We start from the raw sequence: 72,089 nt of genomic DNA, 5'->3' as shown, positions 1-72,089 counted from the left end.
ACAAGTTGTTAAAGTTTCAGATTGTTAAAAAGATAACTTAAAAATAAGTGTTCTGATTAGAACACCAAAATTAGATCTATTATAGACTCTTCTTGGACATCAAGGTAATTAGTTTTCAAAATAATTATTCTGAATTGAACAGCAAGTGGTCCTCTTGTTAAAGACAGACAACATCTAAAACAATGCTGATGTTCTGGATGACACAGCCAGCTTTTGAGTCTTTAGCCAAGCTATGAGCTATTGATGTGAAGATTTCCTGTTATATGAGCTAAAAAGCACCTCAACAGATGGATTCCAGAGTATGTCACAGAACTGTGAAAAGAAAAAGAACAATTAGATATTTTTTCTCTGAATAATATTAATCTCAATTTATTTAAACTTTTGAAATTACTTTTATAGCATGTATCACCTCTTGGGAGTTCCATTTGTGAAATAGTGATTATTTTTCACAAATATCTCTCTCAAACTTTAAAGTATGCCCTTCACTGCTACAATCATGGGACTTGAACAATCGACCAACAAGTATTTATTAAGCACCTACTCTGTATCTAGAACTGTGTAAGTCAATGGGGATACAAATAGAAGGAATTAAATCCTACCCAGTTTCAAGCATCTTACATTCTAATGGTGAAGACAAGTATCTATAAAAATTCGGACAGCATAAACCTAAGATGAAAAAATACCAACAAGGTAGTTTGGGAGGGAGGGCACTAGCAATTGGAGTGAGGGGTTTTGTTTGTAATATGGACCTTGATCAGCTTCCTTACCTTAGAAGCCTCTAAAAAGATTTGACGACACTTCACGTCAGATTTTTGACTATTTTTTAAAGGCAGCTTTTCCACTTTGAATATATCTTTGCTAAAGCTATCCTTGCTAAATACCTTTCTAACCTTCTTTTTCCAGGTCATATTTCTTTAGTTTTAAGTCTTAATAGTGGTAGTCTTCAAACTTTCAGTCATTTTTAGTTGCCCATTCACAATGGCACAAAGTTTTTTATGTATACACTATATGTATTTTTACATAATATGTAAGTATCTTAAATCACAACATATTTGGGGTAATCACAATAATTCCCAGGATCTCCTTGGGAACCCTGGATTTTCCAACATCCTGTAACTACAGTTTGGATTGTGGTTTTTTCCTTCTTCAATAGCATGTCTTGAATTTGCCCATACTACTGTGCTACTAACTCACAACTTCCTGAGATCTTCCTGTCAACCTTTATCATTATCTTAACATCAAAAGTAAATGGGGGAGGGGAGTAGGTGGCGCAGTACATAGAGCACCAACTCCAGAGTCAGAAGCACCTAAACTTCAAGGGTCTCTGACTCTTGAGACTGGCTGTGTGACTCTGACTGAGCAAGTCATTTGACTCTAATTGCCTCAGCAAATAATAATAAAATAGAAAATAAAAGTAAATAGAGAATTCTAGGCAAACACTTAAGACATAAAAATTTAAATCTGACTTAGACTGGCATTGCCTAAGATGACATACATAGAATATACATTTAGAAACAATATAGAATTGTTTCTAAATTGGTGTTTTGCTTAGTCTATTACAAAGAATCATTTTAAAAATGTCTTTTCTTTTTATGCTTAAAGGCTATGTATGTCATTCTTCTAAGTAAAATTAGTCTCTAATTTACTGTTAAGGATAGGATGAAAAAGTATCAGAAGAGGAAAATCTACCTCCCAAAGGAAAGACAAAGGAATGATCCAGCTCTGATCCCTTTATATATCCTCAGCCCTCAATTGTCTTTCCCCCTGACTGGAGGGTACAGCAGTGAATTACTTCTAAAGTCTCCCTTTACAAAGGACTCACCATAAATTCTTTATTTTCCATTAGCTGCTTTGTTTGGTTCAAAATCTACATCATACCCCTGAATTGGGTATTTTCTGATGTCCTCCCCCAACTCCCTTTTCAGCTTGTGTGTGTGTGTGTGTGTGTGTGTGTGTGTGTCTTGTCTGTCTGTCTATTATCTTCCTCCATTAGATTATAAATTCCTTGAAGGCAAAGACTATTTTTTTTTCTTATTTATAGCCCCAGCACTCAGCACAGTGCCTAGCTCATAAAAGATAATAAATGTTTTTAACTGAAAAAGAATCTAAGTGGAAGGTAAATACCTACAGTGCCTCTAGTCTTATAGGTTTCCAATCTCTGCAGGAATGGCAGGTGAAATGAAGCTTTATTTTTATGAGGTAGGGAGACTCTGTTGTTCAAGGTTCACATTTTTGCCACTCGACCCTATCAGTGAAGCTGGTCCCACATTGCCTCTAGGAGATAAAATACACTCCTCCCATCATTAAACTCCATTAACAATGTGACAGCAAGCCCATCTTCCCAGGCTTAGGCTGCCTATATTCCTCTCAGCTCCACTTCTGACTCTAGGCTTCACCTCCATGTTTTCTGGCTCCCTTTTCTGTTAGAATATAAGCTTCTTGAAGAAAGAGACCCTCTCTCTTTTTCACTTGCATTTATAACTACAGAACTTATCACAATGCTTAGCCATAGAAAGTGCTTAATAAGCATCCTGTCACTTGACCCAAATTACTCTCCCTTCCTCTCTCTATGATCCAGCTAAACTGGCCTATACTTGCTGTCTTCCATTCAGAACATTTCCCCTCTTGCTTCTTTCAGAACTTGTTCTATAATGCCTGCCTGCCTTCATCTTCTATTCTTATAATGTTAATGTAAAGTGCCACTTCCTTCAGGATTTCCCTGACTTGTTGCCTCCCTTCTTTGTCCTTCCCTTTAAAATCACTTTGTACTTTATATATAGATCATCTATCAGGGAATGTGTTCTATTTTCCCAGTTTAAAATGTAACCTCTCTGAGAGGGGAGTGTTTTTACTTTGGTTTTTGTATTCCCACTAAGTTAGTGCCTGGCACACAGAGGTACTTAATAAATGCTCTTTTAATAGAAATTATCAACTTGAGAAATAATATCCTCTGCTTCATTGGCTTCCAGTGGCTAAATCAATCTTAGAAATAAAAAATACTTTTTTATAGTCAGCAAGGTTTTTTTTTTTAATATGCTAACACTATACTAAAAAGTAGAACAGTATTTCCCTGCTGTTCAAAAGGCATGCATTAATCATCTATCCATATCAGAACATTTGGAGTCCAAACTTAAACTCTAACCTTTCGTTAGAAGTGACTGCTAATATGAATTGGAAGAAGCAAGGTCAAAATAAAGTGACAGTGAAGAACTATTAGATAACAAGCAAATAAAGAGCAAAAGGCAGAAAAGAAAGAAATGGTAAAAAAAGTAAAAATGGTAAAGGAAAAAAAAACCCACAAAAAAAACACGAGTTCAAAAAAAAAAAATGGTTGCTGAAGTTCTTGGTAATCACAAGGAAAGATGGTGGACTAAAAAGTCATACTCATCTCCAAGGTCTACTAGCCTTCTTCACCAATACTGCCCCATTTCAACTAATTCTTTAACATCAGAATTTTTTTTTTAAATTAATTTTTAAAATTCATTTTAAAAGAAATTGAGTTACAGAAAAATACAGCAATTTAACTTACCTGACAAGAAACAGTTGAGGAAAGCATCCCTGAGTTTGAGTGTCAACGAATTTTTGGATCTGAAGAACTTGTTTTGCAAGATAACCTTTGGAAACTTTGTCAATTTTTGTTAACACCATCTATGGAAATTCATTTCAAAAAGAAGAGTGAATGGAAGCTGGAAAAAATTTAAGTGAATCAATATGTGATTGAAAACAATACAATCCTAATAACTCATGCTTATATAGTACTTTCTTTACAGAAATTCTGTGTTTGACAATGCAAATATTATTAGTCCTTTTTTACAAACAAAAAAATCATTGCCACGAGATCAACGGCCAAGTCCCATAGAATTTAATGTCAGATTTTGAATATCAGTATATCTACTTTTACTGAGAATTATTCCCATCTCTGCTAGGCCAGGGGTGGGGAATTTTTTTTTTTTTTTTTTTTTTTTTTTTTTTGCCATAGGCCATTTGGATGTTTATAACATCAATTAGGGGCCACACAAAATTATCAACAGTAGAATTCAAGCAGTAGGAGGTTGATAGTACCTATCTTTCAGCTCATTATCATCTGTGGTTGCCTTAGCAAATGATTTGGTCAGCCTTATGTGGCCTAACTTTGCTCTAGGCCTTTTGGCCTACTACTGTCTCTCTACCTCAGGGCTTATTCTTATGAAGAAAAAAAAAGATACACTGGAGTTCAAAATTAAAATACTATATAACTCTTTAGACTTTTAGTTGACATCGAAGAACCATGATTTTATAACTATATGTGTTTACCTTACCATGGATTTAAAATATTTATATAGCATATGGCCATTAAAAAAAAAAAAAAGTTAACTAAAAGGATGTGATTTTGTTGTGTGAGGCAAAAAAGGTTGAGACTCTATCTTACAGCACTTTTACATTCAATAAATTGGCATGTTTCATAAAAGAAGAAGAAAGAGGAGGATGAGGATCAGGACATCCAAATGGTGCAACCGCTATTAATGGTTCATTTGTTCAACAATTAAAGTCCTACGTGATCTGAGTTCAGATCGGAGAACTCCAGGTCGGTTTCTATCTGTAAGTAATTTCTCCCAGTATGAAAGGACAAGAGAAATGGGGCCAACATCCCTAATGAGCCCTAGAACTAACATATGAATTAATCTTAATATTCTAATTCAATTTATTTCCTCCCAAGAACAGGGTTGTTAAGATGGCAGAGTTGGTTAAGGTATCAAGCTTAAGCCTTTAATCCCAGAGGTTCGAACCCTCTTCTTAATGAATGTTTATTTTAAACCTACTACTATACATTATCCCAATTATCCTAGCAGTAGCCTTCCTTACTCTTATTGAATGTAAAGTGTTAGGCTACATGCAATTTCGAAAAGAACCAACATCGTAGCACTCTACAGTCTCCTACAACTATTTGCTGATGCCGTAAAACTATTTACCAAAGAACCTCTAGGACCCCTAACCTCCTCCATCTTAATATTTATTCTCGCCCCTTTTCTAGCCCTCTCAATTGCCCTAACAATTTGAACCCCACTACCCATACCAAATACACTTCTAGACCTAAATTTAGGACTTCTTTTTATCCTCTCCCTATCAGGACTCTCAGTATACTCAATCCTATGATCTGGATGAGCATCAAATTCAAAATATGCACTAATTGGAGCCTTATGAGCAGTTGTACAAACAATTTCATATGAAGTGTCACTCGCTATCATTCTCCTGTCTGTAATATTAATCAACGGATCTTTTACTTTAAAAAACTCTTTCAATCACCCAAGAGATGACTGATTATTACAACATGACCTTTAGCCATAATATGATACATCTCCACACTAGCAGAAACCAATCGAGCACCCTTTGACCTAACTGAAGGAGAATCTGAACTAGTATCAGGCTTCAACATAGGGTATGCAGGAGGATCTGGGACCCATAAAATAAAAAATATTTATAGCAGCTTTTTTTGTGGTATCCAAAAATTGAAAACTGATGAGATGCTCATCAATCAAGGAGTGACTGAGCAAGTTATGGTTTATAAATGTGATGGAATACTGTTGTGCTATAAATATTAATGTGAAATTAAAAAAAAAACATAACAACCTTTTGTGATTTATCTATTGTGTATATGTCTTTAATAAAAGTGACTGGAGCAAGAGAGTAGGTGAGATAGGAATTATTCCGATATTCCTCTAGATATTTAGGCTTACTAGGAACTATTCCAACTGCCTCTTTACCTGGGACAGATTATTCTTAAAAAACAAAAACAAACAAACAAACAAACAAAAAAAAAAACCCAAAGTCTTTGAAAAATTGATTGTTCTTTTAGAGTTGGTAACATTCAAGAAGGATTTTATTTTGTACAAAAAATGTGTATGGTCTGGAACTTGTTATTCTATGTTTCAAGAATGTGAGTCAGATAATCTGAATGCAGGTTGTGTAAAATATATAATTGGAATCATTGTGATAAGCATCAACTATGGAACTTCTATTTTGCATGAAAATGACAATAGTTGACAATATTTTTTTAGAATACATGCTCGTGTGTGTGTGTGTGTGTGTGTGTGTGTGTGTGTGTGTGTGTGTTTTAAGTGCCTATGAATAGTAGATGAATAAGGGCTTCATGTTAGTTTGAGTACAGTTTTAATATCAAAAGATTCAGGCAGGAAGGAGGGGGAAAGTGCAAGTTTTATAGAACATATTTTTATAAGCTTCAACAGAAATTTTATCTCATCTTCTAAAACTGAAGATCTCATTTAGTCAGAAGCATAAACCTATCTTTATTGAAACATTTGAATATGTGTGAATGAAAGAAGGATACAAAATAATTATCACCTACCACATAGGGCACGGAAAATTCTTCACACATTTCTATAGCAATACTATCTGCTTTTTGAATTCCAACAACACCATCTACTAACAAAAATGTTCTGGTCAAACTGTAAAAATTAAAAACAAAGATGAATACAATAACATTTTCAACGATTGTCTCCTTCACAATCTCCCGGTCCTCAAATTAACAAGAATAGTTTTTCCTTGGGATATTCTTAAATTATCCTCTGGCCATAATCAATTGGAAATTCTCAAAAGTAAAAATATCATTTCACCAGGAAATTTGGTCTTTGCCTCCAAAAGTCTATTGTTTAGCACATACATACTTATGAATAACTTTACACTCAATAAATGGAAAGCCACTCTGCATTATAATATTGAAGATTAACGATATTAATATCTACCATATGCTTATAGAAATATTTTATATAGCTTGCCATTTCAAATGGACATATATGATAATAGGAACCAGTAAATATATGAAATATGACCAATAACACAGAGCATATTACTAAGGTGTGACTATTACACACAATAATAGCTAACATTTACATAATATTAATAAAGCCTTGTAGAGTTCTTCACATTATTTTTTCTTCACCCCCAATGAGATAGATGCTATTCTTATTCCATTTTTATGAATGAGAAAACTGAGACTAAAAGATTAAATGATTTGCCAAAGGTCACATTACTCCTGTGTGTCTGAGGCAGGATCTGAAATCAAGTTATCCTGACTCAACAATGCTTTATCTAATATGCTTTTTAACTGTCTCACATATAAAGAGGCACTGGATTTCCAGGTTACTGTTAAAAAGAAAAATATTTGGAAGTGGTACTATCCATCTCATCAATACAGCAGTGGTATGTACACAAAATGTTTAGCCTTTGAAGCAGCCAACTATATTCTGACTAACTCTCAGAAACTCAAAAAAGAACTCTACTAGAAATGTTACTAAGGTGTCTTTCTATATGGCAAAAATTATATCAGACACTTTATCTCTTTCTGAATTTATCAAGTTTGGTTATGAAAACATTTTAAAAAAAGCCCAAACAATTCTAAATAATAAAAACAAACCAAGGTGAAGTATTTCTAGTCTTGAGAAAGTACTTAAAATGATTAATTATCCTCACCTACAAAACTGAAGCAAATAAGAAAATACTTTGGTCCCAAATAGTATTTTAGAAAATTACAAACAGCTCCCTTTTATTCCATCCCCCCCAAAAAGGGATATTAAAAATGTCTGTTGGTAACATAACTTTTTAGTCTCTCAGGGACCAAAAGACATAATTCAATTTTAAAATGTTATTTTAATACTAAAAAATTGCATATTGTTAGGAAGTTTTTCCTTACTTTGGTCGTTCTTTCAGATAAGCTTCTACCATGTCAACAAAATCCTTAGGTGCTTTAAAACCATAACCTGGCATGTCCACCAACGTAAAATATTTTCCAACTTGGAAAAAATTCATTTTCTTTGTATGTCCCTATGAAAACGAATGGGAAAAAGATGAATTAAGAAAATTTCCAAATCAAAATGTCTAGCCAATCTGAATATTAAAGATCATATAGTATCTCAGGGATAATAGAAATAGAATAAGAATTCAGAACCCTTGACACCCATTTTAATCATGTATGCATTACACTCTCAGAAACCCGTCTTTTATCCTTCTCAATAATGCTCTGGGGCTGAGGAAGCTGTGTTACAGAAAAGGAAGGAACCAGTTCTCACAATAAATTTTTATTTTCCATCTGGCTCTGTAGGTGACCAAATAGGTACGAGAAAGGAAAATTGGTGGAAGAATTCTTTGAGAGTACTTGGATGAGATTTTCTCTCTTGCCCTTTCTAGCAACGGGCACTGAAGTGAGGTGCTAAGAATCAGGAAACTGGGGTTGAATAGAAAAGAATTGGTGAGGACTAGGTTATGGACAAAGGATCTGTTTTAGGGTAGGCAAAAGAAACTCCCATTAATAGCATGAAAGAAAGATCCTGTATTAACTTCATTTGTTGTTTTAGAGTTGCTTCAGTTTCCTCATGACCCCAATTGGGGGCTTCTTGGCAAAGATGGTTTGCCATTTCCTTCTCCAACTCAATTTATGATGAAGAAACTGAGGTAAACAGGGGTAAGTGACTTGCCCAGCATCACATAGCTAATCATTGTTCAAGATGGAATTTGAACTAGGGTTTTCCTGAGTCCAGGCTCAGGACTCTATCCATTGCACCACCTAATTGCCCTGTTAATGTCAGAGAGGTGGCCCTTAACACAAGAGATATATAAGAAGATTGGTGGCTGTCTGTATTTATGTATGTAAACTATTTATATGTATCATATGTATATAAGTATAAAACTATATGTATTTATATGTATATACATATAAACTACATATATATACATATAAACATATAAACACATACACATAAACTATTTATATATGTATAGAAAAGTTGGCATGGTATAATAGAGGCTAAGAAATGAGATTATGTGAAATCAGAGGCCCTGAAATAGATGTGGAATCATAAATAGACTTTTCCTAGAAAAGGAAATAAAGGATATCCATAGGAGGAAAAAGTGATACAAAAGGAAAAAAAAATTACCCTATTTTGGAAAGAGATAAAATTGTTGGTAAGCATACTAAAAAATAAAAAATGTCTTTCTTTCCAAGGTACACAAGTAATTAAAGCATGAATTTGCCATTCCTTTCTTGCCTGATCTAAGTCATTTGCCTGGGGTGAATTAACCCATGTAACAAATGAATGGTGGCTACCATCAAAGAATATGGTTCATGGGAACTTAAGAGAAAAAGGTTTTTTGCATCTTCCCACCCATCATCACTTATTTTACAAAATACAGATCTGTTCCATTCAACTTCAAATATTTTAAACATACCGGCTTTTTTGAAACTCTGACTTGAACTTCAGGGGCCAGGGAAAATAAAGCCTTTATTAAAGATGACTTTCCAACATTGCTTCTTCCTATAAAGCAGACCTTCCAAAAAAGAGAATAAAATAATAATGTATAACTTGTGTATTTTTCTCCCTCAGTTATAAACCTCTGTAAAGACTACTGTCCCCCCTTCCCAAATTCAGGGGATGAGAAAATTAAATTTAGCTGAAACTATTGGGATAAAAAAAAAGAAAATATTCACGAACATATGAGCTCTACTACAGGTTTAAAAAAAAAAAAGTGTTTGGAAGTTGTAGCTTTATCATTTCTGATGTATTTCAAGTGTGTCCCTAATATGTTATACAGAAAAATTTTATTTTGATTCAAAATATTTGCTGAACACTCCCTAGGTGCTACATATTTCAAGAAAATTGTCTTTAAAAAAAAAGCAAGTAGCATCCCTTGAACTTTATTTTCTCAATTATTCCTTTGGTTGCCTTAGTATTTAACAACCACTGCATGTAAGTGAGAATCTGAAACTATTTATAAAACCATTTCCTGCAGGGCAGAAGCATAGATATAAAGCTGGGATAGCTATCCAACACTCTGATTTTACTGACAAGGACACTCAGACTCTTAAAGATTCAGAAACTTACTCAAGGTGACATGTCCCAAAGACACTGTGGCAGTAAACCAGCAGAGCTTTGTCAGCTGAATCAGTTCAGACACAGTCAAATTGATCAGGAAATGCAGCATGTATTGCCTTTCTAGGGATTGCATTGGTGTGCTCCTAGTCTGCCAAAAAACACTAAGCAAAATGAGAAGCATTTGTGTAATTGTTCCAAAGAAAAAAAATGCTTTGTTCTAGTTGACTTTTGGTCAGAGGGCCAGCAAATAGTTTTCATTGAAAACTATGAAAAATAATTTTCATCTATGAAAATAGATGTTTTCCCCCAGTGTTCAAATTTAAAAATAGGCTTAAACCATTGTGCATGGAGCTAAAAAATCTAATTGGAAATCACCAACTTAAAGATCCCAAACAAGCACAAAAGCAAAATTTTGAGAATCAAAGGAATAAATAAAATAGAAAACAAACTATTGAGCTGATACATAAAATAAAGAACTATTTTCTTTAAAAGGCAACAAAACTGTTAACAATTTGATCCAGAAAAAGAGATGAAGGGAGTGGAATAGTTACAGCTATGCTTTGAAAAGAAAAAAAGAGGGGCAGCTACTTGCAACAGTGGATAGAGTGCCATCTTTGGAGTCAGGAAGACCTGAGTTCAAAGTCAACCTCAAGTACTTGAAACTTATTAGCTATGTGACACTAGGTAAGTCATGTAACCTAGATTGCTTTGCAAAAAGTAGATCATCATTGAATCATTTGAAAATAAGCAAAATCCAACAGAAGAAATTTTGGAGGATAGTTGAGACAAGTAGGGTAGAATTGGAATTACCATATATATACTTAAAATATACAGTAAAAAGGAAGGCATACATGATAGAAATTCACAGTGTTCTATGCAAATCTCCTTTTTCTCTCCTTTACATGGGGAGATGTTGATTTTTAAAAATTTTTTGTCAAGTTCATAATTATAAAAAGGAAAATTACAACCAAAAACATCAAAATGTGAAAATTAATAAGAATTTAGGATGGAAAGGAAATAGGACAACTACTATAGCCAATTATATGCTTCCAAACCTTCCTGCAAGCAAATGGAAAACATAAATATTTATAAAAATGTAAAATATCAGATTAATAAGATAGAATATCAAATTTCTATATAATCCAATTATAAGTGAACTCAAAAGGCAGAATTGGACTGCAGAAGGGAAGTAATGTCTAATGAATCTGGAAAGGAACATAGAGTGCATGAAAAGTGATAAGGAAAAAGTCTAGAAAAAATGTCTGGAGTCAGATTGTCCATCTGGATTCACACAGTTTACCCAAAAAATAATAGAAATCCAGTGAAGATTACGGAGCAGTGGGGAGATGCGGCCATACCTGTACTTGATGACTATAATTTTAAAAGCTGTGTGAAAAAAGGTTTGATAGTCTGAAACATGATGATACAACCCAGGCTGCTTCAGATTTAGTGCTTCAGTGTCTTAAGAACAACTTTGAGCTAGTAAGTTATTTGGTCTATCATAAATACCCAAATTAACCATAAGGGACAGATGAAGAAAGACATTATCTGACTCCAGAAAAAGAAATGATAAATATAAGTATAAAATGATTTTATATGTATCTAAGTATCTATGTCTCACGGTAGTGGGGAAGAAAGGGAGAAAAAGAAATTCACCTAGGTTTGCTGCATATTTGAAAGGAATAGAATTTGTACATTGTAGATTTGCAGTAACCGTCTTTTTATGTTATGGAAATGCTTATTTTATTCCATAAATTAACAATAAAATAAAAATTAAAAAGCTAAGGTCAGTTAGGAGGCTTTTGCATTAACCTGATTAAAAGATAATCAGAACCTAAACTATGGAGTAGCTTAGAGTGAGGGAAGACACAGGACTGGATAGGAGATAAACTGCAAATTTGCCAAATTTTTAAACCTACTTCTTATTGTAAGAATTGTTCTGGTTCACCAGGCAAATGGCAAAATTTGGTAAATGAGTGACTATTTGGGATGAAGAACTGAAGATACAGCAGAGATCATGAAAGCATGGTGGAGCCTTTGACAGAAAGAGCGAAGTCTGGAAGAAAGGGTGGTATAGGGTAGGCATTTAAGATACCCCAGAGAATTTTCAAACAATGTATCAAAATGTATCAGAATCTGTTTCCATTTGAACATCAATAAATAACAGAAATTATTGAGCTGATACATAAAGAACTATTTTCTTAAAAGACCAATAAAATTGGGATATCCAGTATGAAATTCCAAAACACAACTAGAGATGAGGCTGAAACTCAGGGCAGATGGGGGTTGGCTATGTAGTCTCTTAGAAGTCATACACATGAAGATTAGGAGATAAACCCACAGATGCTGATGAAATTATGGAAATGAGGTAGAAGGAGAAGAAAAAAAGGGCCCAGCTCAGAACTTTGGGAAACACTCATAGTCACAGGCCTGGTGGAGATATCGAGCCAGCAAATAGGGGAAAAGAAATGGGGAAAAAGGAGGGTCTGGTGCAGAGAGGAAGGAGCTGATCAGTGCTTACTGAACTGAACAACACATGCACTGTGGGATACTGTGTTGTTTTTCATGTATGCATGGCTCTTGTGACCATTTGGGTCTTTCTTGGCAAAGATCCAGGACTGGTTTGTCATTCCCTTCGGATTTATTTTGCATGTGTGGAAACAGGTGCAGGTTCACATGGCTGAGTGTTTGAGGCTGGATGTGAACTCAGGACTTCTTGACTCCAGGCCCTTGGGACACAAGGGCAGGTATGGTTTTGTGATGAGGATGTTGGGGCTGGGAGGGGAGATATGACACCCGGTGAACCAGAACCAAATTAGACTTGCAATAAGAAGTAGGTTCCAATACCACCTCTCCTTATAGATGTGACCTCCAGCAACATTACCTCCCAGTAAGTAGGGGGTTAGGGTGGTGTGGGAAGTGCTTTGTACAAAATGTCAATTTATTGGAACACAAAGTTTTTGCAAAGGTATTTGAAAAAATAAATAATATTAAATAATAAATAATATTAAAAGGTTAAAAAAAAGAGTGTAATTTAGTTTTACAGGGCTCCTCCTCCCCAAAGAGTCTTTGTGAAGGGTCTCAGTTATCATATAATGGGAGTTATTCAGTGACTGAGTGGCAGTGTGGGGCAGTGGATGGACTTGGGCTTCCTTACACCTGGCTGAACTCTGCTTTGGGGCATTCGCTAGCTGGGTGATCACAGAAGTCCCTTAACAAATCACCCCCCCCCCCCCATTTTCTTCATCTGTAAAGAAGAGATTTGATTAGGAGAACACAGATGGATTCACCCCCTCCGCAAACCCCTCTCCAGTGCCCCACACCCAACATATCCGATGAAATGACACGGCGTAGGAATTAAATAAAACGAGAGGTAAGACTTAGGACTTTCAGCCCCAAGGCTGGAATGGGGTCCCATTTGGAGGACACAAAAAGAGCCTAGGAGACAGGTAACTGATCCGGCTGTCCCTCCCCACCCCCATCGTCACTAAAAGCTGGCATGTATAATGTAAAATATCGCCTCACTGGAGCCTCACGATCATCCTGGGAGGTAGATCCCCATTTTGCAGATGAGTAAACTGAGGCCAAGAGCGGCTAAGTGATTTGCCCCAGTCATGTGAGCCAGTAAGAGTCGGAGAGTGGATTTGAACTCAGATCTCTATCCAGTTACATCCCTGCTTCCCGTAAATTGGGGTCAGTCCCGCCGACCACTTCAAAGAGCTTTCGTAGGGATAGGGTTTCGCCAGCCTTAAAGTACTTGGTAGGAGCCCAGGGCTTTAAGACCCGAATTCGATTTGACAATAGACACTTTACAGCCAGGTGAACACAGGTAAGCCAGTTCACTTTTGCCTCAGTTATCTGACCTGTAAAATGGGGGTAATAATAGCGCCTACCTCCCAGGGGTGTCGTATCAAACGGGTGAACCTACATAACCGAGCTATGAGTGAATGCTTATTTTTTGCCCATCCTCCTGACTACCTTAGACTGGGCCCCGGGAGCAGCTCGCGCTAGGCAAGGAGGCTGCGCCGTCCTACCCTCCCTCCTTTCCTCCCTCACCTCGGGGCGGGAGGGGGCGGGGGCGTGGTCGAGGCGCTCGGCGCTGCTAATATAATCGATTCGGTGTCTGGGGGCGGGGCAGAAGGAGGCCTCTGCTCTCGCGATGTCCTCCAGGCTCGGGTCAAACGTCCTCACGTGCAGCTTAGCATTCGCCTCAGGGACCATGCAGCGCTCCAGTTCCTGCAACGGAAACATTAGTCCCTTCTGCTGTCTCTCGGGCAGGCGCAGCACTTGGGAGACGGCCCCGGGCCCTAATGGTGCGCGCACTCCCAATGCCCGCCGCGGGACGAAGCCCGCCAGCGCAGCCGACAACCCCGGCACGCTCATCTTTAGCGAGGGCGGCCGAACTCCGTGGCGCGTGCGCAGGTTTCTCGCACTGCCTCCTGGGAGTTGTAGTCTTTCAGTACTACTTTCCTCCAGCTCCACCCTACCCAAGTCCCTGTCTTTTCCTAACCTGCTAATTTAGTGTGCCAAACAGCAAACTTTGCGTACTTTTAAGGAAAATTAACCAGTATCTGGGTGGTACAATGAATAGAGCACCAGATTGAGTGTTATATAAATATTATCTATTATTATTATTGGGGCAATAATATCGGGGGGCAGTAGAGAGAACGTCAGACCGGAGAATGTGGCCCTATCCCTATCAGTAATAGAAAAGCAAGTGGAAAAACTGTTACCTTGGGAGTTAACACTAGAATATGAATGGTTTAAAAAAAAATTCCAAACTATTGATATTTATAAACAAAAGTTCTTTACATCACTAATAAGAGAAATGTAAATTAAAAGAACTAAATCCTAAGAGGGACTTAGAACCCCAGAAGAGTTAGTGATAAGAATGGTGGGTGAATTGGGAGGAGAGACGCATGGTGGGGGATCAGAGGAGACAAAAGTGGAGGGTTGAGACAGGGCAAGGGGGAGGGGCGAAGGGAAAGACACCCCAAGGCAGAAAGCTGTGGCAGACTGGCCCAAAGGGCCTTCAGCAAAGATGGGCCCTCAGCAGTCTGATAAGGGAAATTTAACATGCCTCGGCGTGCTTGGCTGGGCACGGCAAAATGGGACTGCCCACGGACTCTATGGGGGGGGGGAGGGCCTCGGGTTTAACAAAGTTTGGATTTCTGACGGGATAACCTCCACAGAGGGTGGGACCAAGCAGTGAAACTGATTCCATCCATCAGTGCTCTAATTCTCTCTGCCAACTGCAAAATGGCAAAAAAAAAAAAAAAAAAAAAAAAGGGTGGGGGTGGGGGATAGGGGTGCCTTACCCCTTTGGTCTGAAAAAATCCAAAAAAGATAATATTTTGGCCCTCCTTTCATACCAGAGAAGAAGGCTAATTTTTTTTTTTTTCTTTTCTCTTTTCTACTGTTTAAAATACCTTATTCCAGTGGTCCTCAAACTTTTTAAATAGGGGCCAGTTCACTGTCCTTCAGACTGTGGGAGGGCAGACTATAGTAAAAACAAAATCTATGAATCTCAGCCCAGGGCTGGAAGTGTGTGTTGCTAACTCAAGTTTAGGTCGAAGGTTACTTCCGGTCTAATTTTGCCATAACCCGGAGAGCCGCATAAATCTTAGTGGGCCACATCTGGCCCTAGTAGTTTGAGGATCCCTGCCTTATTCTAAAATTTGGGTTAAGTATTTGGTCATAGACTCTCTGTTGTCTGCTGGCCTTCAAATGTTGTCAGAGACTTTGGCAAAACTCCCCCAAATTCTCATCTAATTTTTTATGCCAACTTTCGATATGTCAAAACTGTGATAGGAAAAATTGTGACATGGAAGAGATAAAGAATTCAAGAGGTCAAAATCAGGGAAGGGAGCCAGTGAAGGTTTGGTGCAGGCCAAAATATAGTATGAAAATCAGGGGTTTGTCGTTGGTAGGTATAGATAATAACGAGAAATGTGGGCCTGGATGAAAAGTGACTAGCTTACCTTTTTCGTCCACCTTTTGTTCTTGCAAACCAATCAAATAGTATAACTCAGTCCTGAGATGGATTTGATTGTTCTGGTCTGTATCTAGTCCTTCTATTTTTGTACTTGATGGATTTTTTTTTTTTTTTTTCCAAATTATCCCCTCCCTCCCTCCACTCCCTCCCCCCCATGACAGGTAATCCCATACATATTAAATGTGTTACAATATAACCTAGATACAATATATGTGTGTAAATACCATTTTCTTGTTGCACATTAAGTATTAACTTCCGAAGGTATAAGTAACCTGAGTAGATAGACAGTAGTGCTAACAATTTACATTCACTTCCCAGTGTTCCTTCTCTGGGTATAGTTATTTCTGTCTTGATGGATTTTTTTTGTTCATTTTTTTTTTTCTTGGGAGGTGGTGGTGGGAAGAAAGTGAGTATTCTTTGAAATCTGCCTATCCAAATGATTAGGAGACATAAGTAGGGACGTAACAGGAGTTAAAGAGGAATTTTAAAATCTTAAATCAGAAATTGTTCTTGCACCATGGGCAAAACACAGGTCTGTATAAAAAAAGAGACCTAATCTTATCCTGAGGGGGATTTCTTGTGCTTTTCTACCTCTTAGGGTCATTATAACTTATAGGTGGTTTAGATCATAGCTCAGTGACCACACTAGATAATCCGTGGACAATAGAGTTGTTAAGCAGAAGAGATTAGAGAGATGATGCCCAGTAGAAAGTAGCATAATAAAACATCTCTGCAGGATATCTGAAAGTGGGGGTTTCCCCAGCTACCAGTGCCTACCAACTATTTATCTGTTTCTTAAGTATGTGACTCATGCGCAATATACCCAGGGGTTCTCAAACTATGGCCCGCAGGCCAGATGTGCCCACTGAGGACGTTTATGCGACTGGGCCAGGTTATGGCAAATGGGCTGAGGGGCGGAGACAGAGTGAGAGTTTTTGTTTTTACTATAGTCTGGCCCTTCAACAGTCTGAGCAACAGTGAACTGGCCCCTACTTAAAAAGTTAGAGGACTACTGATTTAGCCACTATTAGGTGCCTTGTTTTTCATGTATGTTACTTATATATGTACTTTCTATGGTATTCTATGTACTTGCCCCATTGGTGATATAGTAACCACCTTTGGGAGCACATACCCCATGGGCACCTAATGGCTATTTTCTTATCACTTTATTTGCTATGCTGTTTGATTATATCTTTTGTTTTGAACAAAGGGATTCTCTAGTTTTCTGGCAAAAGTAAATACATTATTGCTGATTTATAAACTGTGATTTGAGTGCCTGGAGACCAGTAGCTTTCTCAGGGGCCCACAAGTGAGTGTTGCTCTGTCTGCTACAACAATCATTTAAGAGTCAACAAGTATTTATTTAGCTCCTACTATGTGCCAGGAATAGTGCTAAATGCTAGAGATACAAATAAAGCTAAAAGACAAAAAGGAGAGGCCCATTATGTTACAAAATATTCTGAACTATACTTTTGCTGTAGCAGAATCAAAGCACCAAAAAACCCCCAAAAAACAAGAATCAGGGCAAAAACACGAGAACATGTAGGTGCCCATCAGCCCAAGAATGCCCATTAATAGCTGCCCATCTTTAAAGAATGGCTGAGCAAATGAATAAATTGTGGCATATACATGTAATAGAATATTAGGATTACAGGATTACAGCTTTTCTATAGTTGAAAGGGCCTTAGAGATCATCCAGTTCAGCCTCATTTTATAGATCAGGCTTTCTTAAACTTTGTGATTTCTTGAAGCCCAAGAAATTTATACATGACCCACCCTGGGTATATAGATATAAAAGAGGTATACAAATCAAACATTTACTAATAATAAATTATAATTTTGTGACTCCCACATTCGGTTACAAGACCCAATATGAGGTTGCAAATCACAGTTTAAGAAGCTGGATTATAGATGAGGAAACCAAGGCTGAGAAAGATTAAATGTCTTTCTCAAGGTTATAAAATAATTACTAGTTGAACTGGGATTTGAGCTCAGGTCCTGTGACTCTTAAGTTCATTTATCTTTCCAGTATACCATTCTGCATCTTAGAATAAATTATGAATATTAAGAATCCAGAAAAGCACAGTAAGACTTATATGAATGGCTACAGAATTATGTATGCAGAACAATAATGTAACCAACCTGTGATTAATTGTAATGATCCAGTTAATTGGTGATGAAACACAAGTTTCTCCTCACAGTAAATAGGGGGATTATCAAATGTGAAATCTGGTATAAATAGTAAGATATAATCACTGTATTTGTTGTGTGTGTGTGTGTGTGTGTGTGTGTGTGTGTGTGTGTGTGTGTGTGTGAGATGCTGGGGGGAGATGGTGGTTTAAGGGGTGAGCTGTGGAATAAAACCAAAAGGCAATGATGAGTTGCCCACAATATGAAATCTAATTTGAGATAATCTCCTTGTGTGATTTCAGGGGGAAAAATGGTAGATTTGGTATCAGAAAGAACTGGTTTTGAATCCTGGCTCTGCCATTTATGCCACTTATATGACTTTTGTGAGGCAAATCATTTAATCCTTCTGACCCTCAGTCGTCTGAAAAATGAGGGAATTGTACTAGACCTTTTAGTTTTAAGTCTTATGAGCTAGAAGAACCTTTCTTCCTTTCTGATTTCTCACTACCCAAAGTGCCCATTATGCTCCAGGAAACCTGTATGCTTGCTGTTCCCTGCACATGTCTTATTAACTTCTGTCTGTGAGTCTTTGCTCTTGCTATTTTCATCTAGAATGCTCTTTCTTCCTCTACACCAGTGTCATCTGTTATTTCATTATTATCAGAATGAAAATCACTGCCCACCAAAGTTATTTCCTGATTAACTCATTCATTCTGATCTTATCTGTGTTTTAATTCATCTTAAAATCTATGTGATTATGTTATCTTATGCTTGTTCATATATTATTCTTTAATTATTTTCTTTCTCCAAATGGTTTATAAGCTCCTTGGGGACAGGGATTATTTTTTATATTAAAATATATCTATGACATAGGTACTGCGAAGATCTTAGAAAAAATATCTAGTATAGCAGTGAGGACAAAAATATGTATTATTGAATAGTGAAAAGGTGGATACATGATTAAAAAATATTCTTCATAGAAAAGAACAGAGCTTTCCTCAGCTATTAAAAATTATAACTTATGCTAGGTGGGAGTAAATATATATATGTAAGTACATTGTCAATTTGAGACTTTCAGCTGAGTGGGAGTTTCCAGAAATAAACAACTTCTGACTAACCACAAATGAAGCTATTTCTAAAGCAGCTCCCTTTTGACTGCTCAATAAATGGTAACCTCGAAGCATCTTAACAGGACTCTTCTGATTTTTCATTTTGTCCTTTATTTCTGAAGAGGACTTCAAAGTCTGAAAGGTGATGTTAAGACTGGCAAGTGGTTTGGATTTAAGTGAGAGAGGCCATTACTTACATTAAGTCAAAGAATTGAGGCAGATTGTTCCCCTCAGTAATGGCAATCTTGAGTTTCATGGACAGTTTGCTGTCAGTTTTTGTTTTCTGTGTGTTTGGGTTAGGTGAAAATTGGGTCTTGTTTGGGTCTTGTATATGGAAATACTCCAAGTCTGGATATTTTGAACATTAAATAGAAATTTCACTTAAAAAACAATGAAAAATACAGCTATATTAGAGAAATGTTTTTTTTTGTTGTTGTTGTTCATTCATTATACTTATCAGGCGGTTAAAAGTTAGTTGAGTGCCTTTATTATATTTATTTTTATTCTTTATCATATATATTTTGGTATCGATGATGATAACTGATGCAATTTGATGGTTTGAGGAGACTAAGTCAAGGAGTTGAAGACATATGGAAAGCGGTCATAAATAGAAACTAAGTGGTACAAATCTAACTTCCCATTATTAATAGAGGGATTAGGAAGGACAATATGAAGAACAGCTTGCAGAAGGTGTTCTGCAGAGATAGGTTAACTTTTCTTATGGGTAGGAGGCTGAGTACACTTACTTTTGTTTGAATTCTGGGTGCTTCTTCAAGATCAATCACTCATCAGTGAACTCTGCAAAAATGAAAAGACAAGGAGGAAGAGGAGTGATTTCAAATAAGATGAAAAAGCTGTGAGGAGGAAGATGTATTTAAGATTATTTAATCTTTTTTCCCCCAGAGTAAATTTTTTTTTTATAATTAATGTCTCCACCCCTGTTTTAAAACATTGTGGTGATTTCCTTATATGCCTCTTTTTCTCCACACTGGATTTTCCCTTGTATAGTGTGTGGGTTCTGATTTTGATAATGTAAGCTATTTATATTCACATTGATCCCTTTTAGAAAGGCAAGAATAATCATCTCTAGTATCTCTTTTCCCTGCTTCCTTCTCCAAAGGAGGCTTTCTTTTTTTTCCCCCTCATTTAATTAAAAAAATACTTATTTTATTCATTTGTTACATTTTAAGTTCTGAGTTGTGTCCTCTTCCTCCCAGGTCCACATTAGAGAAGGCCAACATTCAATATAGATATTTATGTGGAACCATATAATACATACATATATTAGTTCTTTATCTGGAGGTGGATAGCATTTTTTTCATAAATTTTTCATAGTTGACTTAAATATTCATTTAACTCAGAATAGCTTAATCATTCGCAGTTATTCTTCAAACAATATTTCTTTTATTGTATATAAAGCTTTCTTGGTTCTTCTCATTTCCCTGCATTATTTTATGCAAGTATTTCTATAGTTTTCTAAAACCTACCTGCTCATCATTTTTAATAGCACAGTAATAATCATCCATTCCTCAATTGATGGGCAACTCCTCAATTTTCAGTTCTTTGCAATCACAAAGAAAACTGCTATCAATATTTTAGAACATATTGGTTCTTTTCCTTTTATCTTGATCACATTGGGAAACAGACCAAATAGTGGTATTGCTGAACTAAAGGGTATACACAGTTTTATAATTCTTTAGAAATTATTACAGATTGTTCTACAAAATGGTTGGATTAGTTCACAATTTCACCAACAGTGTATTAGTATCCCAATTTTTCCATATTTCCTCCAACACTGGTCATTTTTCTTTTCAATCATTTTAACTAATCTGGTAGATATGGTATGTTACCTCAAAGTTATTCTAATTTGCATGCCTCTAATCAATAATGATTTAATGTATTTTTTCAAATGAGTATATGTAGCTTTGATTTTTCTTTCAAAAACTGCCTATCCATATCCCTTGATATGAACTTTACATTCTTATAAATTTGACCTGATTTTCTACATATATGAGATATGACACTTAATTCTTGATAGACATAGAAGCAGGAGATCTGGGTGCTCCAGCCAACCTGCTCTCCTCAGAGAGAAGAGATACAAGACTCACATGTATAAACTGCTTTCTTAAATATTATCAGCCAAGGAGATATAATTTTCATGTTCAAGCTGTGTTCTTTATCCCATTTTCCCAGCACTATATCCAAGACTTAACTTCTTTTCTGCTAAGGCTTAGCTCTAGGATATGAAAAAGCTAAGTCACTTTTTTCATAATACCAAGTTGTTTTAGCCTTTATTTTTTATTTTTTAGCCTTCATTTATCTATAAAGATAAATTTTGTCAATTCTTTGAATTTCTTAGACATCAAACTTTTATCAAAGAAATTTGATACTAGCATTTTCCCAGTTTATAGTTTCTCCTTTTTTTGTTGCTTTGAATTTGTTGAGGCAAAATTTTATGATTTTATGTTATCAGAATTAATTATTTTATTTTTCTTGTCTCTTCTATCCTTTCCTCGTTTAAAGATTGTTCCCTTAGCCATAGATTTGAAAGTTACTTTCTTCCATTCTCTTCCATTTATTTAATCTTAATTCAGGGGAGGCTCCAGTGGCTGAGTTTTATTTGAATAATGTGATAGCTGATACCTGGAAGAGTAAAACTTCTTGTAAATTAAAGTTGATATGTGTTTATGCATGTCATTTTTATATTTAAGTGATTAGAAAAGTAATAGATATATTTATCGAGGACAAAATTTTCTATTCATATCTATCTCATGTCTAGTCTTTTTAAAAAAGAAATATTTTATTGGTCCTTGTCTTTTTCTTAACAATAGTCATTTCAACTTCCTTCAGGTTAAATCAATCCTGGTAACAAAGGAAAACAATCAATCAAAAACATCTTTTACATCACTAAGCAAATCTAACAATATTTGTCTGGTAGTTACTTAACTTTCTGCTATGAAGAGGGTAATTTATGTCTAGTCTTGAAGACATAAGGGTATATTTTATATTAGGATGCTGAGTAGGATTTCAAAAGTTGGTATTTCTAGTTCACTCAGTGGTATCTGTCATATAGGATGCTTTCACCCAATTTAGATGATTGTTTCTTTTCTTTAATAAACCATGAATTATATGTTTTGTATAAGATGAATTTTTAGGCAAATTGGAACATATAAGAGACGTAGAAAGCTCTCAGAACTTAGGAGGAGATTTTCTTTTTCTGAGTTTTGGATTCTAGAGCACACACAAAGTATTCTAGAGCCTCTCCAGGGAGAGGTCCCTGGAGGGAAAAGGAAGCCTTGAAAATGTTTAAATTTAGGATTTTTTGCATAGCATATGATGTTACATTGATTAGGGCCACTCATTTCAGCAAGTTCTAGTGAGAGATGTTTAGAACTCAAAAAGTTTTGAAATAAAACAGACAATCATTTCCTCCTACCCATTTCACTTCCTACATTTGGTAGCAAAGGTCTCCTTAGATGAGTGATCACATGGTAATTCAATATTTGAATAATCTGTAATCTACTAGGTATGAAACAAAGAGAAAATTCATGTAAATGACATGTTTTTAAGTAATATCCATTAAAATTGGCTAGCAAGAGGAAAGTGTGGTCCTCTAAGTTTTTATCTATATTGAGGTGGTGATATGGCAGCTTTCAGTATACCTTTTCAGTTTTCCCCACTTGTATAGGAAAAGTACCATTTCTGATGTATATTGGGAATGCTCTCTCACTTTGGAAAAGGGGATAGAAAAGGGGGCTCTAGGGAATCAAGGTATTACTTATTTATTCATCTTCCAGATTTAGATTTTGGGATTTTTGAGCATTTATTTAGTTGAAGGGCAGTTAGCTGGCACAATTTAATTCAGGGTCTGGAGTTAGGAAGATTCATGTTCTTGAGTTCAAGTCTGGCTTCAGACACTTACCAGCTGTGTGTTTGTAAACAAGGCACTTAACCCTGTGTGCCTTAGTTTCCTCATCTGTAAAATGAACTGGAGAAGGAAATGGCAAATCACTATCATATCTTTGCCAAGAAAACCCCAGTGTCATGAAAAGTCAGACACAACTGAAAAATGACTGATCAACAACATTGTTGAAAAGGATGAAAGAAGGAGAAAAGAAAGTGGAGGGAGAACCTATGCCTAACTTTGGTCCAGTTCTCAGAGTTAGGAATCTATTCTTCATACATAGTCTTTATTGAATTTGAAAGAAAACTTTGCCAGATATGTGGTCATGAGGTCATACAAAAAAAAAAAAAAAGAAAGAAAGAAAGAAATCACGAAACCACTAAAGTTTGTTCATGACTTGAATTTCTGATTTAACTCTTAATTCTCTTGACTCTAAACTCTAGAGAAGTCCGTTACCTGGAATCCATGGATAAGATTTCAAAGGGTATATGAATTTGAATTGAAAAAAAGATTATATTTCTATTTTCACCAAGTTCTAAGATTAACTCTAAATTCATATTTCCTTTTATTAAGAATGAAGGCAACAAACATAATTCTGAGAAGAGATTCATAAGTTTTACCAAACTACTGAAAGGGTCTATGACATAACAACAAACTAAGGACACTTCTTCTAGAGCATTCTCTAAGTACAGCTAATAGGCTACCATTTTCAGGACTTTTTGTTTAATACTTTTAATATTGGAATGTCTTGCATCTGTAAGACAGATCAATAGATAATTGTCCAGGCTAGAAGAGGCCCTAATAAATCTACTCATAGTTCTTTTTGCTTTGATACTCTTTTTGATTCAAGTGACATGGCTCTATAATACTTTTTTAGCCTTTCTTATTTCCTTATATCCTCTGTGTTACATCCAGACTAGAACATTATTGTTCTCCCTTTATTAATGGCATCTCTTACATTTGAGACATACTTCCCCATCTTTTTATCTTGAACTATAATTAGATGATGATGATTTCAAGGCTCAATTCAAATGATTTATGTTCATGAATATCACCTTCTGTCCTGATCTCCCAGCTGAAAGTTATCTTCCTTATCTTCAAATTTTTCATAGACCTTTGTCTAGATCTTTCCATTGAATATGGTCACAAATATTCCTAGATTGTATCAAAGGTTTGCTGGCATGTTAGTACTTTCTAGGGGAGTTTTCCTGATGATTTTTCCCAAGTAAATACCTGGACATTCTTATGTACAGGATAATTTGTGTATATATCGTTTTTCTATATTAAATACCTTACATGTTCTAATTTTTAATTTTGTTCTATTTTTAAATTTTTGTTCTAATAATTCTTGTTGTCTTATTCTTTTTGCTGTATTCTGTTTTTCAGGGTTTCTATCACTTACGTAACTTTATCCACTCTGTGTCCTCAGGAACTCTAAATTAATTTCCACTTCTGTTTTAAAATCTCATTACATTTTTTTCATTCACTCTTTGAATTATTGTGGCTAAGCCATTCCTTCCTCTGAGGTTATACTTGTGCTTATTGTAGTTACCCTCTTTTTCTGAGATGGCCACTTGGTAATCTCTTAACCCATAGTACTTCATTTTGTTTTTCCTTCTTTTCTGATTGCTCATATTTCACTCATTACTTCTTAATTGGGATTTTGTGCAAGAATAAATGTTTGATCCTATTTACATTCTTGTTTAGGATGAGCAAGCCCTGTCTGGTCCTGTTCTTTTTGTAATTTGGATGCTACTGGTGCAATTCTTGATGGGGTAGCTTGGATCATGTCCTATTCTTTGCTGCCTTCCCTGACTTCTCTGCCTTTCCTGATGATTTGGTCAAGGTATTGGCTATCTCTGCCTCTTTCACATTGCCCTAAACTAAACCAGAATTCGTTCCATCCTCTTTTATGGCCCTGAAATGTCCCAGTTGGATATTAGCAACCTGTTTAGAAGCTATATAGCACAGTAGTTAGAATTCTGGCCTGAAAATTAGGAAGTCTCATCCTCCTAAATTCAAATTAGGCCTCAGATATTTATTAGCTGTGTGATTCTGAGCAAATCCCTTAATTCTCTTTGCCTTAGTTTCCTCATCTGTAAAATGACCTGGAGAAAGAAATGCAAACCACTCCATCATCTTTGCCAAGAAAGCCCCAAATGGGATCATGAGGAGTATGATTTGACTGAACAATAACAAAAACTCATGCTAAATTCAGACTTTCTGTAAGGACCCCTGGCATGTATGCCCAGTCATTGAATTATCCTTATTTCTTGCTATAACTTTGATTCTGCCTTGTTCTGCCATCTTCCTTTCCTCTTACCCCTTACTGCTGCTCTTTCAGTCTAAGATCTTGATCTCACTAACTTCAGTACCGAATTTCTAGAACTCATTTTATCTTCTATATTCTTGGGTGTGTTCCTGCTCAGAGCTCCCACACATTTCAGGCTCTATGAGATCAAGTCAGGTTCACGCCTCCTCAACCTTTCCCTACACACAGTACTTAGAGGTTTCAGGCTTTTCACTATAGCTCACTGTAGCTGGCTTCTAACCATCCCTGATGCATCCATTCTCCCAGAGTCTCCAGGTTTTTGACTAATTTTTTTGGTAGAACTGTATCTGATGCTTACTGCTATTTCTTTTTGATTTTCTTGGTCATTGCTTCATCATCTGGTGCTTGATTAGATCTTTGTTGGTGAGAGAACTAGGGTCCTTTATAACTTTCTACATTGTCATCTTAACCATAAGTCTCACAAAGTAGAATGTTAAGTTCCTTCATTGTGTGTGCTATATGTGTATATATATATATCTATATTGTATATTTCTGGTATCTAGTATATATATATATATATATATATATATATATATATATACATATATATATACATATATGTATATGTATATGTATATTGTATATTTCTGGTATCTAGTACACTGTCTTAATAAGAAGCTTATTAATAAAAGTTAAGTTAAATTTAGTTCAGAAGGCAATATCTGTTTGATTTCTTCACCCATAGATATGCTAAATTTACTCACGTGAGTTTAAACCATTCTAGCTACCATATAAAGAAATGTCTAAGGCCACACCTTTGAAATAGATAATTTCATTTCAGGAAGTGATAAAAGTAGGAACTATGTTACTCTCTAATGAGAGATACTATATTTTTACAGACAAATAGATACTCCTATATGCATTCAAAACAGTACTAATACAAGTGGGATTATGGTATCATAAACTGAGAGTTAGTAGAAACTCAAGGCCACCTAGGACAACTCCATCAGTTTATATATAAGGAAACTCAGGACTAGCATGGCTAAGGGACTTTTCCTTTAACCATGTAGTAAGTGGCAGAGTCCAGATTAAATATCAGGTTTCCCAACTTCAAATCTAGAATCTTGTCAACTGAAACATGTTTGATAGGGGTTATTGACATAAACACCATAGTCTAGATTTTTGCTGAGCCCAATATAAAACATGCAATTCCTGATTGCACTTACAATTTGCAAAGACAGAAGCCATAAACCAAGAATGTTTTTCATAGGTGTCTGCATTTAATCAAAGTTAAATATAAGAGCAGTAATGAAACAACTGCTAATTACTTCTATGAAGAGGAGAAAAAAAGGTCAGGGGCAAGATAGCAAAAAAAATTGGAATACTGAAGATTAGAAAAATATAGTCTTTACAATGAACCCTTTTTAAAAGTTATGCCAAAATTGTTGTCAGAACAAGTCCAAATAAAATCTTGGTATTTTCCTCAGATATTACAAAATAACAACCATAAAACATTTAAAAAAAATTTTTTTTACTCCCAGTGGGCCTAGGAATCATATTATCATTAAGAGAATGATGAACTCAGATATAAATATATGATGAGAAGCAAAATTATTATGCAATTACAGATCTCCTCAAATAAAGGAGGAATAATAATTTTTGTTTTTTAAATAGTATTTAATTTTTCCTAAGATAGTTTTCAACATTCACCTTTGCAAAACCTTGTGTTCCAATTTTTTCTGTTTCCTTGCCATCCTCCTCCCCCAAGGCAGTAAGCAATCTGATATAAGTGAAACATGCAATTTTTCTAAACATATTTCCATATTTGTCATGCTGCACAGGAAAAATCTGATCAAAAGGGAAAAAAGCACAAGAAAGAAAAAAGCAAACAAGCAAACAAACAACAATAAAAACAAAAGGTGAAAATACTATGCTTTGATACACATTTGATCTCCATTGTTCTCTCCTTGGATGTGGATGGTACTTTCTATTACAAATCTATTGGAATTATCTTGGATCATTTCATTGCTGAAAAGAGCCAAGTCCATCACAGCTGATCATCATATACTCTTGATATTATTGTGTACAATGTTACTGCTCACTTCACAGTATCAGTTCATGTAAGTTTTTCTAGACTTCTTTGAAATCAGCCTGCTCATCATTAAAGAAAGGATATTGTAACAGAAGCTTGTATCATACCATACATCATGAAAGATTAAGAAATATAGCCAAAGATGAAGATAAAAATACTTCAATTATCTAGAAACAGAAAACTTATGATTATAAAGAAGGCTAACTGGAAAAATAGACATTTCTTCAAACATGACTTACTTAATAGCCAATGTGATGTGATTTCATGATAACAAATTAAAGAATATGTGACAAAATCTTGTAAACTCAATGCTTAATTATGTAAAACAAGATATTGAAACAAAAACAAGAAATTTCACATGTTAAAAAGCTTTTTAAAGATGAAAAATTGCAAGGCTTATTATATGTAAGTAAATTTAACTAATTTACTTTGTCCACTTAATCTTCATCGCACTGTATTTAGAACTATTTCAAAAAGCACTCATTGTTACATATAAGTCTTAAAACGAAATCACTGAATAATGAATGGCCCTTATTTGGTATAAATGTTATGTCTTTCTAGGGAAGATTATTATGTAGGCAAAATAATATTATCCAGATAAATATTCAACACAAGTGAGTCACTTTCCAGAGAAACATCATGTATATCAATGCAATGAGATGATTTAGAGAACTGAAGTCTTCCTCATTTTGAGAGCCTCATGCAAGTTTAGAGTCATTACAGAGAAATCTTTCTGGAAGTTCATTTGAAAAAAGTTGAGGAGAAAGGAGAAAATAAGTCATAGTCATTGTAACAAGGAAATAGAGATTTCTTTGGGGATGAAACCACTGTAGTGTTGTCTTCCTGTATCATATTCCTGATGAATATTTTATCCAGTGGAGTTCAAATCTCATGACTTGTGTGTGTGTGTGTGTGTGTGTGTGTGTGTGTGTGTGTGTGTGTGTGTGTATCTGTGTATGTGTGTGTGTACCTAGGTTCATATTATTCCACTGGGGCACTCCAGTTCCTTAACAATGAAAAACATCAACATGTTTAAGGGAAATGGAAGAATTTGATAAGGGATGGACTATTACTATAGAGAATTTGAATTTCCTGCTGTCTCCATATTAGTGGGTCTTTGCTATTTTGTTTCTTGGATAGGGTGAAATGGCTGAGGAAAACAAGACAGTTTTGTCTGGAAAGGACCGGAATCAGATAGGAGAGGGATGTACCATAGAATATAAGTTTATGGGCCAGTTTTCAAGGCAAAAGAGGTCAAGCACATTATGAAAGAGCAAGTAAATCCAGGTATCCAAAAGGATAATCACTTCAATAAGTATTGATCAAATCATGTAATATTTATTTCCTAATACACTGAAATATTACATCCAGGGCATCTGGAAAGGTTGGGAACTTGAAGTATAGGGAAGGAAGACTAAGACTCTGGAAGGTCATGCAATTTGAGAACTTAGGCAGTAGATTAAGGATTTGGATATTGTCTCATCACCTTAGTTCATTTCTTCCTGGCTATACTTGTTTTTGTCTTCTCCTTAGACTCTTATCATAGTATTGTCAAAATGTTTTTCCTTAAAACACAGATTGGACAACGTTACTCCCCTATTCAATAAAAAATTTCAATGGAACCCTATTGCCTTTAGGATAAATATACATTTTTCTTGTAATTGAAAGTCCTTCACAATTTAGGATAATTTCAGAAAAATCTGAAAAGACTTACATGAAGGAAAGTGAAGTGAGCAGAACCAGGAGAATGTTGTACACAGTAGCAGTAATATTGTACAGTAAAGAATTGTGAATGATTTAGCTATTCTCAGCAATACAGTGAAGAGGCATTATGAATCTGAAATGATTATGATTACTTTCCAAATGATGGTAGTGTAATGAAATGGACACTCAGCAAGAAGTGATATCTCCCCAAATTCAAGTCATTATTGTAATAGATATTTTGGACATTTTATGCCTCCTCCTGCTTTTCTTCATTAGTATGGATAATCAAATAAATTCCATTTTGACTTGTAATTAGCAATGTTGGTTCAGGCAAGCTTCACAAAACATACCTGAGGTAAGTGGAATAAAACACAGCCTTATATTAAGTTTTCAGACAAATTCAAGTTGAAGTCAGAGACACCCTAGTATATTATCCCATGGGGTAGAGAAAAATAATTCAGGACATTACTAGACCCCGGTTGGAAAGGCTTTCAATTCGGTAGTAAAAATAGAGCTAAATTAAGAAGGAGCTTATCTGGTGAGCAGCTGCTAAGAAGAAATCAGTTGGTCATAAGGATTTATTATGTACTAACTATGTGCAAATACATAATCACAAAACGTTGTTGTTGTGGGGATGATGCTTTCCTTATATCACCTATAGATCTCAGACTCCCCTCCCCCCAACTGGTGTGATTCCCAATTATATAAAACCAGTCATTCTTAATAATGAAAGTTTTAGTTCTTAAACATAACCATATGCTTAACAACAAAATGAAAGCAATAATAATTAGCAAATCACAGGCACTTCATATAAAGCAAATGGAAGAATGGGAAATATCTTACAATCCACACATAAATCTGGGCTGCATTCTCCCATTTAAAAACTCATTATCTGAAAGAAGATTAGGCACATGCTTAAAGAAAAATGGCATGGAATTGAGTAAAGGAAACTGTAGTAACTCATAACTCTAGATTTTAGTTTTTGATGTCATTGATCTACTTATTATTGCAGATCTATTTATCTGTAACACATAAATTCAATTTTCTGTCAACTGTTCTTCAGATCCTGCTTTCCTATAGGCTTCTTCTGTTTTTTTAAAAAATATTTTTCTTTTAAACATTCTTTTCTTTTTAAATTGAGTTCCAAATTCTCTCCCTTCCTCAAACTCCTCCCACATCACTGAGAGAGCATGCAAAATTATATTATGTATGTGAAATCATGTATAATATATTTCCATATTAGCCATATTGCAAAAATCAAAAATTAACAAAAATGAGAAAATTAAGTTGTACTTGTAGTTTATCAGTTCTCTCTCTGGAGATAGCATTTTTTTCATTATATGTCTGTCAGAATTGTCTTGGATCATTGTAATGATCAGACTAAGTCTTTCACAGTTAATCATCATTGCAACATTGCAGCTACCATGCACAATGATCTCCCAATTTTTCTCACTTTGTTTCACATCATCAGTTAATATAGGTCATCCCATGTCGGTTTTTTTTTTTAAACCACCCTCCTCCTCATTTCTTATAGCACAAAAATTCTCCATTACAGCCATATGCCACAAATTGTTTAGTCATTCTCCAATTGATGAGTATTCCCTCAATTTCTAATTGTGATGTTGCAGAGTTAAAGGATATGCACAAGTAATGAACTGAACCAGCTACACCCAGCAAAAGAACTCTGGGAGATGACTATGAACCACTACATAGAATTCCCAATCCCTCTATTTTTGTCCACCTGCATTTTGGATTTCCTTCTAATTGTATACTAATTCAAAGTCTGATTCTTTTTGTACAGCTAAACAACTGTTTGGACATGTATACATATATTGTATTTAATTTATATTTTGACATATTTAACATGTAATGGTCAACCTGCCATCTGGGGGGAGGAAAGGAGGGAGAAAAATTAGAACAAAAGGTTTGGCAATTGTCAATGTTGTAAAATTACCCATGCACATATCTGGTAAATAAAAACTATTAATTAAAAAAAAAAAAGACAAGGAGATGAGCCTTCCTGATTTCAGGGCTGGAACTTTATCCACATCATGTCCTAGCTATCCTACTATTTCAATTAAGTACATCTAATAAAAGTATGAAATCCTGAAAAAAAAAAAAGGATATGTACAGCTTTATATTTATATTTAATTAACCCTTAAGGTACAATTCCAAATTGTTTTCCAGAATGGTTACATCATTATACAACTCTACCAATAGTTTATTAGTGTACATATTTTCCCTCATCCCCTATAAGATTTATCATTTCTCATAGCTGTGAAATGATTCCAGAGAATTTTAATTTTCCTTTCTCTGACCAATAGTCTCAATTTCAGTTTGGGGAGGCAAGATCTTAAACTACAGCTTTTTCATGTTACAGTTTTCAGAATGAGTTCTGGGGTTCTTCGAATTTTTGGCTCTTCCAAGGTAGTATGAGCTGAGAAGAAATTTGGACACTTCTTTCCTAGTCTATACTTGGTCTTTACCTGGGAAGAGCGCCTGCTTCCCTGAAACCACAAATGCTAGCACTCCTTTTGACCTTAAAATCATGACCAGCTTCCCTGTTCTCTGCAGCTAGAAGAGATCTTTTCTACCTTGGAATTGTGATCAGAGATCTTCTGTGATGACCCAAAGACTTTTTTCCACTCTGGACTGTAACATGTATGGGAAACAGAGTTGGCAATTAGTGCCAGCTATACTGAGTACCAACAAAGGGTTTGCTATAATTTCTTTCTGACCAATTATCTAACCCTTTTACCATTTCTGGGTTGAAAGCTCCTGAAGAAGCTGCCCAGCCATGGCCACCTCTCGGGGCCACTACTGCTGCTGCTACCATGTTTGCTCTAGACTGGCTCTCTCCCTGATGTTACAAAGATTTCCTGCTGACCTCTTGGGTTTTCTTAAATTGGAAAAATGTCTTAATCTGACTTTTTGTTGGTTCTGCCACTCCCAATTTTTATTTGAGGAGTTAGTTTAAAATTGTTTGAAAGGGAATGTTGGAATAATCAGCTAGGTTGTTTCTAATGTCGTCTTGGTTCTTCCTCCACTCTGCTTCTATTATCAAACTGAAGAACACTGACAAACTCTTTAAACTTAAAGTCACACTAAAAATGTATCAAAAAGTATAAAGTTCCTAGCAGTTCCCTTTAATCTAGAAAACGGCAAAGTTTATCAAACTTCCTCTTTCTGGGAAATATAGACAAGTCCAACCATTTCTTCACATATCAGGAATCTATGATATCGATCCAGGTGTCAGCTATTCAGCCCAACAGCAAATCAATTACAAAACTTTATTTCTGTCTTTTACCTTTCTCTCTCATCCCAGAGAGAGTGACAGCAGTTGAAAGGCTTTATCTGTCATATTATAAATGGTGCTTAAGAGTAATTCAAATTTTTTTTGAGTAGCTGCTTTTTTTGGTCAATCAGGAATTATTACCTGAAATTTTCTAGTCAGATAATTCTTTTCCTGTTACCATTTTCGTCACACAACTCCTTTAAAGCTGGCTTTTCACACCCCTTGCTCTCTCCTGACTTTTTGACCACTTCCCTCAGATACTTTACTACTTTCAGTGACTCAAATCAGTAACTGTTATACTCAATGAGTTACCTTTTCCTCATAAAATTAAATTTAAAAATGGTTTGTGAACCCCCTCCCCCCATTTTCTGTTACTTATAAAATCAATAGAACTTTTTAAAAATCATCTCATAGTCTCTATGTGATTATATAAAAGTTTATTTCCTCTTCTTTTTGGCAACAAAACCACTTATCTAAAAACTTCCCATATAGATTTTTAGCAGCTTTTAAAAATATACATATATTTTTCCTGCCCATTTTAACTGCTAAATTATTTCCCTATGAAAAGGACATTATTTTATCCTTCTCCCAAGTTAATTTATTTCTTCTTAATACAAAAGTACTTTTTTCCTGCCTCTATCAGCAACTGACTTGTTCAAACTTAGAGGGGAAGTACCTTACAGGAGAAAGAGGCCATTTGAAGATCTTTATATGTTAAACATAAGACTTTCTTTATATTTGATCCTATAGGTAAATAGGGAACCTCTAGAATTTACTGAGTTGGTGGGAGGGTGAAAGGGGTGAAACAAGCAGACTTACACTTTGGGGAAGTCAATTTGATTGAATAAAACATAAAAAAGAATATGGAGAAACTTGAGTCAAGGAGATCATTTAGAAGGCTGTTGTAATAATCTAGGCCAAAGATAATGAATATGAATGGAGAGAAGACGATGAAGAAACTCATTTAGAGAGGATGAGACTAGTTCAAAATCACACAAATTGTTAGATCCCATATTCAAACCTCAAACTTCTGACTTCAAATCTAGAAGGCAAGTGCTATAAGGAAGGATGTTGTCAGAGATAGATAACCAGAAAAAAGACAGTCATTTCTTCTATCTTGCTCCCCAACACAGTCTTTTTGATCCAATGACACTGGTATTGTTTTTGTTCCATGAACGAAACATTCATACCATCTTTCAGCTCTGGGAATTTTCTTTGTCCCCGTGTCTGAAATATTCTCCTTCATTTCCTTGTGCTGGCTTTCTGGCTTCCTTCAAGTCTTGACTACAAACTGATCTTTGACAAAAAGCTTTTCCCAACCCCTCTTCATTCTTGTGCCTTCCTTCTCTTACTTATTTTCTTATTTATCCTAGTTTGTTTGGACATATTTCCATCCATGTTGTCTCTCTCTCATTAGGCTGAGAGCTTCTTGATGCAGGGGTTGTCTTTTTACTCTTTTTGTGTATCCAAGGTCTCTCTTAAAATTTTTAGAATTGATTGAATGATAGGGGTACTGGCACAGGACTGCCTACCAAGGTGTACCCTCATCAGAGAAGGTGCTATGCTCTATAAGCAAAGTAGAATTGAATTAGCTCAGAAGAAGCTCAAGATGCACAATTAGAGAAGCTACTCTAAATACTTATAGGGACTATGTGTGTCCGATCTGTGACAGATCATTCTGAGCTTATATTGGTCTGATCATCCACAGTGTCCAACTCATTTGACTCTAACAGAGTGATGTCATTTTGGTCCTCTTCAAGAACTAAGGATAACAATCAACCAACTTAGTAAAGTATCTAGTGTTCAATAAATACTTATTGACTGATTGGCAAGATTGAAGTTTGACCAAAAATTAACACTTGGGCTCTATTGGTATCAATGTGAAGTTAAGAGATCCACCCAAAGCAATCCCAATAGACTTTGGACAGAAAATGTCATCTGTATCCCAAAAAAAGAACTATGGAGATGGAATGTAAATCAACACATACTATGTTCACTTCTTTTTTTTTTTAAATCTCTCCCTTGGCTTTTCCCTTTTGCTATGATTTTTATCTCTCAACATAATTCATAAAGCAATATGTATTAAAAATAAGTAAATTTAAAAAAGAGAGTTCCAGGGAAAGACCTCTAGCACATTCTCTTTCCATGCAAAAAGATAGCATAAAAAGGGAATAATATGAATGGCTCATACCAGTGATAGGGGCATGATCACATCATTGAGATCAGAGATCCATTGAATTATTTAAATATTCTTGCTATTAGTGCCTTTTAAATTCCAATGTCATAGGATGACAAAGCTCTGGTCACCACACTCTAATTATGGTCTTGCAACTGTTTAGATGAATGTGTATGTCTTATACCATATTTACTATTAACTATTCTATAGTATATAATATCATATATTATAGTATATGATATATACTATAATATATGATATTATATAGTATATAATAATATTAACTATCAACATTTATTGCCTAATAATATTTACATATTAGATGCTTGATGTCATATATTATAGTATATGACATATACTATAATATATGATATTATATAGTATATAATAATATTAACTATTAACATTTGTTGCCTAATAATATTTACATATTAGATGCTTGGTATTATATACATATTGGAGAAATGTCATTTTTTTCTTTTAAAATTATTTAATTCTGTGTAAAATGTCTTATTAGATATTAATATAGACCTATCAGTTCTTACCCTCAAGGAGTTCACTTTTTAACTTATTGTACATGAATGTGCAAAGGGAAAGTATGATAAGGAGATGAAGAAAGAGGAAGATTGAAAAAATGTTTAGAAAATAAAACAAGATTAATTTCAAAAGCAAAAATGCAAGGTGGTTTATTTATTTATTTTTTTGCTTTTTTGTTGTTCTCTTTTCTGGGAATATTTTTTTTCTTTGCCTTATTGGAGAGTTCTTTATGGGGAGGAGGGGATCAAAGATTTCCAATATAATAGAAGTTCATTATTTACCTTTATAGATATGATATAATCTTTCACTGGGCAGAATTTAAATGTACTGTCTTTACTGAATTTATCAGAAAGATGGTATCTTGACAAGTTGGGATGTTCATGAAGAACTAAAATGAGATTTCTCCTTGTAATTGTCATTTAAAAATTTTAAAAATAGCTAATGTATGGCTAAAGAATGACAACAATGTTTTTAGTCACAGGTGAAAATTCCCACTGAGGAGTGTATTTATTTTGCATGAGAAAAAGAGTTAGCAGGTTAAAAAAAAAAATCTTTATTTAAATTTTGTCATTAAAATCATGGAACTTTTCAGACTTAAAAAAAAAAAAAAAAAAAAAAAAAAAACCAAAAACTTCTAATAGTTACCCTGCTGGGGATAATCCAATGACAACTGTCAGGTATAAATAAATATCCTGTTTTACTGTCAAACCTAAGTTAGAGAAATCCGGTTTGACTTCATTTGAGTACCCTACTGAAAAGTTAATCTGTTCACAACAGAACCTAGTAGAGAACCAATGAGCATGCAGATAACCTTGTCAATCAGCTTCCTTGGTTTTTTTCGTCTCAGCATTTCTTACAGGAAATCTGTTGCTGTGTCAAGTCATAGAGAACAACTCGCCTTAAGTTACTAATCAGTCAGAAACACATATTGCTGAAGGAAGAGGCTGGTTGGAGAAAGGGTGTAGGAGAACTTATGGGCTGGGAGCTACCAGCAAAGAGAAGAGGGGGTCATGTTAGACAGACTCACCATGTCTACAATTCTGTTGCTAGCTGACTGGCGAGAGAGTACAGAGTGAAAGGAAAAAAATATGGAAATGAATTCCTTTTGGAAGTCTTTTGATTTGATGCTGCTGGCCCTTCTGATTAGCTTCCTAGTAGTTGGTAAGTCTAACTTGTCTTTGAAAGAATATTTAGAGAATAATTAGTAAGTCTTGATTTTAAGGACTGCTAAATTAAACTTATGGACTGTTAAACTAAAATTCATTTGAGTACTGTGGCACTTTAAAAAAAATTATATACACGTATATATACAAACACAGCATATGCATATACATGGGGGTACCTTTCATGCTTTCTTTAAGCCTTTTATTTTATTTTTTCTAAAATAGTCTGAACAACTTTTGCCTCCTGGTTTAACAGGAGTTGGAAACAAATGACTGTTTTACATGCACAGACTACACGGTTGTTTCATATGACTGAACAACTATGGCATCTTATCTGTGGTGGAGATGTGTATTCATCATTGAGAATTGTGGGTTGGAGGAGATATTCTTCAACCTGTGGGTTTCTGTGGGAGTTTTGAGGGGCAAGAAGTTACTCTTCAGGAGTCCTGGTTTCACTGTAAAGGGTTGGTAGGAGTTACTGTAGGAGGTGATTTTGAGGTTTCACTTTGAGTAGAAAGAAGTGGGTACAAGAGAACTACATTTAATAATCAAATATGATTAAAATGCATTTCCCCAAGTGTTAAGCCTGAAGTCTTCTCTACTCTCTTGAGACATCCCTTTGTATCGTGGGATAATTTAAAACCTGAAGGTAAAAATACAAAATAGTTGATGTTAAAAATATGCCTGAATGCATATCTTAGTAAGCATTTTGAACTTTATATTACTTTATATTCTGACTTTTATGTATTTTTCTTTTTTAAACAAAGAACAGCAATATTCATAGTACCATGTAACAGTCTTTAAGGTTGAAATAATTCAGCAGTTTAAACTTATTTTGACATCAGACTGCATAACTTTCAAGTTATTTCTGTGACTTCATGCCTCTGACAGAATACTTTGTTAAGTTTCATTAATAATTGCTCAATGAAAAATTCAGGTTTTTGGGGAATAAGAATGGGTTAGTGTGAGTAGTGTTAGAGATGGAAAAAAAGAAGGGAAAAGCATCAATAAAAATATGTAGAAACAAATAAAAAGGAGACACAAACAGGGTTATTTGTTATCACTCTGTTAAATATAATATACACTTTAAAAATCTAAATTGTACAACAGAGAAGCTTGAGATTTAATGTATAATCTTTTTTTCTTAATTGAAATATTTTTGATGGTAACATTCAAGAGAAAATAATTTTTAAAAAGAAAATCACATTTTAAAAATGTTTCTAAAGCACTTTCAGGTTTATGAAATGCTTTTGTCACAACCTTCCTGTGAAAAACTGGAAGTATTATTATCCATTTTATAGATAAGGAACTGACCCTCAGAGAGATTAAATGATTTGCCCAGTGTTCTACTACCAATAAGTTTTAGAAGCAACACTGAGTAGTGAAAAAAGTACATTGCAAATAAGAGATTATCTCATCATTCTCCCCCCCCCCCTAAATTTCACATTAAGGTAAAAAAATCCACCATGGTTTAGGAAAATTTACAAACCTTAATCTATAATCTATAATTCCAATGTGTCTTTAATCAACAAAATGTTTTCCGGATTCTAAATAATAGAAATGCTAAATAATACTAAAGCACAGAGATACTAAAAGAGAAAGGTCACTAAAATGTACCTTTTGTCTTCTACCATGTTCTTTCCTACCTATACTCTGAGATCCTTACTTTTTCTTGCACAAGATACTTTGTTTTCCTGTTCTATACATTTTTTCCCCTAGTTGTCTCTCATGTTTGGAAGGCTCTGCCTCTTTGTCTCTGTCTCTTGGTTTACTGAACTTTCTTTAAATTCCAGCTAAAATCCCACCTATAAATAATAGTGTTTTCCCTCTATTCATTATTTCCAATGTATATGGTCTTTAGATTATCTGTACATAGTTGTTTGGATATTGTTTCTCTCATTAGACTGTGGATTCCTTGAGAACAAGGACTATCTTTTGCCTTTTAATTTTTTTTTTTTTGTAACCACAATACTTTGCATAGTACCTGACACACAGAAAGTGCTTAATAAACTCTTGCTGATTTGACTTTTATTTTAGAGCTATTAAAGAAAACTAATAAGAGCTTTACAAACCTTATAACATGATATAAATGCCACATATTAGCATTATTTTTAGGGAAAGGAACTATTCCTGTGATTCCATTAATATAGGGAACTTCAGGATAAGGAAACTCCCTCTACCTATGTAGGTCAGCACCTTCTCTAAAACCTAATAGTTTTATAGAGTTGCCTAGAGCAGGACTTCTTAAACCTTTTCCACTCTGGACCCTTTTTTGCTTGACAAAGTTTTACATGACTCCAGATATATAGGAGTCATATATCAAACAAATCAAACTATAAATTATAATTTTTCCATTCTCACATTTAATTTTGAAAACCCACATGGGATGGGAACTACAGTTTAACAAACTGGGGCCTAGAGCACTGAGAGGAAAAGTGGCTTATCTAGTCTCACAAAGCCAGTAGGTGTGAAAAAATAGGATTTCAACCCTGGTCTTCTTGGCTTTGAAGTCAACTTTCTGTTGCCTATGCTATGTTTTTCTAATTATTATTAATACTAAATAAAAATGTATGCAGTTACTTAATATGATAAATTCTGGTATATGTTATAAGATAATAGACCTTCCAGAAACTTGACATAATTTTTTTTTAAAGTGTGGATTGTAGGAGAATTTGGGGTTGCTGTTTAGTGCGCAAGATAATTCTGGGAACTGTCCTGTTAATGTACATTTATTGGAATAAGTGGTTTGTTTTTTTAAGTCCCTGAGACCAATATCCTTGATAATGGAGACCATCTGGTACTATAGTAGAGTTTTGTAAGAATGAGTGAATTAAATATGAAATAAACAAATTATTGTGGAGATTGTTTCAAGAATACTATCACCAGTACTGAACTATCATTGTCTTTGAGCCCGTGACTTTGATACAGATCATGTTAGTTGCTTATAACCAGGGTTAGTGGGAGAAATTTTATTATTTCAAGAAATGTAGCAGGCAATAGAATTGAGTTTTCAATATTGTCTTGAAAGAAAATAGACCTAAATAGTTTATTATATTTCCCATATTTTTAACATTTTAATTTATCTAGTTTTAAACATCTAAGTTTGTGAACATAGCCTTGAAGGAGTTAATCATAAATTATTTTAGCTAATTTCTCCTTAGTATTAAGACTAAAGTTCCATATTTCAATTAAATTCATTATTGCCATTTATAAGTCAGTAATTTTCAGAAGGGCTTATCTAGGATATAGGTATTCCTAGCAGACCCTTTTACTTTTTTTCCTTTTCTGTCTTTTTGTCTTAATTTTCATCTTCCACTAGAGGTCAGTCAAGTAGCAAGAAAAGAGTGAAATGCAAAGATATTCACTGTGTCACTAAAGTCTTCCAATTCTTCTCAGCCTGAGATAGAGAAATGACCTCACTTTTTGAAGAGTATACTAATTACAGGACAAGCTTGACATGTAGAAAGCTGGTGGACTTAGGAGGATAAATCTGACAGTGGTTTATCCTTTAAACGTCTGAAGACCAAATTGAGGATTAATTTGTATAGATATATACAAATTGACTGACTGTGGGCTAATGAATATTATGGTTATAGTAACTCTTGAAGATTATTTACTAAGCTTTGGAGTAGAAATTCTTAATCTGAAACCCCTAGGGTCTTTGAATGTGAGTAGGAAAAAAAAATTACATTCTTATCTCAATAGAATTGATTTCCTTTGTAATACAACAAAATTTATTTATTTATTTATTTGTTGTTTTTAAAATTTTTATTCTGAGAAAGAGTCCACATGCTTCACCAGAATTGAATCAATGACATAGAGGCGAAAAACTCCTGTGTTAAAAGAATTGTATAAATGGAAGTGGATGTATGAATAGGATGGGATTGATTGACAATAACTTTGTAAATATTGGAGCTAGATTGATAGCTCCTGTTATTTACAAAGTTATTGTCAGTCAATCAATAAACATTTGTTACTCACTATACTATGCCAAACACTAAGGATTCTAAGAAAGGTAAAAGATAGTCCTTAACCTCAATAAGCTCACAGTTTAATGAGGAAACAAAAATCAAACATAGTTATGTGCAAGTAAGCTATCTATTTTATGTATATATGAGATACATAGGAAATAATCAACAGAGTAAAGGGAGATTGGGAAAGGATCAGGTAAGATAAATATATGGTAAATGTTAAAAACTTCAAAGTCCTATATAAATGTAAATTACTATCATCATTATTATTAGGATATGTTAAATAATTAGAAAACTCCAGGCACCATTGATACTAATTGCACTACTATCTCTATGCTAGCTGATTAAGAAAATGCATAATAGAAAAAAAAAAAGGCTTGATATGATTTATTCAGTGATTTTCAGTTGTGTCCTACTCTTTGTGATCCTTTTTTGGGAGATTTTGTTGGCAAAGATACTGGAGTAGTTAGCCATTTCCTTTCTAGCTTATTTTACAGCCTTCCCAGTGCTTTATCCACTACACTAAAATTATTTGCAATTAATAGGAATATGCTATGAATTGTTATTTAAATAATCTATACTGAAATAAAGGATAGCAAAGACTACCCTTTCTGTAATAGTTCCTTAAGAGGATTTTAACTTTTTGTTAATAAAATTGATCAGGTTCAGTTCTTCATTATGATGTTAATCACAGGCTCAAATAGCTAGAGTTGGGAGGGATCTAAAAATATATGTTTTATATATATATACATATATATGTTATAAAATGGAAGATGCAAGGTTCAAACTTGAATCATGTGACAACAAATGCTGCATTATTTCCACCCATCCCTCCAATAGCTCCTTATCCAAAGAATCTTGGGTACTCTTTGGTTAATTTATTCCACTTTAAGGATGGTTGAAGCCAAGCTGATCACACAGTTGAATTGGGCTCTTGGCTTTAGCTTTTAAAAAGAGAGTTAGACTGCAACCTTTCCCAGTAAGATCAGGGGTGAAACAAGGTTGCCCACTATCACCATTACTATTCAATATAGTACTAGAAACGCTAGCCTCGGCAATAAGAGCCGAGAAAGAGATTCAAGGAATTAGAGTAGGAAATGAGGAAATTAAACTATCACTTTTTGCAGATGACATGATGGTATACTTAGAGAACCCCAAAGACTCTGCTAAAAAGCTACTAGAAATAATTCAAAATTTCAGCAAAGTGGCAGGATACAAAATAAATCCACATAAATCCTCGGCATTTTTATATATCACTAACAAAATGCAACAGCAAGAGATACAAAGAGAAATTCCATTCCAAACAAATGTTGAGAGTATAAAATATTTGGGAATCCATCTACCAAAGAAAAGTCAGGAATTATATGAGAAAAATTACAAAACACTTGCCACAAAAATAAAATCAGATTTAAATAATTGGAAAGACATTCAGTGCTCTTGGATAGGCCGAGCGAATATAATAAAGATGACAATACTCCCCAAACTAATCTATTTATTTAGTGCTATACCAATCAGACTCCCAAGAAACTATTTTAATGACCTAGAAAAAAATAACAACAAAATTCATATGGAAGAATAAAAGGTCAAGAATTGCAAGGGAACTAATGAAAAAAAACTCAGAGGAAGGTGGTCTAAGTGTACCTGATCTAAAGCTATATTATATAGCAGCAGTCACCAAAACCATTTGGTATTGGCTAAGAAATAGACCGGTAGATCAGTGGAACAGATTAGATACAAAGGACAAAAAAGGGTACATCTATAGCAATCTAATCTTTGACAAACCCAAAGATTCCAACATTAGGGATAAAAATTCATTATTCGGAAAAAACTGTTGGGAAAACTGGAAATTAGTATGGCAGAAATTAGATATGGATCCACACTTAACACCATATACCAAGATAAGATCAAAATGGGTCCATGATTTAGGCATAAAGAGGGAGATAATAAATAGATTAGAGGAAGAGAGGATAATCTACCTCTCAGACTTGTGGAGGAGGAAGGAATTTATGACCAGAGGAGAACTAGAGATCATTATTGATCACAAAATAGAAGATTTTGATTACATCAAACTAAAAAGTTTCTGTACAAATAATACTAATGCAAACAAGATTAGAAGGGAAGTAACAAATTGGGAAAATATTTTTAAAAACAAAGGTTCTGACAAAGGTCTCATTTCCAAAATATATAGAGAACTGACCATAATTTATAAGAAACCGAATCATTCTCCAATTGATAAATGGTCAAAGGATATGAACAGACAATTCTCAGAGGAAGAAATTGAAACTATATCCACTCACATGAAAGAGTGTTCCAAATCACTACTGATCAGAGAAATGCAAATTAAGACCACTCTGAGATACCACTACACACCTGTCAGATTGGCTAAGATGACAGGAACAAATAATGACAAATGTTGGAGGGGATGTGGGGAAATTGGGACACTAATACATTGCTGGTGGAGTTGTGAAAGAATCCAGCCATTCTGGAGAGCAATCTGGAATTATGCCCAAAAAGTTATCAAACTGTGCATACCCTTTGACCCAGCAGCGCTACTACTGGGATTATATCCCAAAGAAATACTAAAGAGCGGAAAGAGACATATATGTGCCAAAATGTTTGTGGCAGCTCTTTTTGTTGTAGCTAGAAACTGGAAGATGAATGGATGTCCATCAGTTGGAGAATGGTTGGGTAAATTGTGGTATATGAAAGTTATGGAATATTATTGCTCGGTAAGAAATGACCAGCAGGAGGAATACAGAGAGGGTTGGAGAGACTTAAATCAACTGATGCTGAGTGAAATGAGCAGAACCAGAAGATCACTGTACACTTCAACAACAATACTGTATGAGGATGTATTCTGATGGAAGTGGAAATCTTCAACATAAAGAAGATCCAACTCACTTCCAGTTGATCAATGATGGACAGAGGTAGATACACCCAGAGAAGAAACACTGGGAGGGGAATGTAAATTGTTAGCACTAATATCTGTCTGCCCAGGTTGCATGTACCTTCGGATTCTAATGTTTATTGTGCAACAAGAAAATGATATTCACACACATGTATTGTACTTAGACTATATTGTAACACATGTAAAATGTATGGTATTGCCTGTCGTCGGGGGGAGGGAATAGAGGGAGGGGGGGTAATTTGGAAAAATGAATACAAGGGATAATATTATAAAATATATATATATATATAATAAAAAAAATGTGTGGGATGCAGCAAAAACGGTAATAAGAGGAAATTTTATATCTCTAGAGACCTACTTGCATAAAATAGAGAAAGAGAAAGTCAATGAACTGGGCTTGCAGCTAAAAATGCTAGCAAAGGAACAAATTAAAAAGCCTCAGTCTAACACTAAACTTGAAATTTTAAAAGTAAAAGAAAAGATTAATAAAATTGAATTAAAATATTGAAAAAAAAAATAAAAAAAAATAAAAAGAGAGTTAGAAAAACAATGGAGTTTGCATTTATATCTTAAATCATACACCACCATTAACTTTGACAGAACCAGCATTCCAAATCTTATTTTAAATATGGTAGCACAAATTGAAGTAAAAGAATAAAATATTTGCCTCAACTATGCAGAGAAATGACACTTTTATTAATGAAATGAGTAGGAAAAAAAATCATTGGAAACAAAACAAATGGACTTGATTATAAAAACACAGAGAAGATTTTGGGAGGCAGTATGGTATAATGGATAGTGGGCTTCAAAGTCAGGATAGGTTTTGAGACATATTGATTTTGTGATCTGGAGCAAGTTACTTAACCTCTCAGACTTTAAGTTGCAGAGATGATGCTATTAATGGATCTCTGGGAAAAAGGGCATTCTAATACATCGTTAGTGTAACTATAACTAGGCATAAACATTTTAGAGAGCAATATCTCAGTTTGCAACAAGGGCCACAAAACAAATCATGCCTTTTGATGCAATTATTCTATTTCTAGGACTTTTTTCCAAAATTATTTTTAAAAATGAAAAAAAAGATCAATCTGTACAAAAATATTGATAGCTGCTTTAGGTATAATATGGAAAATGGATAAAATTTTGTATATTAATAGAATATTGTGATTCTATAAAATGATCATAAGTAATCACTATAACATTATGAAATATAATTTAAGACAATATTTAATAATGATATATAATATATAATGATGAATACACAAGAAAATATGAAGTGATCTACATGATAGTGAAATCATTAGAATTATAACTGTGTACACATTAACTATCATTAAATAGAAAAAAGAAAAAAAGGAAAACGAGATCAAAATTAGATTTATTTCAAATAAGCCAAGAAAGGGACAGGAAACAAAAACTTATTATTTGTTAATTCTTTTGTTTTTTGTCTTGTTAAAGAACAGTAAGTTAGGGTAAGATTTTTGTCACTTGTTTTGTTGAGAACTACTGAGTTTATAATAATCAATAGTTTGTCTATGTATATATTAAAGGAAAATTAAAAGAATAAAGAGAACAAGGAATGAGTCAAGCAGAGAAAAGCAGATCTGGTCATAATAGACTTTGGTGCTATGGAGCCAGTAACTGAGCTGTATGAGCTAGAGACTGCAGTCACAGAGACCAGTGAAGTATTTTTGCTGTTGCACTTGATATAGCCACGGCAGCATTGGGAACGGAGAAGAGAGGTTGAAATTTGGGAGAATAAAATAAAGATTGACTACAGATGAAAGAGCTAAAAGGTCAGTCAGTCTTGGGACACTGGAATTATTGATAACATGAAAAAAAATCAGGTAGTTGGAAAAGAAAGCCTATGTGGTGAGCAAAATGAAGTTTCATTTGGGAAATATTGGAATTGTAATGGTAGAATGGTATAACATGCCTAATCAATAATAATGAATACAAACTCATAGCACAAGTGAGAGCACAAATCAGGCCTGGGAATTGGTGAATAATCCCCAAAGAGGAAAGCAATAATTGGAATTATGAGAGTAGTTTAAACAAATAGGTATTATAGGGGATAATGAGGGAATACTCACAGTGAAGAAGAAGGAAACTCAAAGAATCAATGCTCAGAAAGAAAAAAGACAGTATAATAGAAATTATATATAGGGGCAGCTATGTGGTGCAGTGGATAGAGTGCCTGATCTGATGTCAAGGTGATTCATTTTCCTGAGTTCAGACAGCCTCAGACGCTTACTAGCTGTGGGACGCTGCATAAGTTACTTCACCTTGTTTGCCTCAGTTTTATCTGTAAAATGAGCTGGAGAAGGAAAAGACAAACCATTCTTATATTGTTGTCAAGAAAATGGGGTCATTAAAAAGACCGAACACAAACAACAATATAATATTTTGGCTACCCAGGTATAATTTATTTGTAGTACAATTTATAGTAACAGTGAATTTCATACCTATCCCCAAGAAAGCAACATTATTGCCTTTTGATATTAAGAAAGATATACACAAATGATATATCATGCTATTTTATTCAGCCTTCATTTTTTTTAACCTTTTACTTTCCAAAGACTAATCACCAGACCTCATTTATTGAAGTCATTAATGCTTTAGGTTCCCACACTGCCCAAGCATGCATCCTTTGAGATGTTTCTTACATTTTTCTAGGATCTGGGCTCAGATTCAAGTACAGATCCTAGTTACATTTTCATTTTTAAAGGACCTGTCATGTATTTGGGGGCATTTATCTCTACCCTTGTAAATTGCAATCACTCCACACTTCTGGTGGAATCTATATCTATCTCTGTTTTTTGTTTTCTACTCTTTCATTATTATTTTTTAAAATCATATTTCCTTAATGTTGCTTTCTTGGTGAGGAGCATGAAATTCAGAATGTTAGTTAAACTGTACATAAATAAATATTGCTTGGCTATCCAAGATATTATTCTTTCATTATTATTTTTAAAGTTATATTTCCTTAATTTATTCATCACAACATACAAAGAGAGTAGTCTAGATCCACTATATATATATATATATATATATATATATATATATATAACATTAAGGATTTCAGGGGGAAAATTCAAGTTTTACATTTATAAACTTCACTAAATAAAATTAAGGTATACCTATCTATCTTCCACAAATATGTGATATTTGAATAATTAGTGACACACTTCTGCATTTATGACCTAAACATCTTAAACAGCCCACAAAAAAAAGTTGATGTTTGAATGCATCTGAGAACAGCTTGTTTAACTTTCTGCCGATGTGGCTGTCTCCTGACCAACTAATGTTTTAACAAACCTGAATTAATAGGATGGACTGAAAGAATAAAGATAAAATTATTACAGTGTCACAGTCAACAGCCTCTATTTTAGATGAATAGCTCTTATATCTTTTGAATTACTTTTTAATTTCTTAACCTTATCCTAAACTTTCTCTTTTCTTAGGCATAATCCTTTCTGCCCTGTTTGGAAAAATTCTATTGAGAAATAACTGCTAAATATAACTTAAAATAGAAAACTGTATACTTTGTAGTTAAGCTTCCTTCCTTTTTGGAAGTAAGCACTTAGAACTAACACATTCAGTAAATGAAGGTTTGGCCACAAGATGTTTCGATGAGAAGGGTTAGTTTTAATGTTTCCTTCATTTGAGAAAAAAAAAAAAAAAAAAAAAAAAAAAAAAAAGCTTTTCTGTAATCTCTGAAAATAAAAGCTTATTTGCTTAATTTATTTAATATTTAATTATTTATGTTTAATAATTAATTACTTAAATGTTAATTAATTTTTTTTCTTGTATAGTAATTTAAAAGTTCACTGTAGCATAAAAGGCATCTCTCATGGACCAAAATAAAAAAAGAAAATTTGAAATCCTTAGGGGAAAGAGGTTTAGTGGCAGAGAAGCAGTGGTTAAATGACTGACCTAGGCCAACCATATGTTGAACCGAATAGGAGAATTTAGATGAGAATATTGAGTGAATCAGTGGGATCTGACTTACCTTTTATCCTTATTATCTGACCCTTTACTTTTTGTTTTTTTGTTGAGACAATTAGGATTAAGTGACTTGCCCAGGATCACACAGCCAGGATTTGTTAAGTGTCTGAGACCAGATTTGAACTCAGGTCCTCCTGACTTCAGGGCTGTTGTTTTATCCACTGTGCCATCTAGCTGCCTCTCCTTTGCTTTCTTAAAATTATAGACTTAAAATAGGATTAAATGTTTAACTTCTCACCTGGAAATCCTTTCTACAATAATATTATAGTATATAGTATTCTAAGATGTTTGTCCATTCTCTGCTTGTACACCTTAAAGGCTAAGAAATCAAAATTTCTTTTACCTAGGTATTCAAAGTTTTTTATTTGATTATTTTTTCTTTTAATAGTTTTTTCTTTTTTCCCAATTAAATGCAATGATAATTATTAGCATTCTTTTTTTAAATTTTTGAGTTCCAGATATTCTGTCTTCCTCTCTCATCTTTCCCCTCCCTAGAACAGTAAGCAATTGGTACAAGTTATACACACACACATACACACACACACACACACACACACACACATATACACATGCATATATATACACATATATATGTGTGTGTATATATATGCAATAAGATTCATAGAATTTTTAAATTGACAGGACCTCAGAGATCATTTAGCTCAGTGTACTTTTTTTAACTGGTGAGGAAAAAAGTCTCAAATTGTTAAGTAACTTGTCTCAGGTTATTTGAAAAAAAATTCACGAAAACCTTGAATGTGAGGTTTAGGAGTAAAGCAAAATTTAGTTCTTCCGATTTTTATCCATAGCTCTTTGTGACACAGTATGTTGCCTCTCTGCAAAAAATAATTATAAAATGCAAGCATTGGAGAGAACCTCTTTCTATTTTAGCAAACTATGGAGAGCTTCAGCAAGGAAAAAGACCACATTGGTCTTCCTTCCCACAAACATGTGTTTGCTATAAGTAGCTCAGCAAAATTATTAAGAATGGGTTTACTTTTTGCCCATATTAACAGAAGAAATAATTCATTTAATTAGTTCCATATTAGAAAAAGAAAATTGAACAATCTATTAATGAGCTACTTAAGAAAAATTTCCAGGGTCAGATGGTATCACAAGTGAATTCTACCAAACAGTTAAAGAACAATTGTTTCTAATACTATGTAAACTGTTTGAAAAAAAAAAAAGGTAAAGAAGAAAACAGGTACCAAATTCCTTCTATGACACAAATATGGTACTGATACTTAAACCAGGAAGAGCCAAAACAGAAAAAGAAAATAACAGGCCAATCTCCTAATGAATATTGCTGCAAAATTTTTAAAGAAAATATTAGCAAAGAGATTAAAGCAGCTTATCAGAAGGATAACATACTATGCTTATTACATACCAGGAACTATTCTCAGAACTGGATTTGAAAAAGTAGATGGGAGGAAGGAGGGATGGAGAACCAAAATCACCACATCAGCTCTGCCCTTGGAGGATTGCTGAATAAAGTTTTAAAATATCTTGTATAAGTGCTAGTTGCTAGGGACAAGAAGGGGAATTGAAAGAAATATATTCAACAAAACCCAAATATCACTGGGCCTGTCAAAAAGACAGATTTGACCTAAAGGATTATATCTCTACTAGCTTGATGTGGCTATCAGTGTGACTTAAAAAAAATTAGACTTGAGACTATGGGATATTATACAAGAGTTGTAGGTACTTTGCTTCGAGGAAGAGATTATCTAGCAACTACAATTCAGTGAAGAATTAGCAGCCATCAGCTCAACAGTTAAAGTAGATCAATTCATGACATCAGAAGTTCAGCCAAAGAGCAAAGAGTCTCAGTATTAGATAAGTATTCCAACTGAATTGCAACCCTGGGAATATGAATTGTCCAGACTATGAATCCCCTCTTTTACCAGTAGCATGGTGGTAATCTGTGGGAAAGTATCCCACTTGTGTGTGTGTTTCCTTGTTATTTGCTTTGTGATTTTGTTTGAGTATTATTACCAATTAATATGCCTCCGTTTGCTTTCCTAAAAGGGAAACATGACTCATGTGCTGTGTTTTTTAAAAATGGATATAGATTTCACAATGTATCTTGAGCCTAAGCTTGAGTCATATTGAAGAAACCATGGGCTATATAATAAATACTAATACAATTCTGATAGTTCATGGATCACTTCATGGATAATATAAGAATCCCTTATTAAATACCAATAGTCTCCAGATAATGCTTTCATAATATTTTTTAGATATTTAGTTTACTTCTTTGCACTTAAATAAAAGCATATAAGTCAATCATTTAATTGTTTTTATGAGCTCTAAAAAAGGCATCCCTATATTGGTTCTTTGTAGCTCATCTTAGAGTTTAAAATGGTACCAGGAAATTTTTCCCTACCTTCTCAGGTTTAGAGATTTAGAGAATATAAATGTTAAGAAGAAATTAAAAATGTTCAGTGAAAGTTTTCTTTAATTTATCTTATTTGTTTGGAATCAATCTTATTGTTACCTTTTGTTTTTATGCCACAGTCATTTCTAGATATGGAAATGTCCTGTCCTACATCCCACCTCCCCATCCCAAAATTGATCCTTTCCTTATAACAAAGAATATTGTTAAGCAAAAACAATAAATGTGATTATATCTGCAGTGACTATATCTGACACTATATACAAAATTTTGTCTTCATAATTCTACTCTGAGCTCTTTTATCTTCTTCATCTATCTTATTTCAGTTGGTAATCTCATTAGCTCTTATGAATTCGATGATCATCTCTTTGCTGATGATTCTCAAATATATTTTTCCTGACCTTTCTGCAGATCCTCATTCTTGTATCTCTAACTGCCTATTGGACATCTCCAACTGGATTTTCTGTAGACATCTTAAATTTAACATATTAAAATTTAGCTTGTTATCTTTTCCTCCAAACCTTCCATTTTTTCAAATTTCTCTATTATTGTCCAGGACAACAATTACCTCCCATATCCAATCTATTATCTGTTGAATTTATTTTTGTAGTGTCTCTCACAAAACCCCCCTTCTCTTCTCTGACACTAACCACCATAATTTGGGTGTAGGATCATGGCATCTCACTTTTGGACTATTGCAATTTCTAGCTTACTGATCTTCCTGTCACAAGTTTCCTATTACTCCAGTCTACTCTCCACAAAGCAGTCAAAGTGATTTTCCTATAGCAGATCATGTCACTCTCCTTCTCAAGAAGTCCACTGACTTCCCATCATCTCCATAATCAAATTTAAAATTGTCTATTTGACAATCAAAACCCTTTATAACTTCCTCCCCCAATTTTCTAATCTTCTTATACCCTATATCTCCTTATATTCTCAAGTAATTTAACAACATTGACTTTCTTGCTATGCCTTAAACAAGATACTACATCTAACTCCTGATATTTTCATTGGTTCTTCCTTATCTCTTCCTATTGGCTTTTTAATTTCCTCCAAGTCCCATCTAAAATCCTATCTTCTATTGGAAGCCTTTCCCAATTCTACTTAATTCTAGTTTCTTCCCTCTGTTGATTATTTTCAACATATCCTATATATTTACCTTGTTTATATGTAGTTTTTTTTTTTCAGGTTCTCTCCCTATTACTTTATGAGCTCCCTGCAGGCAGGACTAGATTTTGTCTTTCTTTGTATACCCTGCTCTTAGCAGTGCATGGTACATAGAAGGCACAGTTATTTAATTCTCTTGACTAACACTGATAATTCTGTGCCTGTCTTCTCAAAGGATGGAAGGATGTGTGTGTGTGTGTGTGTGTGTGTGTGTATTTGTGATTATCTTTTCACTGGGATCATCGTTGTTATTTTCAATTACTTAGAAGTCAGCTTACTTTAGTTATCTTGACATTAATTTTCCGTAGTCATTGTGTATGCTATTCTTCTGGTTCCTTTAGATTATTAATTACACATGTTTCTTTGGAGAATTTCTCTTTTCTTAGTTCTGCTCATCATACATGAAACTGAATTTACACAATTCAATTAATCTATGTACTATAGTGATCTTATTTTTAAAATGAAAAATAATGTTTACCAATCTTCATATATACATATCATGTTTCTTTGAATTTGTCATATTTTCCATTTCCTACTGTATGATTTTTTAAAATTACATTCACTTTTTTGTTACATGTAAATATAATGATGCTTGTTGTTTAATTCATATACCACAGATTTTTAAAGGCATTCTCCAATTGACAGACATCCAATTTATTTTCTTTTTCTCTTCTTCCTTCCTTTTTTCTTCCTTTTTTTCCTTTCTTTCTTTCTTCCTTCCTTCCTCCCTTCCTCCTCCCCTCCCTCCTTCCCTCCTTCTCTCCCTTCCTCCTTCCCTCTCTCCCTCTCCCTCTCTCCTTCCCTCCTTTCTTTCTTTCTCCTTTTATCCTCTTTCTTTGTTTCTTTCCTTTCTTTCCTTCCCTCCCTCCTTCCTTCTCTCCTCTCCCTCTCTCTTTTCCTTTCTTTCTTGCTTTTCTATTGACTACACACCAAAAAATATGAGCCTAAGATGCTAGATCTTGAGTAATCTCAAATTATTATTCCAATTAGTTGGACCAATTCAGTTCTACCAATAGCATATATTTGTCTTTCTTCTCATAGCACCTACAGCATTAATAGTTTTCACTTTTTTAGTATTTTTTTTTTTACAACTTTGGAGGGGGTGCAGTAAAACCTTAGTGTTGTTTAAATTTGCATTTCTTTTTATTATTGACTTGGAACGTGTTTATCATATGGTTATGGGTAGATTATGCTTGTCTGGAAAATGGTTTGTCCACATTTTTCATTAGGCTTTTGAAGCAATTTTAAGGTTTATATTTTGAATACTCAAGTGCAAATTTAGATTACAGCTTCCCTAGCTACTGCACTTGAGTCAGAGTACATGTTTGCACTGAAAAATTGTGAGAATGTCCAGAAAATATCAATGGTACATTGTTACAAAATAAAGTTTGCTTTAATGTAGTGTTTGAGTTTCCTGGATTTTGCTTCACTGATTAAGATCTCATCCAAAATTTACTAGTAATTTGAGATAAGATCTCAGAGATTAGAGAATTTAGAAAAAGTGTGTTTTATGATTTTATGGCATTTTAGTCTTTATGTAATGTTTTGGAAGGTATTATATGTCACATACATAATAATCCCTCATTGAATATATACAAGTTGATAAGCATTATTTTTCATTTAAAAATGAGCCCACTATAGTTCATAGTAATTGAATTGTGTTAATTCAATTTCATGTCTGATGAGTAGAATTAAGAGAATGTCTCCAGCACTTCTTTTTTTCCACTTATCACTTAGTCCATAGTGCTTTATTACTACATTTCAAATATTTCTAATTATTCACTGAAAATGGCTAACTGGAATTTTTGTTTAAAAAGAAGCAGATGCTGTCTAATGATGATCTATTTGGGAAAAGAAAAAAAGGAATAATTGAGCTAGATGACTCAGTGCATAGAGTCCAAACCCCTGGAGTTTGGAAGATTCATCTTAATTGAGTTCAAATTTGGCCTCAGACACTTACATAAAACTTTGCCTCAGTTTGATTATCTGTAAATGAACTGGAGAAGGACATGGCAAAACACTCTAGTGTCTTTGCCAAGAAAACCCCAAATAGGGTCATAAAAAGTTGAAGATGATTGAAATGACTGAAAACAACAACAACAAAAAAAGAAGAATGGTAATTGGAAAAATCAATGAGGAAAAAAACCCAATAATCAATAGTCTGTAACCCTGGCTCACTACTTTTAAAATATCTTGAGGAAAATTGAAAAATTGTACTTACCCATTCAGATATTTGTTTTTTATGAAGACAAAAATCAACCAATAAACATTTATTAAGAGCCTACTATGTGCCTTACACTGTGCTAAGTGTTGAGGATACAAAAAGAAGCAAAAGACAGTCCCTGACCTTTAGGTATTTAAAATCTGGAAATTTTCATAATTTATTTGAATCTTTTAGAATTCACTTGATGTTTTTAGATTCTGTTTTTGAGTCAAAAAAGCAGTTAAATATTTAACTTGAAGAGGAGAGATTATGTTTAATCCAATTTTTTTTTTTTTGTGGCAGCCAGAACATGGACAGAGTAATGGTTAAATATTTCTGTAGATTATTGATCCCATCCATGTGGATGCCCATGTTCTCCTGTGGTAGATAGGCAAATGCTGCGTTTGATTTTTCGGTGTTAATATGGCAAACTCCCAAAAAGCAGGTGAAACATCTTGATCTAGTATGTAAACCTATATGTAGATGCAGTTCCTTATATGACTATAACATGCAAAAGAAAAAAGCCCTCAAAGGAAGCTGACCTCTGAGTAAATAAGAAACCATTAATGGTAGCAGGCAACAGAACTCTAACAATATTACATCCATAGATGTAGCCCATTTCCCCTAGTAGTGCCATGAAAGAAGAAATCACTCCAGGGTGCATGATGAGGGCATTTCTAGGGACTGATCACTAAAAACCAGAATTTAAGTTTATGCTATTGCATAAATTCAATATATTATCTTTGTCATCAGACAATAAACTCCCCAATGCTAACCATTAAAAGTGCCAGCTTAATCCAATTCCAATTGATCAATGATGGACAGAATCAGCTACACCCAGAAAAGGAACACTGGGAAATGAGTGTAAACTGTCAGCATTTTTTGTTTTTCTTCCCAGGTTATTTTTACCTTCCGAATCCAATTCTTCCTTTGCAATAACAACAACAAAAAAATTCGGTTCTGCACATATATATATATATATATATATATATATACATATATATATATTGTACCTAGGATATACTATAACATATTTAATATGTATGGGAATGCCTGCCATCTAGGGGAGGGGGTGGAGGGAAGGAGGGGAAAAATTCAGAACAGAAGGGAGCACAAGGGATAATGTTGTAAAAAACTACCTATTCATATGTACTGTCAAAAAATGTTATAATTATACAATTAATAAAAAATAATAATAAAAAAGTGCCAGCTTATGTAACATTTACTTACTGGTCAAATTCCATGATAGAATTGTAAAATTCTTGATTCTAAAAGACACCTCTAAAAATCACCAGGCTCAGTCCTCTGCTTTCAGACAGATAAAGTATTGATTTTTTTGTACTTTATAAATGAGACAATTGAAAACAAAAAGAGATTATGCATTTTTCCCAAAGCCACATAGTTAGAAGGCATCTATTCCTTGGTATCATACTTAGCATCAAATTTTTGTAAGGAAGTCTTGCAAGTTAACGACTCCTTAGGAATTCAAATTAAAATGCTAATCATGAACATTATTCCTCTTTGCCAAGGATAAAAGAAGAATGGATAACAGCTGAATTATTACCAGTTGTTTTACAGACAATAAAAAGATGGTAGATGTAAAGAAATCCACTTCAATATTTAAAGGCATTTTAAATTGATCTTTTAAATTGTGAGTATAAAAGATAAAGGCCTTGCTCCAAGTTTTCTTATCTCTTCAAGTGAAAAGAGAAATTTTGAGTGGAAGAATAAAAAACATTTTGGATACATAATACTATTATGTTATTCTGGTTTTTAAAATCGAGTTCAACCAGAAATAAACTAGTTGTCCATCACTTAAAGGATAGCTGGAAAAACTGTGGTCTAGGAATATATTAGAATATTGTTGAGCTATAAGAAATGACAAATATGAGAAATTTAGAAATGGGAAGATTTATATGAATTGTTGTAAATTAAGCCTACCTTAAAGTTCCTAAAATGGCTACAATTATATAAAGGAAAGACTTTTCAAAGGAAACTGCCTCTGAGTAAATAAATAAAAAAATCACTAATGGTCCCAGAGAATAGAAAATTAAGACTATCTTCCTTCTTCCATTAGAAAGGAAGGGGACTAGCAGAACTGAATGTTGTATACACTTTCAGACTGGTTCATTGTTGAGTATTATTTTTCTTAATTCTTTTTCTTTGTTATAAGTAAGGAAAACTTGTTTATCCATTCTCCCATAAGACATGATGCAGCAATAAAAACAAGTTTTTAAAAAGGCAATCCAGAACTTCTAGAAAGGGAAAGCAATAAGTTCATAGGTTTAGAGACAGAGAAGACCTTAGAAATTATTTAGTTCAATCATCTTACTTTGTAAACAAGAAAAACTGAAAACTGAGAGCCAGAAGAGTTGTTATTTTTCTAAGGTAACAGAGGTAACCAGCAAACAGCAAACAGAATTGCACCAGGTCCTTCAACATTTAAATCAAAACATTTTTCTACTAAATCACTGATTCTGAGGTATAGGACCACTGAGCTGAAGGAGCCAGAAGAATGGGTATTCAAGCTGAGACCTTATTAGAAATGTAGCTTATGCTAAAATTGTTAACCACAATGAATGATAATTTATTGATTTATGAATGATAATTTATTCAGAAAGCGTTGAATTAGATAATTTAACACTTGTAAATAACTAACCAAAGCAGTAAAAATGGACTTGGTGATATCACAAACTGGAAAAAAAATCCTTATATTAATAACAAATTATACAAAATTGTTAGACCCAGCACATAGAGAGCCAAGGATGGAGTCAGAAAGACCTGAGTTGAAATCTGACCTCAGATACTTATTAGCTGGATGACATTGGACAAGTCATTTAATTCTGTTTGCCTCAATTTCTTCATCTGTAAAATGAGCTATAGAAGGAAATTCCAAACCACTCCAGTATCTTTGACAGAAAAAAAGACACCCAAAATAGGCTCTCAAAGACTCTGACACAACACACAAAATTGGCACTTATGAAGCTTACATTTCTTTTAAAATTTGTATATCCCATAGATCATAAGCAGAAAGTGATATTGATTTGTATTATTTTATAAAAGTGTATGAGTGAATACAAAAGTAATTCTAAATTATCTGTCTGGAATAATTTAATGAAGTATCATGCATCACTGGAATCAGTGACCAATGTCCAGGACAAAGAACTTAAGATGATTTTTAAAAATCTTCCTAGGATTTGGCCTGAGGTTTTAACTTCCTCTAAATGATGTAGATGTCAGGAAAGCAATGGTAGTTAAATTTCATAGTAGTTGACCCAAAAGAGGAGGTATATTTAGAATATACCAGAGCAATGTAATTTTTTTTATAATTGGCAAATAATTGGAAATAATGAATTTTATCAGAATACCACAATAAAGGAGTAGGATAGCTCAGTTTGATTGAAATGAATATGGTTAATTGAATTAAATGTTTGACTAATGACTGAAGGCTAAGGAGGATAGTAGTGGGGTTGGGATAGAGAACTTCATTGAAACATTTTTAAAGCACAAAAGAGAGCAGAAAGAAGGGTCTCAGACAAGCAGAATGGAGTTGGAAGTCTGTCCTAAATTCTTTATATTTAAAAATCTCAAGTAACCTTTTAAAAATTGATAAAGATACAATAAGGTAATCGTGTCCAGATATACTTGGACAAATAAAATGTAATGAAGTTTAGTGACCTATATGGACACCTAAAAAGACCTGTGTCAGAGGAGAGTTTTAAAAGGAAAAAAATGTTATTTCTCACTTTCTTCAGAAAAATATAGGAAGAGATTATAACCTTGTTATAATAATTGTTATAATAATTATTTTTTAAAAAGCAAGTTAGGGCCTCAGATTTTGAGTTTAAATCTTTGCTTTTGTTCTCCAAAATTTGGGGACAAAATGAAGGATTCTGGATAGTCAAAATTCTCATCTTAATTTATAATAACCTAGGTGCTTAGTTCTTCCTCATAAAGCCTTCTCCATAATTACCTGTAAGTTGATCAAAAAGCAGTGAGGGTAATTGTCATAGGTAGAAATCTTCTGAGATTGGTCTAGCTTCCTCCACCTACTCTTCCCGGCAAATAGAAGAAAAAAAAAAAACAAACAAACTTAAGTAATAAAACTCTAGTCACATAATAATAAGCCAGAATAATCAACGCTGCAATTTCAATTAGTACCCGTTACTGGATCAGTGGTTAGTTTTGAGAAAATATTGAAAGTGGGGTTTTCTGGAACTTTATTGTATTTACACAGATTAACAAGTGACTCATAAAGAAGCGATGTGCTATTTCTGATAACCGTTTTCCATGATGTGAAGCACCCCAATTATGGAAGTTTTTGCATTGTCAGGTTTTGCAGAGTCATGCCTGTCCAAGGTCTATAATGTGGGTGGAATGCTCTCATCTAGGTATATGGTAATGAAAATTTTGGAAAGGAAAATTTTAGTGTTCAAAGTGAGTCAGAGGTTTCAATAGTACTAAAATAAGAAAGTGATTATACTTCTTATGATTTTGTCTTAGATGAAGCAACTATATCTGTTTTTGAGAAACTAGTGTTTGGTGTTGTGGTTTTGTTTTTGAACATCATAATTGCAAAGGGCTAATATTTCTGATATGTATTTTTAACTGCAGGGATTTTTAAGTAATTTTCAAAGCAACCATTAGAAGAAAGTTCTAGAGAATTAAAGATATTAATATATTAATGACATTGATATATAACGTAATATTGATATATGTTATAGTAATACATATTTCTATAATATATAAACAGAGATATGTAATGTACTATTTATATCTATTATAATATATAACATATATTAACATAAAATATATTTGCTAAATTGATAGACAAAATGGATCATATGTTTAGAAGTTGAAAGGATTAGAAGTCCATTTGTTTGATCCCCTCATTACAGTAAAGGAATTAAAGTCTTGAAATTTTACATAATTTGCCCCAAACCACACAATAAGTAATAGAACTGGAATCAAACTCAATTCTCTGGTCCCAAATTCAGTTCTTTTTCCATTGTACCAAAACAGCCTCAATAATTACATGACTAAAAAATAATTAAACTTAAGCTAAAAGGAATTCACAAATTAGAGTGAAAAAGAAAACTGAACCAGAGTTGTGAGATATATTTTCTTGCTTTAGTTCTAAAAATTAAAATTATATGATTTAGGGCAAGTCATTTAATCTTTCTGGGATACTTCCTGCATCTGCAAAATAGAAAGTTAGACTATATTATTTCAAAAGTCTCTTTCAACTCTAACTATGCTGTATGATTTTAAGTGAAGCACAAAGAAAAAATGTTTATATAACATTTAAAGGAGCAAAAAAAGATACCGACAATTAGAGATATAGAATTTCTTCACAATTGTGTAAAGTAATAACTATGATACTCCCCCCCCCCAACACTTCCTATCATGTTAGGAGTGCAGATCCACAGAATCAACCCTAGAACCAATGGAAGCAGCCATCCTTTGGGACACATCTCCTACATAAATATAGAGTTTAATAGTGGCAAAATACACATGTAAGGAAAATTTGATAAATACAATTCTTAACTTCAGAAAGAAATAGATTCAGCATTTCTGTAACAATCTAGCCTCATCAGTGATTATAATGGAAGCATCATATAAATAAAGAAGAATACCACTTAAGAATATGTTGAGAAAAACAGTTCAATTTGACTAAATAACTTTGTGCTGAAGGTAATACAATTTTAGAACTATACAGAGATTGATTTTCAAGATTTCTTAAATTCTTAATTCCAAAAGAATGAAAAATATCAGATGTAATATTCCAAAAAATTACTAATTACTGCCTATAATTATGTCTCCTCACTTTCACTCCTTGGAAACCTTAAGGGTTGGCTCAAATACTTTATTTTAAAGGCCTCTGATTATCAAAATGCATGTGTGTGTGTGTGTGTGTGTGTGTGTGTGTGTGTGTGTAGCTTTATTTATCATTTATATAAGCACTTGCAAGGAACAGGGAATTAAGATCCTTAGGTGTCTTTTGTTTGTTTATTATTAAAAGAAACAAACAAACAAAAACATAATATTGACTTTAGAACAAAATGCAGCCATATCTATTTCAATTTCCATCTGAGTCAATTAAATTTATTTCAAATTAAGAATTAAACAAAATATTTTCACTTCCAAATTTTCTCCCTCTATCCACCCTCTCTCCCAAGCATTTAAAAGACAAGAAATATGATAACCATTATACATATGAAGTCATGAAAAATATATTTTTCTTTAGCCATTTTGTAAGGTGAAAAAAGAAAAAAGGTGATAAAATATGTTTTAATATCATTTAGAATTAATCAGTCCTCTCTAGAGATAGATAGCATTTTTAATCATAATTCCTTTGAAATTGTTGTAAATCATATTGATTAGAGTAGCTGCTTTCACATATGATTAGTGTTATAATATTGTTACACAATAGTATTCCATCACTTTCATACACCAGAATTTTATTAAACATTCTATAATAGGTAATCACTAGAATAAAAGTTATGAGCACTACAAGCACTAGTACTACTGATTCAATCTCTTTTGGAAAGGAATATGGCATTATACAAAAAAGAACTAACTACAAAACTGCTCATAACTTTTATTCTAGTGATTCTACTACTAGGACTATACCCTAATATCCTGTTTTATTGACAAGAGATATATTTTTATAAAAAAATTAATAGCAATGTTCATAATAGCAAAAAAAGAAAAAAGAAAAGAAAAAATGAGAAACAATCCATGCGTCTAATCATAAGGGAATAACTGAACAAACTGTAGTATATATGTATATTATAAATATGATGTAAAATATTCCTCAAAATTAATGTTTTTATATCAGGACCATGGAGCAGCTAGGTGACACAGTGGATAGAGTGCTAGCCCTGGAGTTAGGAAGAAGAATAAAGTTCAAATCTTGCCTCAGACATTTTCTAGAAATATGATCCTGAGAAAGTCACTTAACCTTTGCTTTAATTTCCTCAAATGTGAAATGAGCTGGAGAAGAAAATGGCAAACCATTTTAGTATCTTTGCCAAGAGCTTCTAAATAGGGTCATAAAAAATCAGACACTAATGCAATGACTGAACAACTAATATCAGAATCTTATACTGAGTCTCCTAGGAAAAAAGTAGCATTTATCCAATCAAAATATATTTTATATGTGTAATGAAGCAGTCATCAAGAATTTAATATTCACCTATCCTATGTAAAGCACTGTTCTAGACTTTGGGATAGGAAGATAAACTGAAAATTTGTTCTTGCCCTGAAGGAATTTACTTCTGAGAATTTACTTTAGAGAAACCTATAAGTCAACCAATAGAAAACTGAATAAAATGAATGGGTTTAATTAGTTGATTTCTGAGGGTTTCTTTAGGTAGTATTCTATGTATTTTATATCTATTCAGCTGTAGTATTCTATGATTTTGTAAAATTGAAGTTGACTGTGCTTTGGGAGATGTTTTCTACAATCAGAGAAATTACTATGAAGAATTGATATTTGCCAGAATCACTTGTCTCATGTCTGCTAGGTTTGTTTCAAGTCTCTGAAAAGAGAGAAATATCAAGTTATATCTTCATCAATTGGGAACAGCTAGGTGGCACAATGAATAGAACACTAGGCCAAGAGTAAAAAGACAATTGACACATTTTGTGGACTTTGAGATGTTTTTGTTGTGCCACAGTTTCCTTTTATTGTACTGTCTCAGTTTCCCTAAATTATTCTGCCTCAATTCCTTGAATTGATTTGCCTCAATCCCCCTGGTTGCACCCCCCCTTTCTTGTTTATTAGGACTGAGCTAATTAGGGCTGTGGAGATCTGGCCACTCTGGAATCCCAAAAGATAAAACTCCAGATGTCCTATCTCAGATACCTAATTGGCATCCTCTATCTCTAACTTCCAGACTTTCTATCTCTAATGGACTATCCCCTTCACTCCCAGTTTATCAGAATTTATGGTCCTCACCCCCCCCCCCTCCTGTCAGAACCAGACTGATGATTCGTTCATGGAAATTCCCATGTTTACCAGTGTTCTGACTCCACCCTTTTGTCTTCCTGACCTCTGGAATCTCACATTCAGTGCTGATGCTGATGCTGAGGCTGAATGCTTTAAAACATCAGCTCTGGGACCAAAATGGATCCTTTGGTTTCCAGAAAATCTCTCCCTTTCAGAAATCCAAATAAAATATTAAAAACACTTTAATCTCTATCTTGCCTCAGTTTCTCTGGCATTACATTTTTTTAGGGCTGTTTCTTTTATTTCTATCACCTCATTGGCAGCTCCATTCAAAAATAGTCTGGAAGTTATGAAAATAAAAGAGTTTCAGATTCAATAAGATGTATCAATGTGTATTTTCTCCCTTTTAGAATATAAAAGCACAGAAGCAGAGACTCAAGTTCCATCAGCAAACATGCCAGCTGCTCAGGTGTCCCAACAATGTCACACCAATGGTAATGTTTTTTTCCTCAATAATTATGGCAGGGAGAGCATACACAGGCAGTGCAGCAGTTCCTATGTCCTTTGTCTTCTCAAGGAGTCCATATGTTGCTGCTCTCTTGGGCATAGTGTCTGTTGGAAGATGGGGCTTTCAGCTTGTATTAATTACTAGGTCTATTCCTTTTCATCACTCTCAGTTCTCAGCTATCCAGGCTACTTTTCCTTAAAGGTGCTTCCTGCCCTTCTCTTCTCCATTCCTGTGTTTAATGGATTCAGTATCTCCTATTGGTCAATTACTTCTGATGCAAGACTCCATGGCTTGAAAAGTTGGATTGAGAGGGGGGAATTTCTTCCAATTCCTTCCTTCCTCCATACCTTCCACCTTTCTCTCTCCTCTAGCCATGGATAATCATCTAACTAAGACCAGCTGCCCTTTTAATTTTGTCAGGGTGAACTCCTTTAGAGGAAGGTCTAATACCTGGACATGTCTTTGTGCTTCTTTTAATGCCTTAATACCTCATTGCCTGATTTATCAACTGTGCTGGGGAGAAAAATCATTTGCTGGGGTCCCAACTCTTTGCTCTTCCTCAATTCACTTTGTGATTATTTTTTAAGTGTTCACACCATGATGTGTAAGTTGACAGTGCTGGGAGTGAGATCAGGAGCAAGTACTGCCTCATGTGGGATATTGGGGGAGGATCTGCTTCAGAAATGCCTTCACTAATCTCTTGTTTTTATGTCCAGCTACCAGTACAGTGTCTGTACAGATGGATACCTGTGCTGTTCTCTCCTGCTTACATTGCTCAGCAAAAGAATTTGTAATGATCACATGGACCATATTCCCCGGAGACAAAACTTCCTGTATCATAGCTTACAAAAATTACAATATCACTAAGGAAACAAACTGCTCTGGTACTAGAATAAACTGGAAATCTGGACCTGAGAGGAACTTCAGCCTTCAGATAGAGCCAGTGACTATTCATCATGAGGGATATTATCAATGTGATCTTGTAACACCTGATGGGAATTTTCGATCTCTCTATCACCTCAATGTATTAGGTAAGGTTCAGCTTCAGCAGGATCTTATGGGCAACCAGGTCCAGGACTGGAAAACAGGTAACTTGCTGAAAACCACCAGATCTCTCTAAATCTCTCTTCCTCTCCTGTAGTGCCTCCTCCTGTAAACCTGTCTGAGGAGGAAAATGGGACTGTTGTATGCAAGGCTGCAGCTGGGAAGCCGGCTGCTCAGATCTCCTGGGTACCAAAAGGAGACTGCTTCACTGAGGAGAAAATTCATGATAACAGGACAGTGACTGTGAAAAGCACTTGTACCCGGAATAGCTTCAATGCATCTAATATCAGCTGCTTTATTTCCCATTTGACTGGGAACAGGACTCTGTACATAAACCATGAAGTCCATAGTAAGTAGCATTTCTCTCTTATACTGTGTTTGGTTCACTGTTCACTCTTCTAGAGAAATAATATTAGGAGAGAAACGTGGTATTCTAAGGGGTATAAGAACTGTATATTTAAAGCTATCTCAATATCAAGTGAAAAATGACTAAATAGAACAAAAATAGTGGGATAAATGGAATAAATCTTTTCTTCTTTCATTCCTCTGGCATTGATGGTTAGTTTTATTTTCTATGTATTCTCCTTTTACAGGTAAAACAAAAGGAACTCATTTAAGCAGGGTGAGGGAAAAACCTATTTGCTTGATTTGACTGAGGGAGTATTAAACTGAGAATTGAAGGTGACATGTAAGACTGCTCACTTAAAATAACTAGCCCTGATACCATAGAGAGCAGCAGTTGTAACATAAGGAGAAAAGGAGAGGGGATGCTGAATAATGCACAAGAGATAATCAGGAAAATACACAAAAATCAAATTCATGCCCTCGTGTCAATGTTTTGGATAGTTTAATCAATAGAGACTTCAATTAAAAGCAGGTAAATATGAACTCATGGTTATCACTAAGATGTTATGGGTTGTGACTCATGAATGGATTACATTAATGGAATATATATGTATATATATACACATATATAGATATATGTTTGAACACATTCATACATGCATAGATGTTTCAACATAAATGTGTATCTATGAAATCATCAAATAATCATATATTAAATCTCTAGTATAGATAGACATTGTGCTAGGAATTTCAGATATAAAGACAAAGTGAAACTGTCCCTCTGTTCAAATAACTCATTTTAATGAATCAACATGTACATATATCAGCATATTAAAAGACCTATCAAATTAAAAGACCAAACAAATATCATAGGAGGGGAAAATATTAACAACCAAGGAAGGAAAGAGAAACACTAGGAAAGGCCTCTTTGAGAAAGTGGAACTTGAGTAGAGAAATGAAGCCTTCAATTCCAAGAGGCAGAGGTGAAGAGCTAGACCATTCCCAGCAGTGGGGAGAGCCAGAATAACGGCACTGAGAAGGAGAGATGAAATTTCATGAGTGAGGGACATCAGCAAATAGCTAAGTAAGTCTAAGCAATGAATGTATGGAGAGGAGTAATGCATAAGAAAACTGGATAGATAAGATAGGGCTTGATTGTGAAAACTTTAAAAAACTCATTTAATCCTAGAAGTAAGAGAGTATCACTAGATTGTATTGGAGGGAGTAATGTGGTCAAATCTTTTTACAGGAAAATAATTTTGGCAGTTATATGGAGGATTGTTTGGAATAGGGAGAGACTTGAGGGGGAACACTTAGGAGGAGGACTATTTCAATAGTCCAGGTGAGAAGTTATGATGGTCTAAACCATGGTGGTAGCTGTGTGTGTGGAGAGGACATTCATACAAGAGATATTATGTAGATAAAAATCAATATTTGGCAATAATTCAGCTATATAAAGTGAGTGAAAATAAAATGTTGAGGATAATAGATTAAATGGAATGTACAGAAAGATTGCATTCTTAAATAAAATGCAAATCTGTATGGAAATTTGCAGAAATAATTGAAAACAATTGGTGAAAAACATTTGATGAAGATCAATAAGAAGGAACAAGCAAAATCAGTCTCATGGAAAGAATATACTATAGATGGCTTAGCCAGATACTGGAAATAGCTGATCAGTTCCTTTTATAGGTCACCTTAATAGAGACAACATAATGTTGGAATGGAAGTCTTCAATCTCTATAGACCTCTTGTGGAAGTCTTTCTTGCTAAAAGTATATGCTTAAATTAGGGGAAATGTAAAAAAAAATGCTGGTAGATGACACTTTATTGTAGTTCAATTGTTCAGTTATGTCAGACTCTTTGTGACCCCATGGACCATAGCATGCCACAATGTCTGTGGATTTTTCTTGGCAGAAATACTGTAGTAGTTGCCATTTTCTTCTCTAGTGGGTTACCCTTTGTCAGAACTCTCCACTATGACCTATCCATCTTGGTCACCCCTCCTTGGTCTTGGCAGAACATTCAGGATCACCAAAAGCAGTGATTCTATTGGCCATACCTGGCCCCCCTCTAACCTCACAGTTCATCTTGGCCAACTCTCTCTGGTTATGCCTCTCCTTACTCAGATCTTTGTTGTTCCCCATAAGGCTGATGGGCCCACTGGGACAGAAGGGCTTTATTCCTTCGCTTCTTAGGTTCCCAAAGCTGTTTGGGCTGCTAGTGGAGAAGCACCAGTGTTGGGATAAGAGAGTGGCCAGCCTAGCCGTGCCCCATGGTGCCAGCTTTCCCTGCTAACTTTCCATTTCAGTGTCAAAGATAGTAAGGACATAGACCTCAGGGAATGCTCCTTGCAGAAGACAAGAAAGAGGCAAGTCCCAAATTGCAGCCATGGCTGGAGCTCTGGCTCTGCTCTGTGCTGCATTAGTCACTGTACCAGGGAAAGAGACTGAGCCCTCTTTTCCTTTTTTGGGGAAGTGAGCACAGTGGATAAAGTATCCTTTATCCTGAAATCAGGAAGAGCTGAGTTCAAATCTGGCTTCTGAAACTTCTTAGCTGATGACTCTGGGCAAATCACTCTAACCCTTTTGCCTCAGTTTCCTCATCTGTAAAATAATCTAGAGAAGGAAAAGGGCAAATCTTTGCTAAGACAATCCCAAAAGTTGTTATAAAGATTGACTGAAACGACTGAAAAACAACAATGAGATTATTCTATTGATGGGTCAGAGGACTACTGTAAATGTAGTAAAAGAGAATTTCAGAAAAGCATTTAAATATCTCTTGACATTTCTTTTTGTATAAGATGAAGAGTCATGGACATGATGATAGCACAGTTAGGTAGAAACCATGAATTGGTTCAAAGCATGGTAATTTAAAGAATGAGTACAAGGTGGGAGAAAAAGAACTTAAGGAAACTAATAGACTGAACCAGTGTTGAATAGTTCCATCCTTTTTCTTTTTCTGTTCATTATTAATGACATGGATAGAGACACAATAATCAGTTGTGCAAATATCACAAAATTAGTTGGCATAATAAATACATGGGATGGTTGAACTGGGATCCAAAAAGGTTGAAACAACAGATTATATTTAATAAAATGTAATTTAATAGGAATAAATGTAAATTACAACCGATGGGCTAAAAAACACACAAAGAAAGGGGAGATGTGTATAGACAACAGTTTTTATGAAAACATCCATAGTATTTTAGCAGACTGAAAGTTCATTATTAGTCAACACAGTGACGGAGCTTCAAAACTTTTAACTGAGATCCTTCCTCCAGACAAGACTAAACACATTAATTAGATCAAAACCAAGGCCACAAGTCTGAAGCCAGCCACTAGATGGCCTCCTTGTGGCTGATAAGGGCAATCTGACTTCTACATCTAATCCTCCAGGTAGAAGATAGTACATTAATCAACACAATCACAGAATCTCAGAGAGAGAAAGAACTTAAGGAAATTAGTAGTCTGTACCTAGAGAAGAATCTTTCTCTAAGATATCTGACTAAATGGTCATCCAGTCTTTGCTTAAAGAGCAGATTACGGTGTTGGGGGTGGCCTTACACCAAGACCTTATTAAATCAGGTTGGATTTGATGATGAAATGAGACAAGTCATGTCCTAGAGCATTTAACAAAAGGTGGTTTACTTTGCCCTAATATGGAAGGAATATGCTACAAAAATATAGAGATACAGAGCTTATATTGATGTGACTTTTCCTATATCCCCATATGGAAACACATCTAGTCAGCAAAATTATTATATTGTTAGAATGGAGGACTACTGTAGAGATAACATACCTGGATTTCAGAAAGGCATTTGGATATGGGCAGGGCAGGATATGTGATTTCTGTGGTATTTCTTAAGTGGAGTGAGCCACCTCTGCATGAATGGAACTTTTTATGTCCTTAAATGACCAGGAAGTTGTAAAGGAAGCCATGGAAACCAGGAGGCTTTGAACCCTTTGAAACCTACTTCAGAATTCTATGATACATGTTTTATTATCACCAGCATGTCCTTCCTTGTGACATAGACATACAAAGCTTACGAACTGCTACCTGCTTTATGCATTCTCTTTTCCCAGAGCAGAGCTCAGCAAGTCAGAGAATTATGCTGTTACTATCTGGCAAGCCTTTACTGTTCACACTTCCCAAAAACCAGAATTGCTTTATATAGTTGAATACAAGAATGTTTTATAATGTTTCCAACCACGATGAAGTCTAGTATTTTATGCAATGCTCCTTTCTGCAATATCCCTGAGACAAAATCACCTAGAGTCTCCTTGACCCTTTCCAGGGATACAGAATTATACATAGAAAAAAGGAGTTCATTTTATTTTGTTCATCTCTAATTGTTAGGTAGGTCTGCTTCCCCCCTCCGCTTTAAATCTTTATATTGTTTTGAATATAAAACAGCATGGCATCACAGAAGATACTGAACTTGGAATCAGAAGGATTTGGATTCCAGTATTGTCTTTGACAATAGCCATGTGATCCTAAGCAAGTTATTTACCTTCTTTGTGCTTTTGGAAGCTCTGTGGGTCTTATGAAGTAAGTTGTGGAAGGAAATTCCACATTGGATGAACATTACAATTCTCAGAATTTTTTTATCCCCCTCAATTACTTTATATACTGCTTTTATTTCCGAATTTTAGTAAGTGGTACCTGGTTCATCTTGGGTAGCTTATAAGTGCTATTAGTTAATTAATAGTTAATTATTAATTAGCATAGATATTAGTGTTCCTGAAAACTCTCTAGTTTCATTCTCAGCATCAGTAATTCACCATTCATTTGGTCCAGCTACAAACTGCTGAGTTCTCTGCATCAGTAAGGATTCTAAATGGTACCATAAGAAAATATTAAGCCCTGAATACAGACTAAAGCATACTATTTTTTTCCTTAAAGTTTTTTTTTGAGGGGGAGGGGAATCTGTTTTCTATTGCAACATGAGTTTTATGGAAATGTTTTGTACAACTTCACATGAGCCTTCTCATTGGGTGGTATGGGGAGGAAGGGAGAGACTCTGGAACTGAAAAACTTAAAAACAAATGTAAAAAAAATTGTTTTGCATGTAACAGGGGAAAATAAAAATATATTAAAAAAGAAATAATGAGGATACCAAAAAGGAAATGATAAACCTAGAATCAATCAAACAATCTACATGCATTTATTAAACACTTATTTTATTCCAGATACGGTTTTAGGTTTTGAGATACAAATATAAAGAAAGCAGTAACTTTTACTCCTTAGGAGCTTACATCCTAATGGTCAAGACAAGAGTTCTAAAATAAAGAGAATAAATGCAAATAAATACTAAGTAGTTAGTTAAAAGGTAGTTGGAGAAATGTGTAGCACAGTGTCTGGCACATAGTAGGTGCTTAATAAATTTTACTGATTGAGTGAGTGAAGAAATGTGTTAGCAGTTGAGGAGATCAGGAAAGCTTTCATCTAGAACATGTAGAAGAAGCTAGATCTCAAAGGAAGAGAAGAATTTTATGATGTAGAGGTGAGAGGAAATGGAAATGCTTATGCAAAGACATGGAAATAGGAGGTGACAATCATGTATAAAGAACAGAGCTGAAAAGCTAATGTGGATTAAAGAATCCAATGAGGCTATAAATGTTATTGATAAATCAACTTCATAATAAAATTCCCGAGAACTTTTAGGTTGGTAAGATGTCACAAAAAACTATTCTTGACATTCTTAAAACATTATCTATATCTTTATTTAAAGGTTTCCAGACTTCAAAATATTTATTTTGGATCCTTTCTGTTTTTCCTTTGTGCATCGTGGTGGGATTGGTTTTTTATAAGAAATCCAGTTGGTGCAGGTATTGCTTAATATTTTTTAATGTCTTTTTTACATTTTAGTAGAGAAAAGGCAGATTTGGTTAATATGAATAACTTTAGGGAGGGCAAGCTACTTTATTCCATTTAATCAGGAAAGATTTCATGGAAAAAATAGATTTGGGAGACTGAATGTTAAATGAAGGAAGGAATTTTATTAGCTGATGGAGAAATCAGAGGAAATTTCAGGGATAAAGATATTATGGGAAATAGGGTAAAAGCATGGTGAATTCAGTCATGCAGGGTTTTGGGGCCTAGAAAAAAAGGATGTCTACTGATAATCTGTGCTGGAAAGTTAATTATAGCAATGCCTCATATATACAAAGAAGAGATGCCATCATGTATAATCTTCATTTAGTTCAGATAGGTGTTAATAACCTTCCCTTCTTATTTTGAAATAAAGCGCATGATATGACCCATCTCCCACATCCTTGGTGTGAATGTTCCAACTTTCCTGCTTTTATTAAGCTCTTCCTGAACTGAGATCTGTGAATATACCCAAGAGTAGCATTCAGGGACTGCTGTTAGCTGACTAGATATTCGTTGCTTGTTTTTTTTTTTTTTTTCCTTTTGTCTTAGAAAATCTCATTTCTATTACAGCAAGTGTAGGAAGACAGCACAGGATCAGGAATTAAGTGCTTCTCATCCTGAAACCTAAATAGAGATTTACTGTAGTCATTCTTGCTTACTTTGTTTATACACCCTCATATCCACATCCACACACAAATATATTTGTTTGTTTGTTTGTTTACAGGAAATGCCCTAAACCAGAAGCTACTTCAGGAACTGGAGAGGTAAGATAAAGAGGGAAATTTCTGTGAATCTTTTTCCTTTCTTTAATCTTTCAGGCTGATTGTCTTATGTTAAGATTGGTGTTTTGTATGAAAACAGCACATTTTGTTTTAATCACTTTGGACTGATCCAATTTGTTTATTATAGTCAACCTTTAGGCAGACCTCAATCCAAGCTGAACTGAAATCCACCTTGTTTCATATTCAAGTACACAAAATTTGATATTTTTCCAAATTCTCAAAATCATTGGGGGAAATGAACTTATCCTTTCTTTTCTAATCTTCTTCAAACCCTACCTACTTTGACTTTGACTTTGGCTTTGACTTCAGTTAATAGTATTACCTTTCTTATAGTCACCAAGGCCTAAAACTTGAGACATTCCTTAGTAATAGTCATCAAATTTCAATTATTATTTTTCTTTTAAAATGTCTCTTATCTACTGCTTCTTTTTCATTCATATTTTATCTATTTAAATAAAATCCATCATTGCTTCAACTTGTAATATTACAATAATCTTTAAACATAGTGTCAAGTGACTATAATTTGCTGTCTATGATAGATACATGTTCAGTCATTTCATATCTTTAACTTCTTGTTCTGATTTGTTTTAGTTTTTCCTATTTTAATCTGGCTAATCATTCATTTTATTATGTCACTACATGTTATTAATCTCCATTGCCTACAGAATAAAATCCAAGCTCCTCATGTGGCTTTCAAAATTCCCTACAATCTGGGCCCATCTATACCTATTCAGTTTTATCTATCACTAACTCCAAAAATATCTGTACTGTAGGCAGGCTATTTTCATTATAAGATTTCTCTCAAGTCTTTGTTGAGGGTCAAATAAACAAATACTTATGAAGCACTATGTGTGCCTTTCCCCTTCTGCCCTAACTATTCAAATCTTACCCATCATTCTAGACCAAGTTTTAGTTCAAGACCTTCTCTAACCATGATAACCTATATAAATAGTATGCTTCTTTAAGAGTTCTGTAGCATACATATGCCATGCAGATTGGAGATACTCTAAAAATGTGTGTCCAGTGAATGGAAGGAACATCTCTTTGTTTCTGTTTGTTTACCTATGAGATCCATAACTTGAATTGTATATGGACTTGAGAGTAATGGATATCTTTAAGTAGTTTGGCCTTAATAGAATAATAGGGCAAGTTTCTGTAATTACTTTTTGGTCTTTGTATTTGAGGTTTTAACTCTGATTTCTATATGAAATTAGGATGAAGTGGAGCCATATGCCAGCTACACAGAGAAGAGCAATCCCCTCTATGATAGTAGGACTGAGGTGAAGATTTTTACAACTTCATAAAGTGAAAACTTTGGGTTGGAATTCCAAGCAGGATTTACCAGTTAGGACAGATTAATCCTGGTGCAATAGAAACCCACTGCTGCAATAGAAACTCACTGCTGCTTGTCATCTCCTGGAATTTCTGGGGAATAGAAGACTCTCTTCTGACACCTCTCAACATCAGAGACTGAAAGAAAGGTCACATTTCCTAATAGTCACTGATAGTGAGATTTTGGGAAACTCAGTGGCCACCAGTTGTTGATTTTATAAGCTGATGGATTACAGAGACATTCCAGCACTCATACTTCCTAATTCCCCTTTACTCGACTAATCAAATTCATATTCTTAGCTAACATAATAAAATATTGAACCATTTATTTAATCATTTATTTATTTAGCCATTAATTTAGTCATTTCTAGATTATTGCCTTTTTTGAGTAGTTATAAATAAAATGTATACACATTATATCTATATATGTGTACATACATGTGAATATGTATATGTGTATATACCCACACCTGCATACACACAATGTTTGGTATCATGAGGCCATGATCTTTGTGAGCATTAAAAACTTGATTTGATTTAATGATATGATAATATGGAAATAAGAACATTATACCACCTTGAATCATGTAGTAAAAAATACTATACTAATTAATATGAAGGTTGATCTACAAATACTTATCAAATATTTTCAGTATTTTCAGCAATAATCTAGGTGCTATAGGAGAGTTAGAAAAAAATAGAAATATGTGACCCTTTCTTTTAAGGAATTTACAGTTTAATTGAGGAGAGAATGGCAATATCCATGGAGCTATAGTAAATAGTATGGGATAATTCATAATTATTTATCAGCAATTACCAAATTGTATGACATAGGCTTTGTATACTCTAGGAACTTAGAATTTTGTATAGATAATGTAGCACAATTCCTTCATTTTACAGGTAAGTCTCATAAAGAAGTCACTTGCCCAAAGTTACTATTAATTGACAACTGTTATTGCTTAGTCATATCTGATTCTTCTTGATCTCATTTGGGACAAAGATACTAGAGTAGTCATTTCCTTCTCTGGCTCTTTTTATGGATGAGGAATAAGGCCAACAGGTGAAGTGACTTGGTCAGAATCACACAGCTAGGAAATATCTGAGGCTTGCTTTGAACTCGGAAGGATGAGTTTTCCTAACTCCAGGACCAGTGTTTTATCCACTGAGCAGCCTAGTTGCTCAGTAACTGGCAACATTAGAATTCAAATTCAGATTTTCTGATTGCAAGTCCAGGATTCTTGTCACTGCATCATGAAGATCAAAGAAGACTAGAATAGTCAAGGAAAGTTTCATAGAGAAGATGGTATGTGAACATATCAGCATTTAGATGAGCAGCATTTAGATCAGTGAAGAGG

General features: G+C 34.2%; 2 protein-coding genes across 4 annotated transcripts in view; one reads left to right on the top strand and one right to left on the bottom strand.

Moving 5' to 3' along the window:
- Window positions 1–14,265, bottom strand: part of GTPBP8 (GTP binding protein 8) — a 15,711-nt gene extending 1,446 nt beyond the window's left edge. The window contains exons 1-6 of one of the 2 annotated variants that reach the window (XM_074301193.1): window positions 13,920–14,265; window positions 9,220–9,318; window positions 7,688–7,818; window positions 6,344–6,443; window positions 3,530–3,648; window positions 1–312 (exon numbers count right to left, since the gene is read on the bottom strand). The exon at window positions 1–312 is cut by the window's left edge and continues 1,446 nt beyond it. In XM_074301193.1, coding sequence (XP_074157294.1) covers window positions 231–312; window positions 3,530–3,648; window positions 6,344–6,443; window positions 7,688–7,818; window positions 9,220–9,318; window positions 13,920–14,246 — 858 coding nt within the window. In that variant the 5' untranslated portion in view covers window positions 14,247–14,265 and the 3' untranslated portion in view covers window positions 1–230. The remainder of the gene's footprint in view (window positions 313–3,529; window positions 3,649–6,343; window positions 6,444–7,687; window positions 7,819–9,219; window positions 9,319–13,919) is intronic. The other variant, XM_074301194.1, reaches the window with a different exon arrangement.
- Window positions 14,266–35,973: 21,708 nt separating this feature from the next.
- Window positions 35,974–71,066, top strand: LOC141561508 (cell surface glycoprotein CD200 receptor 1-like). 2 transcript variants are annotated; one of them, XM_074301191.1, is made up of 8 exons: window positions 35,974–36,238; window positions 61,257–61,340; window positions 62,071–62,385; window positions 62,496–62,747; window positions 62,992–63,020; window positions 68,478–68,574; window positions 69,345–69,384; window positions 70,617–71,066. In XM_074301191.1, exons 1-8 carry the CDS (start codon window positions 36,166–36,168, stop codon window positions 70,684–70,686), a joined length of 960 nt encoding a protein of 319 aa, XP_074157292.1. In that variant the 5' UTR covers window positions 35,974–36,165; the 3' UTR covers window positions 70,687–71,066. The 2 variants fall into 2 exon arrangements, with proteins under 2 accessions (XP_074157292.1, XP_074157293.1); XM_074301192.1 differs by lacking the exon at window positions 62,992–63,020.
- Window positions 71,067–72,089: the final 1,023 nt, after the last annotated feature.

Source organism: Sminthopsis crassicaudata, chromosome 3 (genome assembly GCF_048593235.1).
Source record: "Sminthopsis crassicaudata isolate SCR6 chromosome 3, ASM4859323v1, whole genome shotgun sequence".
NCBI lineage: Eukaryota > Metazoa > Chordata > Mammalia > Dasyuromorphia > Dasyuridae > Sminthopsis > Sminthopsis crassicaudata.
The sequence above is the reverse complement of the archived record's forward strand: the minus strand, read 5'-3'. Positions and strand labels throughout refer to the sequence as shown.

Bases quoted from the DNA above. Each gene is read 5' to 3' on its own strand.
- LOC141561508 (XM_074301191.1), top strand. From the start codon at position 36,166: ATGGAAATGAATTCCTTTTGGAAGTCTTTTGATTTGATGCTGCTGGCC. The intron at 62,748-62,991 runs GTAAGTAGCATT...CTCCTTTTACAG, and splicing joins CATAAACCATGAAGTCCATA to GTAAAACAAAAGGAACTCAT. The intron at 68,575-69,344 runs GTATTGCTTAAT...GTTTGTTTACAG, and splicing joins AAGAAATCCAGTTGGTGCAG to GAAATGCCCTAAACCAGAAG.